The 72,089-nt window shown below is 35.3% G+C and overlaps 1 protein-coding gene and 1 long non-coding RNA gene across 8 annotated transcripts; both read left to right on the top strand.

Moving 5' to 3' along the window:
- The first annotated feature begins 17,095 nt into the window (after window positions 1–17,095).
- LOC126712138 (uncharacterized) lies at window positions 17,096–38,789 on the top strand. Of its 7 annotated transcripts, XR_007651052.1 has the most exons (13): window positions 17,098–17,449; window positions 18,943–19,032; window positions 21,968–22,093; window positions 31,369–31,630; window positions 31,741–31,814; window positions 33,600–33,674; window positions 33,813–33,884; window positions 34,562–34,633; window positions 34,910–34,963; window positions 35,052–35,159; window positions 35,237–35,343; window positions 36,879–37,015; window positions 38,516–38,789. It is a non-coding gene; the product is annotated as an uncharacterized LOC126712138 (long non-coding RNA). The 7 variants fall into 7 exon arrangements; XR_007651054.1 differs by lacking the exons at window positions 33,600–33,674; window positions 33,813–33,884 and having other exon boundaries at window positions 17,102–17,449; window positions 31,369–31,457; window positions 31,557–31,630; window positions 38,516–38,787; XR_007651055.1 differs by lacking the exons at window positions 33,600–33,674; window positions 33,813–33,884 and having other exon boundaries at window positions 17,096–17,449; window positions 35,055–35,159.
- Window positions 38,790–42,445: 3,656 nt separating this feature from the next.
- Window positions 42,446–66,261, top strand: LOC126694173 (uncharacterized). The gene is made up of 5 exons (XM_050390259.1): window positions 42,446–42,518; window positions 60,631–60,787; window positions 62,042–62,292; window positions 65,026–65,400; window positions 65,939–66,261. The coding sequence occupies exons 2-5, from the start codon at window positions 60,646–60,648 to the stop codon at window positions 66,011–66,013; spliced, it is 843 nt and encodes a 280-aa protein (XP_050246216.1). The 5' UTR covers window positions 42,446–42,518; window positions 60,631–60,645; the 3' UTR covers window positions 66,014–66,261.
- Window positions 66,262–72,089: the final 5,828 nt, after the last annotated feature.

Raw genomic sequence — 72,089 nt, 5'->3', positions numbered from 1 at the left:
GGTCAAATTTTGATCGAACCACATTTCTTACGGTCCATTTAGGATCCGCTTATTTTACTGAAATTAAAAATTTTGTTGAAATAGTACTGTGGACTCAATAATAGTACCAAAAAGTGCAGTGAGATCCATAAATAGTAGGAAAACGAGTTGAATAATAAAATAAGTTGGAAAATAATCTTTACCAAACAAACACTTAAACATGCATGTACAGCTGCACATGAATTCTACTAGACAGTCTTTAATCCATAAAGCTTGGAAGGTGTAGATGAGGTTTGATGAGAACTTCAAGTGGGGTGGCTTTGTGGTATGTGAGTCCAATTGTCTCAGTCATATCAACCTTAGCATCCGAGGGCATTGAGATATCATATACATGTAGAAAACTAGCCAGTGCTAAGGGAACCATTTGAAGGGCAAAAGATATTCCAGGGCATGGTCTTCTGCCACTTCCAAATGGGAGCACTTCGAAATTTTGACTCCTAACATCAACATTCTTGCGGGTGGTGAGAAATCTTTCGGGCTTGAACTCTAATGGGTCTAGCCATATGCGTGGATCTGTTTGGATTTTCCAAAGGTTTGTGATTAATCGAGTTCCTTTTGGAACATGGTATCCACCTATAATGCAATTCTCAGAAAATACACGTGGTGTTGATAATCGACGTATAGGGTAAACGTAATGTCTCTTTAATTATGGCTTGGAGATAGACTAGCTTTCTAAGGTCTGATTCGTTTACAATTCGTTCCTTTCCTACTTGGACATCAAGCTCATCTTGTGCAATCTTCAACACATTGTGGTTGTTTAGTAGCAGTGCTATTGCCCAAGTTAGGGTAATTGTGGTAGTGTCACTGCCTCCTGCAATCATAATCTGCAAGGTACATTTTGGTTTATTTTTTAGGTTAGAATGAGAATCTAAAGCAAACAATCTTGGCATCTTGTATTTTAGAGCTTAACTTGTGAGATCATGAAGCTATGAAGCAAGGATGCACACACGGACACATGAAACCAAACAATCTTGTGTTTTTTTAGCTTAACTTGTGAGATCATGATAGCTATGAAGCAAGAACCCATGCAATTATTAGGAAATGGATACACAATAGTACATACTAATTACTATACAACAAAACAATTTTTGAGAAATTATACTATCACTTGTTAGTAACTCGTGAAATGCACAAGAAAAATTAATATAATACAATTTTTAAAATATATTATGAAATTTGATAAATATAATAATTATTAATAGACATTTATTAAAATTGTGTTTGCGTATGCAAATATATATTTTATTATTTAAAGAACATATAATATACTATGTATGAGAATAATGACGTGTAAATTTATGAGATAAGCTTACATGACACAATATTATGAGATTAACTAAAAGTTTAATGTCATCAACTTTATATGAATATCATATACTATATAATAAAAATTGAACTTAGAAGTCGTGGTTGCGTCAAGTGGCTTCACTATAATTTTTAAGTTGATAAAATTTTAATTTGATTACAATTCAAATTCTTCATCTAATCCTTTTATTATAAATTTATCTGTAATTTCTAAGTTATTAAAATCTTAATATTACAATCGAAATTCTTTACTATTTATATTTACTACACAAGTATACAGTTCATTAGAAAAAGAAAAAGAAAAAGAAAAAGAAAAAAAAAAGAGTAACAACCCAAGTCCATTATCTATTCATAGTGATTTACCAAACTATTTTTTGGATAAAGTAAAAAAAAAAAAAAAAATTGTAAGTAACATATGGTGCATCAAGTCATCAACATTTCTTTATATCTACTCAGTTTGAACTTTTTTAATTCCACCTTTTTATGGGATATCAACAAAACACATTGATTAGAAATCTTAATTTCAATAGGATTTAAATTCTATATCATATGGAACTCTACCTATATATATCTAGAACGAAGTTTACTCCCATGTGTAAATGCCTAAATCTTATGATAATTGACAACGCAAGATTGCATTCTTTCTTCATTTGTTCTCTTCTACAATAATTGGTTCAAGATTTCATTACATACTCACACTTTCATCTTTCAAAGTGATAGAGGAAACAAACTGGTATATTCTTTGTTCTTTTTCTACATTTATATCTTAATTTATGATTTGTATAGTTTCTTAATTTTAGATTATGAATAATTTTGATTATATTCCTAATATTAAATTTAAATTATTATTTATAGGTTTTAGTTGTGTTATATTCTTCTAAAAAAAATCGTGTTATGTTTATATGTGCATAATGTATACATATGGCTAGATGATGTCTCCCTAATAATTTGAAACTAGGTTCTTGAATTAACATTTTTTTTTTTTTTTGTATTTAATTTTCTTATTCATTGTAAGTCGTTGATTTTATTGAATGTGTTTTTTGATAAATTTTATGATTTTTTTTTGGAGGTTTTGATATGTTATTTCACTGTGATTATCAAAATCTGTAAGGTTGAATTTAATCAACCATTTTGTTGGCTTTATTCCGTGCCAAATTTGCTTGTATTTCAGCATTTAATAACCCTATATTTAGGTGGGTTTTGTTGTAAGGGTAGTGAGTGAGATGGAGTGATTGAATGCTCAAGAGTGTGCAAGAAAACAGAGTCTCATGGCTTGATCTCGCGGGTGACTCGCGGCTGCAAGCCGCCAGAAGTAGCACACGTGCCAAGCATGCCAGAAGTCGAAGCGTCATGTTAGCTGAAGCATTACAGGACAAAATAGGACAACTGGCCGTTCTGTTATCGCTCGGTTGGAACTCGCGACTCAATCAAGCCGCGAGCCACCCCTGTTTTGAAAAACCTGACGTTTCACATTCTTTTCTCATCCCAGTATAAATACCCCTAATACCCACAAATGAAAGAGAGCTTCTAGAGAAAATTTTGAGAGAGAAACCCTAGAATAAAATAAGATTGATTCATCTACAATCTTTATATAAGAGTCTCTTCAAATTCCTCAACTCTCTTCCTCTTCATTGTCAAATCCTTGAGAGGCGTTTTACCAAAACCTTTTTCTCACCATATCCATTACTATGAGATGGCTGTTTGGTGTTCTGGGAAGCAGTTAGGAAGGAACCAATCTACATTGGTTGATGCTATGGTCAAGTAGCAAAATCCGGGAAGTTAGAAAAGAAATATGAAAGTTCAAAAACGTGTACAAAACACCTTTGAACGTTTAGACCCCCAATTTACAACTTAATCAATTCAAGCAATATGTCAAACAACTAATGTGCGGAAACTTAACACATGCTATAATATGAAATTGGTTAAAATCTATCTAAGCCATAACATAATAAAACCACAGCAGATAATATAAAGGCAAAGATAGAGAGGAAGGAAGATGCAAACACAAAGATAACACGCGATGTGTTATCGAAGAGGAAACCGAAGTCCTCGACGAAAAACCTCTCCGCCGCCCTCCAAGCGGTAATCAATCCACTAGAAAATACAGTTGGGATACAAGGACAGCAATAGACCCTCCAAGCCTAATCTACCCAGTGCACCTAAGCCCTCCAAGCTTCTTGCTCCAACGAGGTTGTGCTGAACCTTTTTCTTTTCTAGCTTCTCGAATTCCGCTACTAGACCGTAGCATCAACCAATGAAGATTGGTTCCTTCCTAACTGCTTCCCAGAAATCCAAACGACTGTCTCACAGTGATGATGATGGTGAGAACCAGGTTTGGTATAATGCCTCTCAAGGATTTGACAATGGAGAGGAAGAGGAATGTGAAACAATCGTGGGTAAAAGGGGTATTTATACTAGAGTGGGAGAGGAATGTGAAACGTTAGGTTTTACAAAACAGGGGTGGCTCGCGGCTTGACCTCGCGGCTTGACCAAGTCGCGAGATCCAGTCGCGAGTTAACCGTATGGCCAGTTGTCCTGTAGTGCTCCAGCTAGCATGACTGTTCATCTTCCAGCATGCTTGGCACGTGTGCTGCTTCTGGCGGCTTGCAGCCGCGAGTCCCAGCCGCGAGTCTCTATTTTCTTGCACACTCTTGAGCAAACTTCACTCTATCTCACTCACTACCCTTACAACAAACCCACCTAAATACAGGGTTACTAAATGCTGAATTACAAGCAAATTTGGCACGGAATAAAGCCAATTAGATGGTTGAATAAATTCAACCTTACAATCTCCCCATTTGGCTATTCCGTGACAAAACCCTAAGACAGACTCTAGACTTAACATGTGAGTTGGGAACAGTTGAACAAAACTCACTCACACCTAACTCTAGAAGCTGTGAAGCACTTGAATCATATGAACATAATACTCCTGAAACACAACAATACACCATGATCATTGTAAGCAGAAAATTATAAATGCATATGAAACAGGCAATATGTGATCAAGCAAAAATGGAGTTAATAAACAAACCATGGCTTGATCAACCAAGTGAACACCACAAGGTAGTGATCACAGTGCTCATTCACACTTGGAATGAACACAAGGACATACAAGTTAACAAGCACAAGGCAAGACACTTGTATGCACAACACTCAACCAATGCATAACACACAAGGCATATGCATCTAGGAACAATCCTACAAGGGCACAAGAGTGACAGTACATAAACCAAAATGCAGAACATTTAGATTAAAGTACTGATTTCAACATAGCATAAAGGCTGCATTAAGTAAGGTACATATCATAAAGCCTACAAACTATGCATAAACCATTAACCCTAAAAGCTTACAAAAGCACATGGGTACAAACAACAAAAACATTCTGAATAACATCATCAATATATTAAAGATTAAACCAAGAGTATAAGTAATGAGTTAGTAACAGCTATACACCAAAACACAGTGTATCAAAACCATAAAAACACTAAAAGTACCCAACAAACATAAACCTAAAACCATAAGTTTAGAGGATAAGACTAAAAACAAAAGTATGACAAAAGTATGTGTGTACTCCCCCTATCACTATGCACACTTCCCTTTGAACTTTTGTCCCCCTTACTGAATGCTCTCCCCCTTTTTGTCACGAATAGCTAAAGACTCTCATCCAACTTTTGTTGAATCTCATCTAGCTGATTCTCCATAGTCTCGAGGCGCATTTGGACATGGTTGTTTGTGGAGTAGAGAAGTGCCACAAGCTCATCAACGCGTTTCTGAATATGCTCAAGTACACTGCCGACTCTATCAGTATGAGGAGCAGTCTGTGCTTGCGGAATACTAGCCGGTGAAGCTTTAGGAACAGTATGTGATGTAGATGTGGTATGTGCAGGTGTCTCTGAGTTAGGAGCAGATGGAGTAACCGGAGAGATGTGAGCACTTCTTGGTGATTTAGAGGAGTGACTTCTGCTAGCTTGAAGAGTGAACAAGGAAATGGGACGTTGACGAGTCAACATTTTTCCATCTGCAGGAGGAATAATGCCTACACGAAGAATGAGCTTCATGATGAGACTACAAAATGGAATAATTCCTCGAGCTGCAGATCAACACACGGTCTTCCTCAAGGTGTAGTAGATGTGAGCACATATATCAATGGGGGCTCCTGTAATAAGGTCACAAAGAAATAGAGCTCTCCCAAGATTGATGAATGTAGTGTTGGACAGTGGGTAGAGATTGGTGAACATGATCAACTTTAGTGTGGTCAGCTCAGGTGCAAACTTTGCGGTGCTGATGGATGTTCCTGCACTGGATACTTCATGATCGTGTCCTAGGATTTGTAAAATTTCTCCAACTTCTGGATTTCGTTCATCATAAGGAGTTAAATTCACATTCTGAGGTCTGGTGATGCTGAGAAGATCTGCGATGGAGTCTGGGGTAACACTAAACTCTGTTCCTCTGACCCAGAAAATGAGTTGAGGTCCAAGATCAGTTGCATTGGAGAAGCATTCTTTGACCAGCTCATCCATTGGATCATCAAAGTTCCTGAACAAGTTTGCCCAATCTCGGTTCTCAAAGATTCGAGGGATGAAAGTGGTCCCTAAAGTGTTGAACTCTACCACCCGTTCCACTATAGTGGTTGACTTGTCAAACACATTTGAGTAGGCGTGTGAGTTAAGCGGAAGTCTGAACCTATCCTCATTGGGATCTTGAGATGCCTGAGATGATAGACGAGTCCTTTTAGCAACTGGTGTTGCTGGTTCGTCAGCAACAATTTCTTTACCCCTGGAAGATCGACGAGACATCTGCAAGAGAACAGGCCCACAGCAAAGAACCAAACAACAATACCACACAAGATAATTGTCAACAAGATTCAGTGTAAACAAAATTTCAATATATAAACACAAACTGAGGATAGTGCAGACCCAACCAAACTTCCAACAATACAGAGAAGCACAAAATAACAGGTGCAGCAAAAAGGTGATAGTGCACCAAGACATAGATAGACAACACAACTGACAAAACTGTCAATGAGACAGGTTATCATGACTATGATATGCAAACAGATACAGCATTCGAACAATTAGAGCAAATAACATAAATCACTCCATCAGAGATATGAACAAGGGAAAATTTTTCAACATGAAGAAATCAATCAATCCACACTAGAGCACATGGTTTAGAGACATACATTATGTTATCATAAAAACTCAGTAACTAATACCAAACACCAACATCACTACTTAAGCAAGTGAAATGAGTAAGTCAAATAGACACCAAACCCATTTGAGAAAAGATTTTCAGACTCAATAATAGGCAAAAATCAGAACAATGAAAAACACATTGTGACCGCTCGGCATGAAAACAGGAAAGAACAATATCAAACGCGACACTCCATACCCATTACATAAAGAGAGAAGTATTTCGAACATACTAACAGTCCAAACGGTAACAAAAATATGCAGGAAAAAGAAAATGAGATTGAGAAAGCAAAACCCATACCTTTTCTTGATGATTTGGATAAGAAATGAAGTACCAATGAGGTTTGAAAATGGATTCACGAAGTGTTTGGAAAGCAGATAGTTTAGAGAAGATGAACAGTTCCAAAAGTTCGAGGGAAAACTGAAAAGAGGTTTAAAAACTGCTCCTGTTTCTGCAAAACACGCGTTTTTCGCGACTTGATAAAGTCGCCACAAAGTCACAAGCTCAAGCCGCCAAAGCACTCAAGACCAAAAATTTGAAAAATTTTTCTAAGTGTTTTTCGCGACTGGAAGGTCTACCCGCGAGTGAGTCGCGAGTTGAGCCGCGAAAATCTCTGAGTGAACCTCGCGACTGGACCTTCCACTCGCGAACAAGTCGCCAAAAATGACCAGCGAAGATGCAACTGGGGCACGCAACTTGACATACCCGCGACTGAGCCGCCAAAACAGGGCAAAACTGGATTTTTGAAATTTTCAGATTTTTCAAATAAAATACTTTCCAAAAACACCTAAAACACTCAAAAATCTTTTTGTGCTTGAATTAACAAAGATTGAGCATGTGAAAATAGATTTTATCAAGTACAATCACACAAATGAATATGGCATTTATTGAACATAAACTTGTGTGTTGTGTGTGGATATCAACAATGAGATAGTCCTTTGTCTAATGTGAAGCTTCAATGATCAATTCAACCAAGGCATACACAATTAGCACTAGATCATGTGACTCATCTCAATTATAGAAATATGTATATATGACCTCTCACACAACTTGATAACATAACTTGGAGCTTTACATTTTACTCCACTTTTAGTCATAACATTTGATCTTTTTGATCTTTTTGAGGCAATCAACTCTCATTGTGAGAGTGATATTTGACATTTCACTTTAATGAACAAGCCTTTGGCTTTTTGAATAAACAATCACTTTAATATAAGGTCGCTTACCCTTTTTCCTAGTCAAATACTAGAATGTGCGACAGGCTTTTGCAGCTCAATATCTCTTTTCATTTGGAGATTTACATTTGGTGAGCTCTTTTTAGCAAAACAAAAAATAAAGAGTGGGAAGATATATAGACACAAGTCTATGCATGTCTCAAGATCAACATAACCATTCACTAATCATTCATGACAAGTTTGAAGATCTATTTACAACAATCACATAGATTTCAAGATTTTTCCCAAAGTGATATAGGTGCATGAAAACAAGTATTGCTCGAAAATGCACAAAGCCATTAGCACAAAGGTACAAGGCAAAACAAGTTTTGAGACAAAACTCAACAAAGTCAATCAAGCTTTTTGATTTTCTAATTTTTATGTGATTTTTTGGATTTTTGACACAAGAAACAAAAAGATTGATAAAACAAAATTAAAGATATTCACAAGAAGACAAGCAAACAACCAACATCAAAAACAGCAAACAAACCAAACAAACATAGTCGCAAAGCATAGGAAGTATTAATGCATGGACATGTTGTAATGCTTATGCATGAGTACCCTTTTTCACCCACACGTCACTTGCGTTTGGGGTGATTTCCTTATAGGATTGGGTACGGGAGTTAGGGCTTTCAAACCTTCGTGAGAAGCTTTCCAAGCAGTTGGTGAATGCACCAATCATCTTCATCATTCCGGGATCTCCATTTTGATCTCTAGGTTGATCACCTGCCCAAATTCTCCTATCATTTCTGGGTCCTCCTGACCTCTGAGGAGTTGCACTGTTCTTTGCTCTCAGCTTTTGGCAATTTGGTCGAGTATGCCCTTGAAGTCCGCAATAATGGCACACATAAGTTCCTCTAGGACCTCTTTGTGGTCGTGGACGTGACTTGGCACGAGATTCAGACCTGCCCACAGACTGATTACGGGGATTCAGCATCCATTGGTTCACCACATTCTTCTTCTCCTCCACCTTGAGCTTCTCACCAGTAGGGTCAGCTACAACTGGATCTTTGGCCTTTACAAACTTCACTTCTTTAGTGACATTTCCAGATGAACTACTTCCTCCGGTATATCCCAATCCGGATTTGTCTGAAAAGCTCTTTTGAGATGAGATAACATCATCTAGCTTCTTGGTGGTGACCCTCTCTATTTTAACATTCGCTTGCACAACCTCATTCTCAAGAAATCTCACTTTTGTGTAAGCTTCGGACAACTCACCATTCAGTGTTTCTATCTCACATTTGGCCTCCCTATATCGAATTAGGAGACTTTTGTAGTCCTCCTCAGCTTTCTTCATCTTTCTCACAGCAGCCTTGGCCACCCTTGTGTACTCACCCGACTTCTCCAAGAGTGAGTTATAATTCTCTTGAAGATTTGTTGTGCTTTCATCTTCTTCAGCTTCTGATTCTTCAACAATTCCTAGTGATTCATCATCACTATGTTCTCCAAGGTCTCGTACAAGCAGATTCAACTCATCTGAAGACTCAACATGAGCAATAGTCATAAAAGCTTAATAATTCCCCTCTCCATCACAGCTCTCTTCAGATTCTGAGTCAGACGAATCCGAGTCACTCAAGGTCGTGGCATACACTTTACCTTTCGATTTCAAATAATTCGGACATTCCTTCTTAAAGTGTCCATGCCCGTTACATTCGAAACAAGTGACACCTTGTGTGGGTTGGGATTCTTTTCCATCTTTCTTTTTGAAATCCCTCTTCTCCCTTCCAGAACTTTGGAATTTTCTTTTATCATCAAATTTGCCATTATTTTTGAATTTCAAAAACTTTCTGAAATTTTTGACAAGGTAGGCTACATCTTTGTCAACCACATCTTCTCCCGATGAGTCTTGATCTTCCACCTTCTCACTAATGGTCTTTAGAGCAAGGGATTTACTCTTTCGTTGATTGGGCAGCGACATCTCATAAGTCTGCAGAGAACCAACCAGCTCCTGTACTTTGATGTCATCAAGATCTTTGCTCTCTTCAATTGCTGTCACTTTAGCACGAAAACTTTCCGGCAATGATCGAAGGATCTTCCTTACAATCTTTGAGTCCTCCGTTTTCTCCCCCAAGTTGAACTTACTGACAACCACCTCATTTAGCTTCCCATAGAAAGAGTCAAAAGACTCATCCTCACTCATTTTCAGCTCCTCAAACCGAGTGGTCAGCATTTGTAACTTGGTGTCTTTTACTTTCTTCGTGCCTTCATAAGTTGTTTCCAGAATCTCCCATGCATCTTTGGCAATGGTAATGTGAGAAATCCTGTGAAATTCATCTGGAGACACACCACAGAAAATAGCATTGAGTGCTTTGCTGTTAGCATTAGATGCAGCAAGTGCTGCCTTATCCCATGTGGATTTGGCTGCCTCAGGTTTGGTCCAACCAATCTCAACAGCATCCCAAACGGATTCATCAATAGAACACGGAAAAGCTCTCATACGAACCTTCCAAAAAGCATAATTACTACCATCAAAATATGGAGGTGCATTTAGGGATTGAGACCTATCCATCTCAAAAGGGAGTCAAGGATCACACAATGGTAATGAAACCAATAGCAGTGTACCCGCTCTGATACCAATTGAAAGTTCAAAAATGTGTACAAAACACCTTTGAACGTTTAGACCCCCAATTTACAACTTAATCAATTCAAGCAATATGTCAAACAACTAATGTGCGGAAATTTAACACATGCTATAATATGAAATTGGTTAAAATCTATCTAAGCCATAACATAATAAAACCACAGCATATAATATAAAGGCAAAGATAAAGAGGAAGGAAGATGCAAACACAAAGACAACACGCGATGTGTTATCGAAGAGGAAACCGAAGTCCTCGGCGAAAAACCTCTCCGCCGCCCTCCAAGCGGTAATCAATTCACTAGAAAATACAGTTGGGATACAAGGACAGCAATAGACCCTCCAAGCCTAATCTACCCAGTGCACCTAAGCCCTCCAAACTTCTTGCTCCAACGAGGTTGTGCCGAACCTTTTTCTTTTCTAGCTTCCCGGATTCCGCTACTAGACCGTAGCATCAACCAATGAAGATTGGTTCCTTCCTAACTGCTTCCTAGAAATCCAAACGACTGTCTCACAGTGATGATGATGGTGAGAACCAGGTTTGGTATAATGCCTCTCAAGGATTTGACAATGGAGAGGAAGAGAGTTGAGGAATTTGAAGAGACTCTAAGGTATAGATTGTGGGTGAAACAATCTTGTTTTTCTTTAGGGTTTCTCTCTCAAAATTCTCTCTGGAAGCTCTCTTTCAATCGTGGGTAAAAGAGGTATTTATACTGGAGTGGGAGAGGAATGTGAAACGTCAGGTTTTACAAAACAGGGGTGGCTCGCGGCTTGACCAAGTCGCGAGATCCAGTCGCGAGTTAACCGTATGGCCAGTTGTCCTGTTTTGTCCTGTAGTGCTCCAGCTAGCATGACTGTTCATCTTCCAGCATGCTTGGCACGTGTGCTGCTTCTGGCGACTTGCAGCCACGAGTCACCCGCGAGTCTTTGTTTTCTTGCACACTCTTGAGCAAACTTCACTCTATCTCACTCACTACCCTTACAACAAACCCACCTAAATACAGGGTTACTAAATGCTGAATTACAAGCAAATTTGGCACGGAATAAAGCCAATTAGATGGTTGAATAAATTCAACCTTACAAAATAGGTTCGGCGCAACCTCGTTGGAGCAAGAAGCTTGGAGGGCTTAGGTGCACTGAGTAGATTAGACTTGGAGGGTTTATTGTTGTCCATGTATCCCAACTACATTTTCTAGTGAATTGTTTACCGCTTGGAGGGCGGCGAAGAGGTTTTACGCCGAGGGCTTCGGTTTCCTCTTCGATAACACATCGCGTGTTGTCCTTGTGTTTGCATCTTCCTTCCCTTTTATCTTTGTCTTTTATTATCTGCTGTGGATTGTGATTTTAATTTGGCTTAGATTGTTTTCCAATTTTGTTTTATAGCTTTTGTTCATTTTCCGCACACTAGTTGTTTAACATAAAACTTGAATTGGTTAATTTGTAAATTGGGGGTCTAAACGTTCAAGGGTGTTTTTACACTATTTGAACTTTCAAAATCCATTTTAAGAGTTTTAATTGGTAACATATATTTTTCCATGAATATAAATTAAAGAGAAATTTGTTAGAATAAAAGAAATAGTAAAATTGAAGAACCAAGCTGGTTGACTATTTGAAACTCACCTTGAAGAAGTAACATTAGTAACTTTTTCGTTGGGTTAAGATAATTAAATATATTTTCTATTTTAAAATAACAATTTCAAAATTATATATAAGAAAAAAATATCTTATTCATGATATAAAAATATTTACCAATATATATATATATAGATATATATATATATATATATATATAACTTATTAAAAGAGTGCAATAAACATGTTTGTGTTTAGAATGCGTAAGATGATTGAATTTTTTTTTTCATATATTATTTTTTGCCAATATCATGAAACAAAATTTGTAAGCTTTGCTTTAAACTTATGTCGATTTGAATTTGTCATTAATTTTTTTGCAAAATTTTTCATTATTTTAAATGTTTAGTAATTTAGATTATTCTTAATGGAATTGAGGTCTCCACTTGAATTTGATTTCAATTATTGTTTTGAATGGTTTTTAATTATTAAATTTAAGGTTTTTCTATTTAAATATACGTTGGTGATTAATTGAGCCTTAAAGCTCTATATATATATATGCTTTTTTTTTTAGAATACTAAGTATTTTAACACACACACGGGAAGGTTTTAAAGAAACTAAATGTATATCTAAAAGGGTCTAACTCTTGGATACATTGTACGAACTTTATAATACTTAAAAGTAATATGTATGCATTTTATAATACCTTAGTTTCACATAATATGCCTTCATTATATTACTTGAAAGTGAAATATTCATTTATTTCATTAGCTATTCTATTATCAAATTTTAAGTAAATTAATAAAAAAAAAATATTGACATATGAATTTTGATTAAGCTGTGCATCACATGGGTATAATGCTAGTTATAGATTATAAATTATAGATATGATCAATATTTGAAATTTAATTACTATATATTTAAATCAATTATATTGATCATAATTTCTATTTATTTTAAGCTATACAAACTAATAACAACTATCGAAATCACCAAAAATATAACTAAAAATAGAAATTGTAAGGTTGATCATAACTACAAGATCTCACAGATAATCACAAACACTTAAAAGTTAAGATTGTACTACCGCACACATTTAGCGTAATGGTTACTCCATAAGTATAAAGTTCTTGTGGGGTAAGGGAGCAAGGGCCGGATTTCAAGTTTCAAAAAGAAAAATTTACACATATACACTTAAGTTAGGTTAGAATAGAATTTCTAGTAGAATTTCTATTTTGTAAAAAAAAAAAAAAGAGTTAAGATTTTTAGTGGTAACAATTTTTTTTTAATGAGAACTTTAACAAATACTAACATCCATAACTTACACAGGTAATAACCAATGTGTTTTATATAAACTAAGCACTAATCATTCAAATGAAGAGAAAAATAAAAGCTTAAAATGTTTCTAGATTCCATAGGCATGCATAATCGAAAGAGTCTAACTGGATCTTTACAAATAGCTGGCAAAAAAAAAAAAAAAAAAAAAAAAGCAAAGACACATTTAAGACTTGGAGTCAACACCTAAATAGAATTTTCTTCTTGAAATGTTTGAGATTTGTCAATATTTGTTGCCCTTCTGGAGACTAGAGTGAGATTTTGATTTCAAGAGGCCGTGGTTGAGGTTCTAGCGAAAGGGATTTAAGTTGTTTGGGAATTAGAATAAGTCTAATTTGTTAAAACTTTTTTGACAACTCAGATTGTAAGTTGGTGGTCACGTGTAATTTTTTTATAATATAAAATATGATCTATCACTTAAAAATTAACATGTTATTGTTACATTAGACACATAAGTAAGAAAGTTAATGGAAGTTAACAGAATGACCAATAATGTTCATTTTTTAAACTTAGTGACTAATAAAGCTCACTTGAAATTTAAAAGTCCAATTATGCTCATAAAGTAAACTTCAGACTATGTAATTTTGTCTTCTAACCACCTTAACCTCTTAAAGAAAAGGCATTGCATATCTTACACTCTAATATATACACTATGTACACATCATCAAAATCATGAGTAGAATATGATATTCTTAAAAAGGTGGATGTCAAATGTGAAATTATTGGATATTGTGTGTAAGAAATATTCCTGTACGTACAAGTGTGAAGCAACATTCATTCATCTATAAGGATGGGTAGCATTGGACTACCCACCCTTAATTTGGTCTGAATAGGATTTGATTTAAGTCTTAAAAATCTAATTGTAAAAAAGTATTTAAAATGCAATTATGAAAAATAATAATAATTCTTAAAAATCTACTTTTTCCTGATTATTTTTGGTGTGATTTGGGGTCTTTTTAGTAACGATGTCCAAGTATTGTTGTTTAAATAATGTCAAAATTATAGTTTAAAAAGTGTTATAAAAACACGTATTTGTATGTTTTTTTTTGTTTTTTTTAAGTGATAAAGTTCTTACTTTTTCTGAAAATAATAGTATTTTTAAGTTTTTTAATTTTTTGCCCACGGCCCACCCATTCCCATAGCCAGACACATTCTGACACTTCCTCTTCTTCCTATCTTCTTATTTCTCTTTTTCCCTCGTCTTCTTCTCATCTCCTTCTTCATTTTCTTCCCATCTTCTTCTTCCTTTTCTTTCCACCCATTCCCAAAGACCTATTTTGCAAGTCATAAAACTACACCCTAGTCATTCAACCAAAACTAGTACCCACATGAGGATGAGAGAGAGCCCCACAGGTTTGGTGTTTTTTTTTTTTTTTTTTTTTTTTTTTTTTTTTTTTTGGGTTGGCAGTTTTTCCCCTTTTTTTTTTCTTTTCTTTTTTCTACAATGATCTTGACTTTGTTCCTTTGTGAGAGTTAGAGCATCGACAGCAGTGGAGCTAAAAATTTAGCAATTTAGTTCCACTAAAAGTTACTTTTCCTATTTTACCTACACACATGCTACAGCAGTGGATCTATTTTTAGCTTTCAACACAATAAAATAATATAAATATCACAATAAAATAATATATCTACTACGATAAAATATTCTATCTCACTACAATATCTCACTACAATAAAAACTCCACAAACCGATCCACCACCACGGCCAACCAAGAACAACCGCCCACAGCCACCATGAAATCCAGCCAAACCACCATCACGAAACCTAGAAATGGGACGGCGATGAAGATCAGCAATGAAGGATTGGGCGATGAAGGATCGGCGATGAAGATCAGCGATGAAGGACTGGGCGATGAAGATCAACAATGAAGGATTGGCGATGAAGGACTAGGCAATGAATGATCGGCGATGAAGATTGGTGATAAAGATCGGCGATGAAGGATCAGCGATGAAGATCGGTTATAAAGATCGGCCATGAAGATCGGTTATAAAGATCGGCGATGAAGGACTGGGCGATGAAGATGAACCCAAAATAGTCGACGAAGCAAAGAGTAGATGAGGGAGAGAAAAAAAAATTAGAAGGAAAAAGGAAGAAAGAAGAGAAGCCGGAGAGAGAAACAGTGAAAAAGAAAGAAAGAGAAAATATTTTTTAAATGAAAGAGGTGAGAGAAATTTATTAAATTTTTTTTTTTTTTTTTTTAGCTTTCATGAACAGTGCACATCAATAGATAGATGTGCACTGTAGCAAATCGGCTAAAAGAAATAAGTATAGCTTCACTGCTGGAGCTTACTTTTTGTGTTTGTGGAGCTAAATTTTAGCAATATAGCAATATGCTTCCACTGCTGTGAATGCTCTTAGAGGACAACGAAATGGAGAGAGAGAGAGATGAAGAGAAAACGAAAAAGAGAGATATTCAATTAATATTTGTTAAATTAGGGGGTCCCATAGTTTTTAACTTATTTACAACAACATTGTTTGCATCTTAAAAACTAGTATAAGGAGCTTTTTAAAATTAAGTATTTAAACACCATATTTTGAATAACATAATTCAAACACTCTTAAAAACAACAATTTTAAATATTTAAATACTGAAAACTATTGTTTAAAATGCAATACCAAACAGGCCTTTGCTAAACCAAATGAACCTTTTATATATTAGAGTTTTTTTTTTTTTGGAGAAACATGTTTAACAGAGTTAATTAACACAAAAAACACATGTTTAACGAGTTAATTAAGAAAAAAAATACATTTTTAATGAGTTATTCTAGAATGATAGGATTAAGGATGGTTTTATTTTACACCGTCCCCACCCAGTCCCACATTGTAGGACAAACTATTGTACCTAGTGGCGGAGCCAAAATTTTTTCCTAAGACCGGCCATAGTAAATAGAATGAAGTTCTCCAAGTAAAAAAAAAAATAAAATAAAATAAGAATGACTAAAACAATACTTTATTCCACAATTTAGCTTTAATTAACTCAACAAAGGTGTGTCCTGCATTCTTTCATAACATTAAAATTATTTATAATTATTTTTTTAACTAAATTTCTTAGCAATATTTTTTTTCTATATGTGTGTGTATATATATACATTGAAAAAAAAAACAAAGATATATATACAATTAAACAATCATTCAAGAACTAATTTTTATCTTATTACGAAACTTGAATATTATAGAAGGTTTTTCCATAAATTATTCACAATTTGAAATTCTGAATTAAATTATATAATTTCAATTACTCAATTCGGTCTAATAAACAAGTCTATAACCATAATTTAATTTAAATTTTCAAGCCACTATTATCAAATACACAAACAATAAATAAATAAATGAACTATTTTATCGAATTATAATAAATTTAAGTAATAAACCATTCACACCTAACGTTATGATAATGATACTCCAACGGTCCATAAAGTCTAATCTAGCTTTTTGGAAACCACAAACTTAATAAAATAATATAATATAAAATAAATCCTAGTCTAGTTTACTTAGATTCTATACGGATCCTCAAATAAATAAATAAATAAAAAATTATTCTCTATACCGATAATTTAATTTAATTTAATTTTTCAAACCATTATTATCAATTAAAAAAACAAAAAAAAAAAAACTATTTTATCAAATTATAATAAATTTAAGCAATAAAACATTCGCAGCTAATGCTATGATAATGATACTACTACAGTCGACAAAGTCTAATCTAGTACAAACTTATCTTTGCAATAAATAAATCAAGCACAAACTTAAATAATAAAATCAAACCTATCTAGTCTACTGGTGGTTTTATTTAAATCACAAAATCAATTATCTTTACTTACTCTACTTTCCATAATCAAAGTGCCAAACGACTTTTACTCTATCAAAACGTTAGCAGAATTAGCCAAAAAAAGAAAAATCAGAACATAGAGAGAGACCCATCCCACACGTTCACAGGGGAGATAGGCCAAAAATGGGCTGCGTTTTTTTTTTTTTTACCAACTTTTTTTGGACCAACTTAAGATTTGAAGTATTTTTAATACACACAGAAACTGACATTGATGTATACAATTTTACAATAGCACTCACAGTCACTCAGAAATTCCAAAACAAATAACTGTTCGTCTCTCTTGGCGATCATGGCAATCGCATACCTCTTCGTCTCTTGGCGCGGCGGTCTCAGCTCCTCTGATTAGATACGAATTGGTTCTCTCTCTTCTACGCCTAAGCCTCGGGTACTTTTCTACACAATCTGCGATTTATTCATTGTTTGTGAAAAGCATAATGGTTTTTTTGATTCTTCATTCATTGTTTGTGGTTACAGTTCTGTTTAAATTTTTTTTCTGCAACTTAGAACCGATTTGCGTGACCGGAAAATGGCGGTTTCGGCGCCAATTACGGTTATCTGAATTCTGTTGCTTTCTTTTGAGTGAATGCTTAGAGTTAGAGAATTTGACTTGCTTCGTTGAATTGAATAGTGAAATATGTAACTTGTACTGAAGATCTGTGCAGTGGTTTATGAATTCGTACGTTCAACATGGAATTCTCTTTCTTTTTTGGTCTGTTTGAAAATTTGAGAGTGGCCACTTGATCTAAACAGGGTTGTATTTCTCATGTAATGTCGATGATGCGGATTTGTGTTTTGTATAGATGATATATTGTTGGTTTTTTGTTAGGTCGCGAATAGGATTAGGTGTTTATTGGTCATTTATCCAGATATGCTAAGTGTTTTTTGACACATAGAGTACTTGAATACCCCACACCGAAGTTGTAGTTACGCTAATTAATCACAATTAATCTGACTAAGTCCAAGCTTGTTTGCTTGGGCCATTGATCATAGGGGGCTGGGGTTGAGTCCATCTAAATAAATTTGTTAATTGGTTATTGGTAACAGATGGCCTGCCAGAGCGGATGGCATTTCTAAGGTGTAACAAGCAGGCTGATATTGGTGGGCTTAAACAGAAACATTTGCCAAGGGCCTAAGGATTCTGCAAGCAACAAAAAGGAACTAGATTGGGCCATGATAGTAATGCATAGTTGTGTTGACCCTGCATAACTAAAGGACCTAAAGTTTATGTTAAGCCAGTTAAGGGTACTTATTATTGCACACTTGTTAGTGTAAATCGCCTATACACAATTACACATCAAGCATTCCATCATTAAACCAAAAAAATAAGGTACACTAGAATACTAACATAAAACCAACTGCCCAAACCAATCTGTGGTGGGAGCGATGGCCTCGAAAATGCTCTCTAGGAGCTGCTAGCCTGCTACTATCTTAGCTGAAAAAAGAGCATCCTTATTTCACAATATGTGAATCCAACCCAAAGTCTTGTGCATGGAACAACTCACTAACTTTGATTCTCCTGTTGTTTGATCTTTTTCCTCTCAATACTATGCCACCCCCCAGATGAGTTTCTGTCTTGTAGAATTGGCATGTGAGTTGTTAGAGTCAAGTTAGTTTACTAACTGTTAGTTAGTTGCTATGGAAGTTACATTCAGCTTGTTGTATAAAGATTGTACTTGCTGCAATTGAATGAACAACAAAAGGGATAACCAATTTCTCTCTTTCTAATCTTCTATACGTTTCCAATCTCTCTCATTTCTTGGGAGGCCTGGCTACCACAAATCATCCACCCTAATCCTAAATCGTACAAGTTTTTTCATTAACCTCCTAATCCATTTTTTCAGTGATTGCATGACGTGAAATTTGCATTCTTGACTGTAGGGAAGTGAAAAAGGTTGGGTGATTATTAAGAGAAAAAAGAAAGGCTCCTTGAAGATTGTTTGGGTAGGCCCTATTCTGAGCACTTAGCAAGTAAGTGGTTGCTGATTTGAATTATTCTTCTATTCTAACTGGGTTACAGATGTATTTGTGAAGGTTTTTAGGTATTAGGATTTAACAAATGAGAATAGTAAGACTTTGAACAAGGGGTGGTGTTATTGTAATTCATTATTGGTGGCTACTAGATTCATTTAAGTTTTAATTAATGAACGGATTCATAAAGCAATGGGTAGTGAAACAATTTTTATTGGATAAGTAATAATACTTCATTCATGAAAGATGAAACAATATAGTGGGTAGTAAAACAAATTAATAGGGCTAATGATGATAAAAGCTCGAAAATGTGTTAAAAACACAAGAGCTGTTTAGACCCCCAATTAAAATTACGGCTAGGTTGCTTTTACTCTAACTTATCGAAGTGCGGAAACAAGAGTAAATGAAGCACAATAAACCAATATTACTCTAGTGCATAAACATTAATAACAAACATTAAAAGTAAAGCACAAGAGTAAGGGAAGAGAGAATGCAAACTAAAGATAACACGCCGATGTGTTATTGAAAAGGAAACCGAAGAACTTGGCGAAAAACCTCTCCGTCGCCCTCCAAGCGATAATTGATCCACTAGAAAATCAGTTGGGATACATGGGTTAGCAAGAGACCCTCCAAACCTAATCTACCCGATATACCTAAGCCCTCCAAGCTCCTACTCCAACAAGGCTTCTCGGAACCATGTCTTGTCTAGCTCTTCGGATCCCACAATCCACTCGATTGCATCCGCCAAGCCTCACCAGCTTCTTTTGGCAATTCCCCAAAACTTCCCAAGCTCCAAAACACTCTCTACACTTTGAATATGTGTGGGTTGTGTTTGGGTACAAATCTCCTCTCAAGGTATGACAATGGGAGAGGGATGGAGAAGAAGCTGCAATGATTTCTCACTAAAGATGAGTAGCTCTCTCTCAAAAAGATGGGTGTGTGTGTTGTAGAAAACTTATCTAGGGTTTTTCTCTCTGAATGGCCTTCTTTACATTTGTGGGTAATGAGGGTATATATAGCATGGGTGAAGGGTAAGCAAGTTATACTTAAAAAAACCTCTAGGCAGAAAGTTTCGTGACTATCTTGTGAAAAGGCCTTACCCGCAAGATACTCATGAAAACAACAGCCTGGCACAACTCTTCAGCTTCCAGACATGTGCTCCTCACGTGGCTCTTTCGCGGGTTAGCTTCTCGCGAGCTTCTTGTGAAATCCACTGATTCTTCACCAACTTGATACTGTTAGGTTCTAAAGACTTAGGAACTTATGTATTTAGAACTCTAATGTGTATTATTGGCAAACCATGATCAAAACAAGTTGTTTAGACTTGCTCAAAGTTGTTTCATTTATGTAAAGTTGGATTTAAGTTGTTGCAGAATTAAAAGTGCAATTCGGCCTGGTTCTATCGATTGAAGCTTAGGCTCGATTAATTGAAATTCGGGCAGGATGCGTTTTTCTGCAGAATTCCAACTTAGCCCTAGTTCATTTAAAACGTTTAGGGTTTTGCATTTTTACCCTAGGTATATAAGGCAAACCCTAACCACGTTTTAGTGTGGCTCATATTGTTGTTTGTGTAAATCTCTTGTGAGATTTGTGAGGAGCTTTCCTTTACACAAACTTAGAATTATCAAGAGGAGATTTGTTCAAGAACTTGATAATCATTCAGTTTCTGCCATAAGAACTTAAAGAAACATAAACGGGTGTGCTTGTACTTGCTGGAGAATTCTAGAAAGAAGGAGTCCGTGGTCTCGGAGTTTGCACGTGGTCGTGTCAGTAAGTTTCTACTGGTGGGTAGCAATAGGATGTTAATGGTCTAAGTCCTATTGTAAAACTTCGATCTTTCATAGTGGATTCAGGTTTACCTTAAGGATAGTTAGATTAAATCCTCCCCAAGTTTTTACCGGTGTGGTTTCCTGGGTCATCATATCATTATGTTATTTATATTTCCGCTGCTATACATGATATGATTGTTTGATTGTGATAACCTAGATTTGGAATTTGGACTAAGTAATAACTTGGCTAATTATCTAGGTTAGTCCAATTGTGTTTTGAAGGGGTCTAAAAACCATCAAGTGGTATCAGAGCGGGTAGCTCTCTTGTTGTAGATCTTTTGATCTCTGAGCTGATCCTTGACCCCTATTATCATGGATAATTTGAAGTGTCTTTTTTATTATGTTTCTGCTCATGCTTCTGTTGATTTTATTGATGCTTGTGAAACTCTTCGTAAGGAATTATTGAAATCTATGAAAATTGCTAAGAAGTTCAAGGAAGAGTTAAAATTGGTTAATCTTGAAAAAGAGGAATTGGTTGTTAGATTAGATGAATCTAATAAAAAGAATGAATTTTTGAGAAATTAAATTTCCTCTCAAGATGAGAAGATGAAAAGCTTGGAACAAGAGTTAGTTGAATCTAAAGCTAAAATTGAAAATTTGACTAGTACCAAGCCTGCTGTTGATAACAAAAGTGTTTCTGTTTCTCTTAAGCCGAAAACTGAGAAAGTTTATATCCCTCCTTTCAAGATGAATAATAAAGAAAAGGCTTATTTTGCTAGGTTAGACAAAGGTAAAAGTTCTGATGTAGACGCTGAAGTTTCTAAACCTAAGTCTAAACGTACTGTTAGAGAGTATAATAAATCTTTTTTTATGCCTACTTGTCACCTTTGTGGTGTTGTTGGTCATATTAAATCAAATTGTTCTTTATTGAGGCAAAAACCAAAATTTGATACTAGATTTGTTGTTAGGAGTACTGATGTTCCTAAATTTGTTCCTGTTTGTCACTTTTGTGGTGTCTCCGATCACATTCGTCCTAATTGTCATAAACTGAAATTTAAGCATTTTGTGTTTCAATCTAGGATATGTGATGATATTTCTCCTGCCATAAGTCTATATAAATCGTTTCATATTATTTTGAAAAATTGATGCTTGTTGGCTTGTGAAAGGAATTTGCAGGATTTCAGTCTCTCTCAGAAGATTGGTGTAATTCCTCAAATACACTCTGCTTCTTATGGATTTTCACCTACAAAGCCAAAGACTTGTGCTATATGGGTGAAAAAAGATTCTCTAAGGTGAGTGTTATTTTACTTGTCCCTAATTTAATTCTTTCAATTGTTTGTGGACATGTTTTATTTTTGTTTTTTAGGTTGTTTTTTTTATTAAAAAAAAATCTAAAAACATTGAAAATTTTCAAAAAGACAAAAATATTTTATTTTGTATCTAGTTTTATTTTTCTTAAGGATTACATGAATTATGATATCTCTCTCTTGATTAAGAACATGCTTGACATTGTAGAGAAACTTGAATAGAATGTGTTATATATGTGCTAAGCTATTTTTGATTTTGTATGAGTATGTACTAGTTTGTACATGTACTTATGGGTTAATTAAGAAATTGACATTTCTTGTTTGTGTACCCTCTATAGCTTAGTTAAGCATTGTCATGCATTGCATTTGCATTGTTCATTTAGCATAATGTGTGCTTTTGTTTTTGGTCATAAATTAAAAAAAAAAAAAAACCAAAAAGATTTTTGTGTTTTGTATTTTACATCTTGGATTTATAATCAAGGATTGACCATATTATCTTTACATAACATGTTTATGTACCTTTTTTAGCTTGGATGAACTTCTTTTATTACACTTTACTAGTTTGAGTTTTGTAGTGCATGTTGTGTGGGAGATGTTTATAGTTTTTGATCACTTTTTCTTGATCTTGAAGTCACATGTCTTTGACTGTCGGACTTGAACCTTTTGAGAAATGCATAAATAACCATCTTACCACTGTTTACTAGCCAATCATGAACACCTTAGTACATATCGTAAGATTTTATGCTCGAGAAAGTGTAGCACATGCACAAAAAGAACATAAGGTATAGCCTCGGTTTAATTGTTAAAATTGGTGTGTAAATTATTGGACTTAATGTTAAATCAAACAAATAAAAATTGGTGTGTACAACATGAGGCAAATCAAGAAACTTACATGATTGCAAGCTTGTTTTCTAGGAGATGTGAGAGTTATAGGTGATAGTCTCTTTCAAATTTATGTGATGAATTTTGTAGAAATTGTGCTTAATTTCTATTCACATATCACCTCACATGTATCTCAAGTTTTTGCTAGTTACACACACTACACAAGTTATTCTTTGCTAAACTTGGTACATTATATTATGTGTGACCTTGTTGTGGCCATCCAAGATTACATGTTCCTGGATTTTGATGCAAAATGTGTTTAATGTTTAAGTTTTGGAGACAAATTGGTTGAAAAACTTGTTTTGGGAAGATCTGGGTTGAATTCAAGTGTTTTTGAAAAACTTTTAGTCTCATACTCATGCATTTCATTCATAAAACTATGTGCTTTGAGGAGTTTCTACATTAAAATGCTTTGTTTTTCAAAAATCTGATTTTTCCAGATTTTCGATCGATCGAATCTCTCTTAATCGATCAAAACTGAAAAATTTCAGTTTTTAAGTATTTGACCAATTTTTTTTATGCATCATTTATGTTTAGGATTCACATGCCTTGCATTGTGTTCTGTAACCATCTTGCAGTTTTGTAGTTATATCTCTCATTGTTTCACACATAACATGCATACACTTTGCTAAATTGAGTACTCAACTTGATTTAAAAATTGATTGATTAATTTTTGAGTTATGTACTTTTTAGTATATGCTAGTTTTATGTGTGAATTGCAGGAATTTTTTTTTTTTTCCTCTTAAGAGATATGATGGATAATCAATGTGCAAATATTTTCTCTACTCATGCAACTGTTTATGGGTCACATAGTGTCATGTTTGCATTTATTGAAAGAGAGAATATTTTTCTTCATGTGCATCCTCAACTTAGTTTTTCAGTTTGGTGTGTGTGTTTTTATTTTTCCCCACCTCCTAAATTTTCCCCAAAACTGTTTTTCCCAACGCTTGTTTTGTTTTTCCTATTTTTATAGGGGGAGAAGCTTGTTTTTAACCCTTGTTGTTCATAGGGGGAGTTGTTGCTCTTCGTAGGGGGAGTTGTCTCTATTTTCTATAGAGTTGAATTGTTTTGTGTTCCCTTGATTGTCTATTTTCTCTTGACCTTTGTTACTCTTTGCTTGAGTTATCTTTGTCAATTTATGACAAAAAGGGAGAGATTTAGATGAAATGTGGGAATATGTGTGGAAAATAAACGAATGTTTTGTTTAGGGGGAGTTAACATTTTTTTTGATGTATCTAACTTACGGGAGAGTTAGTTTGCATATTTGTTGATTTACTGTTTTTGTTTTTTCTGTCACATATATGGTTATGCATTTTGTTTAGTATTTCAAGAAATATACATGTTGATTCAATTGAGCTGCTGTCTACACTTGCAACTGATGGATAGTAGTTAGGATTGAATTTTTTTTATGAGCATTTTTTTGTAAAGGGCTTTTCTTTGTAAACTTTGAGCTTTTAGTTGTGTTTTGTCACGGATTGCCAAAGGGGAAGTTTGTTAGGTTCTAAAGACTTAGGAACTTATGTTTTTAGAACTCTAATGTGTATTGTTGGCAAACCATGATCAAAACAAGTTGTTTAGACTTGCTCAAAGTTGTGTCATTTATGTAAAGTTGGATTTTAGTTGTTGCAAAATTAAAAGTGCAATTTGGCCTGGTTCGATCGATTGAAGCTTAGGTTCGATCGATTGAAGCTTAGGCTCGATCAATCGAAATTCGGGCAGAATGCGTTTTTCTACAAAATTCCAACTTAGCCCTAATTCATTTAAAATGTTTAGGGTTTTGTATTTTTGCCCTAGGTATATAAGACAAACTCTAACCACGTTTTAGTATGGCTCATATTGCTGTTTGTGTAAATCTCTTGTGAGATCTGTGAGGAGCTTTCCTTTACACAAACTTAGAATTATCAAGAGGAGATTCGTTCAAGAACTTGATGATCATTCAGTTGCTGCCATAAGAACTTAAAGAAACACAAGCGAGTGTGCTTATACTTGCTGGAGAATCCAAGAAAGAAGAAGTCCGTGGTCTCGGAGCTTGCACATGGTCGTGTCAGTAAGTTTCTACTGGTGGGTAGCAATAAGATGTTAGTGGTCTAAGTCCTATTGTAAAATTTTGATTCTTTCATAGTGGATTAAGGTTTACCTTGAGGATGGCTAGGTTAAATCATCCCCAGGTTTTTACCGGTGTGATTTCCTAGGTCATCATATCATTGTGTTATTTATATTTCTGTTGCTATGCATGGTATGATTGTTTGATTGTGATAACCTATATTTGGTATTTGAACTAAGTAATAACTTGGCTAATTACCTAGGTTAATCCAATTGTGTTTTTAAGGGGTCTAAAAACCATCAAATACTAAACCCAATACAATAAGATCCCACAAAATACAAAGAATAAAATTAAAGCACTTACAACACTTTTTGTCATGGAATAAAGCTAACATAAAACATAGTTGTAAATCACAACTTTACAGATGATCTTAAGTAAAATCTTGATTTTCATTCATTTTTGTAGGAAACTTGTGGAAACTATGGTATTTCCAGCGTGTACACATTTTACAACTAGAATTAAAGCACACTACAACTAGGTTTGATTATTAGAACATTGTTCCCCCCCCCCCCCCCCCCCCCCCCAATTTTTTTTTTGGTGGCTATGACTTTACATTTTCTTACTAGTTAATTGTGGGCAATTGTAAGTACTAGAAGGAGAGTGAACCCCCTTTTAGGGAGACAATTTAATAAAGGATCTCTCAGCAAAGTGAAATTTAACTAATGAATTATAGGTTGTTTGATAGAATTTTCATTGATCTTATATGGTTGTAAACTTGTGAGCTTGTGCATTATGTAATTATTTCTCTTTATCTAATGATTGTCATGGTCATGAATTAAGTACTAGAAGTTGTCCTGTTTAAAAATTTCAAGATCCAAATAAGGTGAGTTTCTTATGCATACATGGTTAATATGTGAATCTATAAAATGCTTTTATTTTTTCCCAATTAAGATGTACAAAGAGTATCATCTATATTTACTTTCTTTGCCAATGAAAATGCTAGTTAAAACATGAAATTGAGTCTTGATCCTCAAATAATTGACTCTCAACCTTTAACGGTGCTATGCTTGCTTCTTTGTTATTGGCAATATCTCTTTTTAAGGTGCAATTATGTTTTGTTCATGATTTATAATTGCATTCTTAGCTGAATCGAAGATAATGAATTAAGAGATCATATCACAATTCCCCCTAGTCTGATCTGAGTTGGGAGGTGGGATTGTGGTTTAAGAATAAAAAGAGATGAGTGTTTCTTTGTCCAAGTTATTTAGTATTCTTTCTTTTACTACACGTTCAGGTAATGTATATATCACATGCTTATAGTCATAGGTAAAGATAATTCCAATAGTAGTTCTCGTTGGTTTAGGTGGTAGAGGAACTTTAATTAAGATAGGCAACAAAATGTCTCTGGTTGATCTTCTTGAATGAACATGCTGATGACTTGAGAGACTTTCAAACAAAGACTGGTGAGTAGTAAACAATGGCCAGTTTATTACTCCTGGACCCCCTCTGGGGGATGGTTAGGGTGATTGTTCGAATGAAATTCTCATTCCCTAATGTTTATAATAATCAATTCTTTAAATTAGGTAATTGGATTTGAGAGCTCTTTCAAAAGGGGTCAACCTCAACAGCAAAATTCTTAGTAAAACTTGGGACACTAATCTTGTTCCATCATTCTGCGCTATATAGTTCTTAGTTCCTGCTTTCCATTATAGATGGTGAGTGTCTGTTTGTCTATGCCTCAAGCTGAAAATAAAGAGAACCTATTTTATATTCAGAGCAATATAGTTTGGTCTTATTTGATTAATGATCAATGGTGCATTAGTGTGGCTGAATTAGTGTCATCCAAATTACGCACTTGTTCTGCTGATGCAGGCTCTCCTGTTAGCTGAATTAGTGTGGTTGTTACTACTTTAATTGGATAGTTGTTGTTGTAGGGTAGTTAGTTAATAACAGCTGTCATTTTTGTATAGCCATGTAGTGAGTTAATTGGCAGTTAGTGTTTTTGTCCTTGAACATAGCGTTTTTCACTTATTAAAAAAAAATAAAATAAGTGTCTCTAAGTCCATGATACAATCATTATTTATTTATTTTTATGTTTTTAGGTCTAGATTATTTAATAAAAAAAGAAACCTACAGTAAACCAAGGCATGTGTGTTTGGCAGAAGATTTCCATATGAATTTGTATGAGTAGATTAAAGTCATGATTTCATTTTCAAAAAGTTTACATGAATGTTGATACACAAAGTTGAATTTCTATTCTTTTTTGTTCATGAATACTCACTAAGTGTATAAAATACTTGTGAATGTTTAGACCCCCAAATACAAATTTTCCAATACAAGCTTATATTCAAACAATATATGTGCAGAATATGAAATATAAGTAATACCCAAATTAGCAAAATACTCTAAGCCATTAATTAATCACAACCAGCAGAAATTAAAAGTTAAGAGTAAGGGAAAGAGAGACGCAAATACAAGATAACACCGGCACATGTTATCGAAGAGGAAACCGAAGAACTCTGGGAAAAACCTCTCCGCTGCCCTCCAAGTGGTAAATGATCCATTAGAAAATCAGTTGGGATACATGAATAGTAATAAACCCTCCAAGCCTAATCTATTCAATGCACCTAAGCCCTCCAAACTTCTTGCTCCAACAAGGTTACGCCAAACCGTGTCTTCTCTAACTTTCCAAATACCGCAATTAGTCCATTGCATCAACCAATATGAATTAGTTCTCTCTTGAACTGTTTCTCAAACACCAAGAGCCTTCTCACTATTCTAAACTTGGAAAGGTAAGGATTTGGTTTATAATCCTCTCATGTGTATGACAATGGAAAGGGTGAGAGTAGAGGAATTTGGAGAATCAAGTGTATAAGATTATGGATGAATAAATCTTGTTTTTCTCTAGGGTTTCTCTCTGAAAATTCTCTTTGGAAGCTCTCTCTCTTTTGTTTACATTTCGTGGGTATAAGGATATTTATAGTAGGATATGAGATGAAATGTGAAAAATCATTTTTCAACAAAACAGGGTGCACTAGCAAGTCACTTCGCGACTAGGATGAGTCACAAGTTCCAGTTGCCAATTACCAGACTAGGCCAGACTGTACTTTTTGTCCTATACTGATCCAGCTATCCTAACTCTTCATCTTCCTACATGCTTCACACATGTGCTTCATTTTGATGCGTCACCACTCGTGAGTCAATCGTGAGTCCTAGTCACAAGTCACCTACTTGTTGCACACTCTTGATCAAATCTTCACACTCTTTTACACACAACCCTTACATTTTTCCCACCTAAATACAAGATTTCTAAATGATGAATTACAATCAAATTTGACACAGAATAAAGCCAACACATAGTTGAATAAATTCAACTTTACAATCTCTCCCTTTGGCTATTCCATGACAAAACCCTAAAATAAACTCACTTAAAAATGTGAGTTGGGAACAGTTGCCAAAACTCACTCACACCTAATTCTAGATCTGTGAAGCTCTTGAACCATACGAACAAGTCTCTTGAAAACAATATTACAAAATGCACTCATTAATTTCATTGTAAGTGGAAACCTTAGAATGCATATGGAGCAAGCACAATACGATCAAGCAAGTATGAATATGATAATGAAGCATAACGTGATCATGCAAGAACAATCACTAAAAATAGTGACTACAAAGAACATTCACACGGTGAATGAACATCTGAACATATAAGCAAATAAGCTCAATGCAAAGTATCATTTGCATGTCCAACACTCAATCAATGCAAGAAGCATTAGGTTTTAACTTTCATCAAGGATACAAGATCCAACAAGGGCACAAGAGTACTAAAGAAAATGCAAGACATTAACTAAGAGTACTAAGCTACATAAGCAAGGGTACATAAAAGCATAGTCTAAATAACTAAAATATCCAAGTATCCATAACACAAAGTATCCAAGTATTTTTTTTAAAAAATTCTAAAATCATTGAGTACTAAATCAAAGTGCTATGAAAACCTTAATAAAAACTATAAAACCATAAACTAAAACTAATGCTTTTTACTCCCCCTTAAAATAAGCTCCCCCTCAAGAGCTACCATACTACTACTCCTCATTTTTTATCGAAATGGCCAAAGGGATAAGGCTGGTGAGTAAAGCTGTTAAACTTGGCTACCAACAAGTTGATTTGGTCCTAGATAACTACAAGTATGTTGGAATGCTTATCTGCTATATCACAAAGACCATTAATCCTCTTGAGTATGATCTAAAAAGCATCGAGAGGAACTGATGACGATGATAATGCTCCTCTCCTACCTCGACCACCACTATGTCTTGGAAGAGGTTGTTGTCCTTCCACTTCAGTCTCTATGTCAGCCGGAGGTACTTCTTCAGTCTCTTCAGCTTGTTCACCTCCAGGAAGTAGAACCTTACTTCTTAGGATTGTTTAAGAGTTGATGGAAAGAGATGGAGTCATTAGGCCTATGTGTTGTGGAGTCTCCACACCATTGTCATGAAGAATCCTCATTATAAGATTTGGGACAATGAGCTTTGATCTTGAGGACTCTGCAATGATGTTGTACAAGTGTGCACTAATGTCAATGTAGGTATTCTCACGAAGTTTCATGAGGAATATGACTCTAGCATTGTTGATGGTTGACAACTTCTTGACCTGATACAAGTTGAACATCATGATATATGCTAGGCATCTTAAATTCGGGGGAAATGAGGTTGTGTTGAGGCTTCGTCCTTCCCTATGGCCACTAATGCAAAGTTGCACAAATTCTAGAGAAAGCATTCTATCCTTGAACGGAGTGAACCCTTCATGATCTTGTTCTTCAAATCCAAGTATAGCATCAATGTCCTCAATGTCAAGAGTGAATGCATGACCTCTAACCCAGCACTCTATGTGTTCCTCTTTGAGTGATGCATTAGCATAAAACTTTCTAATCAAAGGTTCACAAATTCTGGGGAATTCACCAAGAAGTTTATCCCAGCCCTGTCCTTCAAAACACCTAGGAATGAAGGAATCCTTAAGATCAGCAAGATGCACTTATCTCTCCTGAATGATTGGAATTGTTTCAAATTGAAGGGCATATCTCTCAAAATGTTGAATGGAGCGAAACAAATTGTTATCATTGCTCTTTCTCTTGTCACCACGCTGAGCAACAGTTTTTCGTGGAGCCATCTACAAAACATAGCAGCAAAGACCACAAAAACAGAGCACAATGAACGGCAACAAACTTGGTTAGACACAAGTTAGTACCAAAAACAAAACTACAAATTAAACCCTAAAAACTGAAATTTAAAGAGCAATTCTAAAAAATTGACATGTGAAGATGCTAAACATCAAAGTATAATATAATCATAGCATTAGTCACACAACATGTCAAAGATTGTATGTGTGTGCCTCATATGAAAAATTGTGCATATACGAGGTATGAAATCATGCAAGGGGCAAAGTGTGAAACACATAACCATTGGCTGTTCCAAACATGAAAACATGATTATCCCCAAATTTTGTACTCGACGGAGTCTAAAAATACACACAAAAACCACTACAAGAAAATCAAGCAGTTGCGGCGAACCTATTGCGGCGGGTGCCAAAACAGTCGCTATAGGTCGCCTTATTGCGGTGCGAATTGGGCCAGCCACTGTACAAGAGATCTATTGCGGCGCGCTACAGCGGCGGGCCAATGACCCGCCGTAATATACCTGTTTCAGCGACCCCAAGCTTATATATAGCGGTGAGTCATTGACCCGCCGCAATAGGCCCTTACATTTCCCCCACCCGGACCTAAATTTTCCCTCTGTTTTTTTTGTCCCTGTTCATTTTTAGCGCCTTTTCATTTTTAGCTAATCTCCCACACACTCTCTCTCTCTCTTAGACACCAAAAATCTCCTCACTGTCTCATCTCTACCACTACCCACAAACCCACAGCCACAGCCACCTCCCGACCCCCGACCACAGCCACAGCCACCTCCCGACCCCCGACCACAGCCACCACCACCACCCAAAAATCGAGCCTAGTTAGGTCCAAAAACAAATGGGTCAGGTCTAGCCCGACCCATTTCTCTTATCATTTCTAACCCTAACGGTTCGTGCCCGTAATCTAGAACCTTCCCTCGTTTTGCTATCTCATCCGAACTCTCTTGACAGAAACCCATGGCTTGAGCTACCTGATCTCATCACCTCAAACCGGCACTGCCACCATAGGAGGTGGCTTGCTCCTCATCAAAAACCCTTACCAAGATCTCTCTAATCTAGTTACGCACAACTCTTTAGCATTCATTGATTCCTATTTCTTTTTTCTGTTTATTGTTATCGAAACCCTAATTTCTTGTTTGGTACACCGTAGGACTGAAAGACTGGTCAAAAGAGCAAAAAAGGAAGTCCTCAAGGTTCATCTTGGCACCGATTGACGCTTCACGAGAAATTCATCGCTCTGTCTATCTCTCACTCAGTCTAATTCTCTATTTCTCTTTGATTCTTTGCTGTTATTATTATTATTATTTTGGTTTGATTATTTGTTTGGTTTTTGAATAGCGGCTAGGGATTTAGAGGAAATTCAAGAGCTGTTGAGATTGGTCGATGGCACTGTAAACCCTTCAGTTTCTCAAGTAAAGATGTTTTTTTTTTTTTTTTGGTTAATTAAGTAATTTTAATTAATGGGTGGGTAAGGGCTTTCTCAAGTATGCTTATTATTTTTTTTTTTTGTTGACGATTTCAGAGATTGCAAAGCCAGTGTCTCTGGAAACAGCAAGTTCTAAATACCCATCAACGATTCCAGTCTCTGCTAAAAAGGTAAAGGAAAAACTCTCTCTGTGTTTGTGATTTATTTATTTATTTATTTTTGTGTGAAATTGTTTTATGATGGTGTGACTCTACTGAGTCTATTCAGCTTCTCTGTTGTTGTTCTTAAATGCCTCTGGAATGCTGTTGTACTTGTGTGTGTGTGTGTGTGTGTGTGTGTTTTTGTCTCCTCTGCTTTGTAAAATTTAGATTGTCATGATCCCAAAACAAAATACATAGTTCTTACAAACTGGGTTGTTGTATTTTAAACAGAACACAAAATACATTAAGAAAGTTATTAAGTTGTTGATCTAATAATTTGTATAGTAGCTTTAGCATTTTCCTAATTCTTTTTAAAGGAACAACTAGTTTCCTTTTAATACATTCAAGTACATGTTTCATTTGGGGTATCGTACAGTTTGCTACACCTGGTCCCTGGAGTATTGTATAATTTTCCGTTTCATATGTGATTTTTTTGGTTCCCAAGCTTTCCTTTTCAATATGAATTCTGTTCTTTGTGGTTTTGATGTTATGGTAACAAAGGTTAGTGTATTACTTTTATTTTTTAATTACAGTCTTTATAGGTGCTAAGAAGCAAAAAAGATGATACATCCCCATCTTGTTAAGTTTGGAACTGCAATTATTTTTTTCAATTGTTTTCATGTGAATGCACATTTTTAGTGAAGTGTATGTGTTTATTTTTGTGCTTGTTTCTGATACTGCTATCAAATAAAGCCAACTTTCTAATCAGTACTAAAGTTAAATTGATCTGTTTTGGGTTGTTTGTTGTTTATGATTCAATTGTTACTTTGATTGTTTGTAGCTAGAAAATATCAATTCTTTGTGCTGCTTATAAGAGAACACTATAAAAGCAATGCAATAAATAAAGAGAAAAGATTTATCAAATGCTAAGTTGCAAGGATTTAGGGCATCCTTTACTTAAAATGTGGTATCATGACAAAGGTATTACAACCTGCTGGTCTCCCTACCTGTGTGCATTGCTGTTTTGTGCTGCTATACTAAAGGCTGGTGCTGCTGTTTGTGCATTGTTGTTGTTGTTGTACATGCTTATATGCACTATGCTTCTGTTGTACTTGGTGTTAGCTGTATTGTGATACTTGGTAGCTATTAGCATTGTACGAGGAATTGATATAGAATCCTAGGATGTTTTGGTAGTTATTGGGAGGTCACATTCATTTATAGATGACCTGGCTAATTAGGCATGTGCTGAACGTATTATAGCGCATGTGATAGAGAAGGAGTTAGTTAATCAATTCAGCTGCAGCTTAGTTAAAAGGCTGCAATGATTTTAAGGAAGAACATCAAAAGAATAATAATCTGAGTTTTCTCCTTTTTGCACTCTAATCTCTACCCCTAATATTCTTAGGAGGCCCAGCTACCTTGAATCAACCATTACAATTCACAATTGCCTAGTTGGTTTTTACCTTCTCCCTGGTTGGTCATTGGTGGGCAGAGCCAAAATATATTCACTGGTCAAATGTTGCCCAAAGCCTTCGAGTGTTGTCAAGTATCAAGTCATGATGTTTTTAAAATTATTTGTTCAACATGGCTGTATATCAAGTATACAGCCATGTCCCTAACCCTAGATTTTTAATAGCTTCTATATTCGGCACAATTCATGACACTTAGGTCCATGTCCACAAATTATATGATATGTTGGGAAATCACTTTTCTTTTTTTAACAAGCCATAGTTTTTGAGTTCTTTGAACGTGTGTATTTATTATTATTATTAATTTTGTTTTTGTTTTGTTTTTTTTTTTTTTTTTTGGGTGCAGCTTTGGTTGCCCTGGCCGTCTTAAACCTTAACAGATGTAGTAGTCTAAATGATGATGGATGGGAGAAATTTTCTGGTGAGTGACCTTAGGTTATTGATGCCATATTGGATATGGCCTTGTGGATGATGTAATGCATCATAATAAGAAAATTCTTATTCTTATCTTTACAACTGTTGCATGGTTGTTAATCTTGAGTCTACTGCATTGCTACAGGGAATAAAAACTTGAAGGTATTGAGCTTGGGATTCAACAATATTACTGATGCCTGTTTGGTGCATCTTAAAGGTTCTCTCTGTTTCTTTCCACCCACTCCTTTCTTTTTCCTTTCAGAATGTTTGACCTTTTCCTTTCTATTTTCCAATGTAAGATATCCAAAGAGCAGGTCAGCTCAGTCTAAGCAAGTTTTTGTGTTAACTTGTTACTTTGTTTTGACCTTTTCATTCTTTTCCTCACTCAGTAATGAAAGGACATGGGAGCACTTTGCAACCTTGACTAAAATGACTTAGAACACTACATTTTCATTTATAATGAAATATTGTGGATGAAGAACTCTTGATCTGTTGGTGATGGTTGTTTGAAAAAGAAATACTTAAACCTTTTTGGAGTAAAGGACTAGCCTGGGTTTTGTTGGATTTTTTGTTTTTTCCTTTGTAAAATTCTAATAGTTTAATTTTCTTTTACAATGGGACGTCCAAATGATAAAGGCAGTTTTGAAATGAATTGTTCGAAGCTTGGATAAAAAAATAATAGCTGCTTTGTTGGTCAAACACCACATATGATGAGATAACTGTTACTTAATTTTTCTAATTTGCAAGTATTCAATTTTTTCATTTTAGATATTTCTTCCATATAAATTTTATTGTCTGACTAGCCTATTTTTATACTGCCTTTGATATTTCTTCCTGGATTTTTAGGGAGTGGCTTCAAACTAGTTCTTTTTGTGTGTTATTGCTTCTTTGCAGGTTTAACGAATTTGGAAAGTTTGAACTTGGATTCCTGTGGGATAGGTGATGAAGGGCTTGCTAATCTGACAGGTTTATTATTATGTTTCACTAATTCATTTTATACGACAGTTATGATTGTTATGTGAGATGGTGTGTGATTTAATATCTTCTCTCTTTTGTTTCATATTATCTTCTGGAAAAAGTAGGTTAGTGAGAAATAAAGCAAACATATAAGTAAATATAAAGCTTGTTAAGCGTGCTTTGATATCTGGACATTTCTGCATAATCACTTTCTTTGGATATCATTTTTTTGTAATGTTTTACCTAGTTATGTAGATCCTTCTTGAATTTCCCGTGCCTAATCAGTGTCAAATAAAAACTGCATCATCAAAAACCCTTACCGAGATCTCTCTAATCTAGGTACGCACAACTCTTTTGCATTCATCGATTCCTATTTCTTTTTTCTGCTTATTGTTATCGAATCCCTAATTTCTTGTTTGGTACACAGCAGGACCGAAAGACTGGTCAAAAGAGTAAAAGAGGAAGTCCTCAAGGTTCATCTTGGCACCGATTGACGCTTATTGAGAAATTCTTCGCTTTGTCTATCTCTCACTCGGTCTGATTCTCTATTTCTCTCTGATTATTTGCTGTTATTATTATTATTTTGGTTTGATTTGTTTGGTTTTTGAATAGCGGCATACCATTTCCCCCACCAACACAGAAGTAAATTAACATGGTTGAATTTGAAGGAACGAAATTGAAAAATCTTTGCCCCATTTCGTGGTTTCATTGCCAGAGAGGTGTGTATAAATATTCATAATCATATCTGTAATCTGTGTTGATTTTTTCAATGACATTTGGGCTGTGGTTTTTGGGTTTTTCTTCTTGGCTGTTAAAATTGAATTCATATTATTTAGGAAGATGTTTTTTGTTTATATGGGTGGTAAATTATCTAAAAATTTAGTACTTTCTGTGATAGTTTATAGTTATGCACGGTAGGTGTTTGTGAAAATGTTTGTTCTGGTCTGTAGTGATACTGTACAGTCAAAGCAATATTAATTGCTTTGGTTTTATTGCAAAATTAACTTGAAGAAAGATAGAAAATTGAGTTTAATTTTATCTTCATTGCCGAATGATATCTTGGAACCATCATAAACCCAAAAAAAAAAAAAAAAAATTGAACTAGTATAAAAATTATTTGTGCAGAATATTTGTACCCTTTTTATAGCTCCAGTTTACCACGAGTTTTGTAAACTACAGGAATAAATTTAAGGGATCAACTATTATGTACTAGGTAAACTTATAGTTATGGAGCTCGCTAGAGTCTTAGGATCACATTATCTATTGATTGCATTCTAACTACATACCGACACCTTTTTTTATTGAAATGTCTGTTGGCATTGCATGGAAAATGTAGACAACCCCTACCTTCTTTCTCCACCACACATGGCTACATTTGTGTCGAGTTATGGTTGTTGATTTATCAACTTTGAATTACTATTGTATATTGTCTTATGATAGTGCTGGGTTGGTTGTTATTTATTTATATTTGGGCATTAAACACTATTGTTTATATTGTTCTGTTGATTTTCTGAAATCAAACAATGGAAACATGGTGGTTGTTTTGTCTGAATTTGATTGGTTTATGAATATTCAAATTTAAGGTCCAGAATATAATGCTAAGAAGTAGCTTTCATTTTCCTTAACTGACTTTGCGCTCATGTTTCTATGAAGTTTAAATGAATGTAATCTGTTTGTTGCGTCATTGGAAATTAATTTCTTCTTCAATTGTAGCAGAGGCTAGACTTATTTTAAATCAATTATAGTTTTCGATTGCTTCGGAAGTAGTTTTGTCACATTGTGGAGAAAGAAAGAGAGAGAGAACTGTCAATCACAATAAAAACATGAGTTATGATAGTGTTCATAGTGATTTGAAGATATTAATACTAACCATGTGTCTTTTCCCACAGTCATCATCCCAAATAGCCTAGTCAAAACTTGCATATGATATTGATAGTTGATGGGGAATTATATGTTGCTGGCTTGAACGTGTTATTCTCTCAAGTGGTTTAGAATGATTCTTCCTGTTTGAGAGACCAATAATGTGTTGCTTCAGCTATAGCTTTGCATTTCAGTGTAGGATTGAATGACTGGAAGTATGCTGCATAATGCATATACCATTTTTTTAAAAAATGTGTAATGCTATGTTTGATTTAATTGGCCCTATGCTTAACTTAGGAGTGAAATATTTATAGGAAATTCTAATAGCAGAGGATAACATGCCTCATCATATTACTATTTGTGTTTCCTAATATTTCATTTTTGTTGTATTTAGAATTACATTTTGCGTGTCAAGGAATTATGAGTAGCTGAGTGCTGTCTTTTATGCTTTAAGGTTTCTCAGAATTGCCAAAGTCAAATGGTTTCCTAATTATTGAAGCAAATGGTGGGTTGAACCAACAGCGCTTATTGGTATGTTTTGTTTCTTCAAATGTTATTTCTCTTTGTTTTCCTAGAAAGATTGGTTGAATATGGTAATATTGCCTTAGATCATAGATGGAAATGAATTTTGTGGGTTAGACATGATGATTTGGTGACCTTGATGTCTTTTGGTCTTTGGCTGATGGTAAATCTGTTCCGATTCAGATTTTGTTGGAAGACATTAGAGCATTTTGCTAAAATATATCTCTGATCAGTCAGATATTGAATGATGATGGGATGAATGTAATAAATTTGCCAAGTATATCTTACACTCCGCATTAAAATTTATTTGGTAATTTACACGTGATTCTAGATGATGCCTGGCAGGGTAATTACGGTAAGATAAGGATGAGCACATTGATTCATCTTCTGTTTCTTCTTTGTCTTATTACTATTATTATTATTATTTCACCCAGAAGGCGTTGTATTAAAGATGTGACAGTGCTAGTTGTTCCAGTTATATTAGCCCTTCCTTCCTATAATTGCCCTCTATATATATCTGTTTTTGGTAGACCCCAAGTTTAGTACCGACAGGCAAACTCCAAGTTTTACACCTTAGAAGTTAGAAGTGATAGACATTTTTCTATCTCTTATCTAAAAAAAAAAAAAGACATTTTGGTAATTAATGGCAATGAATATACTGAAATAGTGGCGTCAAAGTATCTGTTTACCCCCTTTTTTTTTTCCCTATCTGTTTACCCCTTTTTTTTTTCCCTTCCTTATCACATAATTGGAAAGGCATGGATTGAGTTAAGATATAAACTTGTGCATTAATTCTAATTAAGTCAATTTAAGTTATTTAGACTATTAAAAAAGCTCTAATTATAACTAATTTTTTCGGATATCATACAAGTTGTGACAAATAGTATTACATTACAATACTAATTTAACACTTGCTTTACCTTTTTCTAGTTTTTGTTTTGTTTTGTTTTTAAATCCCCAATATACCTACTACGTAATATGGTTCAGTAACTAGGGAAAAAGAATCTTATCTCATAAAATAATATAAAATAAAACAAGAAAGAAACTCAAAATTTTTTTTTGGGTTAGTCATAGAAAACCACCCTAAACTTCGTGTGCCTACACTTTGCAACCAAACTATGTATACTTATAATCATAACCCCAGTTGTCACAAATTTTTTAAATTGCATCTCACAATGTGATTAACTGTTCAAATTAACGATCACATATAGTCCATAAAATTTACTACATTAACTGACTACAAGAGCAAAACAATGTGACCTGCATTGTTATCATTAATTTCAAAAATCAATCAAGGGGGATGCAGTTTACAAAGTTTCTGTCTTGCAGCTCTTCATTATAGCTGTGTTTCTTTGTTTTAATTTGTGTTTTGTTTTTTTATTTTATTATATTTTTTTTATATTGGTTATCTGCGAGAGTTATATTATCTTAAATGATTTTTGTTTTCCCTTTTTCTTAGCTCTAAATTATACTATTTGGAGGTAATATATGTTACTGATTTAATTACAGCTTGTTTTAAGAATGCTGTCTATAAAGCACTGAAGCGGGCAACTGAAAGGGAGATTTCTCAAAGTGCTGATGTCATCTGTTGCACATGTGTTGGTGCTGGAGATCCTTGATTGGCAAATTTTAGGTTCCGCCAGGTTGAAATGCATCTAACATGTGGAAGTTTGTCTAGGATTCACTTGTTTAAAAGTTTACTCTTTTTAACTTTTTTTTTTTTTTTTTTTTTTTTTTTTTTTTTTTTTTTTTTTTTTTTTTTTTTTTTGCTGCTATTGGTATAGTGCATTTGGATCATTCACAGTGGTTTTATTTTTTTTGGATTTTTCTATTCACTGATTTTTTTGGAATGTTTTTCTAAAAAGTTAACCTCTTTTTATAGGATCTGTCTGCAATGTTGAATTTTTAACTTGCTATTCCACTGAGAAATTTTGACAATCAAATGAAATCGATAAAATTATATGCATGTTTGGCATTACTTTGGGAAGAGAGTTTTAATTATAGAGTTTTAGTAGTTTGTAATATAGAGTTTTAACTGAGAAGTTTTTTAGCTTTTTTGGCTTTTGAGTGTTTGACAAATTGCGTTAAACAATGCTTTAAAGTGGTAGATTTATAAAGCATGATTAGTGAATTGTAGAGTTTTTTCCCTAAAAGCTTCAAATTTTAGCTTCCTAATCATGAAGGTTGATGTAGTTGAGCTTTAAACTAGTTTTCTATTGGGGAGGGTTTGGGAATTGGGATAAGCGTAGGTCTTAGGTTTTTTTTTTTTTTTTTTTTTTTCTGAAATACATTGAAAATGCTGTTACTATTAGTTGTATGCATAATTTATAGGTTTTTAATATATTTCATTCTTCTTTATTTAGGTTTTTTTTTTTTTTTTTTTTTTAAATGCTGAATAAGCTTGAATTCTTATATATTTTATTATTTACTAATAATTTGAGTCTGAAATATATGGAGTGGAGTATATATGAAGCTGACCAAACCATGATATGACTTATAGTGAAAGAGCTTATAAATCCCTTTGTGAATTCCTTCCTTCAAACCCAAAATTCTTTTTTTCTCTTTTATAGTATCTCGGAACTCTGAGTGTATAAAGGGGATGCCAATTTTTTTTTTTTTTTTTTTTTTTTAAACAGGTCAGAAACTTTATTAAACTAAAAAAAAGTACATGTATAAAGAAAAATGCTATACATACAAGCCAACGTGTAGGCAGAGATTATCAAAATTCTTCCCATTTTTTTTCTTTTTTTCTTTTATAAATAAAATAATAGACCATTAAGTCAGTCTTACATCAACTGTTATTATGAGAAAAAGGCTTGTATCTTGCACTTTAAAGTTCTATGGTAGTATTTCCCTATTCAAAAAAAGTTCTGTGGTAGTATGAAAATCTCAATAGAAAAAAAAAAAATATATATATATATATATATATATATTTAAAATAATCATTAATAAGAGATATTAAGAATATTTCTATAGATAATAGATTCATATCAAAAATCATACAATGAAATAATTATACCTCACTAACTACTAATTCTTCTTTACCTTATTTTGGCCCATACTTAAAATGAATGATTAAGATTATGAATTCCCCCATTTTTTTCCTGTACTTTTAATTACATAATTGTTGACTGGTAATAAAATAAAATGAGTCTCTGTCTCTGACTCTATTTGCCGCTTCCAATCCAAGTCTGACTCATCACTCGTGCCCCTCTTCTTGTGTGTTTTCTATTTTTACCCTCATCCTCTGTACATCTTCAATTTTGTCTTACATTTTAACCCCGCATGAAATAAAAAATAAAATTTTTGATTTCTTGTTTTATTACTAAGATACTATTATCAAATAAATAAATAAAAATATTATTAGTACTTCTTCTCAAAAAAAAAAAAAAAAATATATATATATATATATATACACATACACACACATACTATTAGTAGTTTAGTACTACTTAATGTCATGAATCTTGTGATTTGTATTTTTTTTTTGTCCCTTTACTACTTAGTCGTACATAATATATATGATTTCAATTTAAAAACTAAAATATTTGTATTGTGTATAATAGTCAGTACGTAATAGATATTGTTCATACTTTATATTATATACTTCTTTACAATATTCACATTATTAAATTAGCTTTACATATCACAGGTTCTATGGTCTGGATGGAAGATATCCCACCACACTTCTTGGCTGTTTATCAAGCCAACTTAGTTTTGATTCTTTAATAAAATCATCAACTTTCTTCTCGGAAAATAAGCTCAAAAAAAGTTTTTTTTTAGAAAAAAAAACATAAAAACTTACCCTTTTTTAAGTCACTTATAAAAGCACACCTCACATGATTCAATGGATACACACCCACATGATTACCTTGAACATTAGTACACTTGATTGCCACACCCCCCAACACATACACAGAGACCCCAACTGGAGCCAATCAGTGAAGAAGCTGTCAAACCCATATGACTCTACTGTGTACAGTACTAATCCCCATAGTTTTTTTTTTTTTTTTTAGTTTCTTATATTTATTTATTTTTATTTCAAACCCAAAGCTGGCCCCTTTGTTCTTCTTCTACTTCTCTACACTGTAACCACCACTCCTCTTCACACCCCCTGTCCCACCTCTCCTTCTCTACACTCTTCCCCACAAAAGTCTTTTGGAAAATTATTAAATTCCTAAATCCTAACTATAAATTAGTACATATCTTTCTTAAGAAATTATCTCTAATTCGTTATTCATCATCATTATGTGTATTTTATTAATATTCATATACCGCTAAATTATAGGGTTCGGAACTTCTTACTAGTATCTTGAGGTAACTTTTAAAAGATTTTTCTTCATAATAATTCAGTGTGCGTGAAACGAGAGACTGAATACCTTGTTTGTTAAAAAATATATATATGGGTTAATTATTATTTTTTTAAATTGTTTATTATGAATAAGTTACTTTTGTTATATTTGGAAAAAATTATTTAAAAATTAGTACTAATAATAATAATTTAAAAAAAACAATTTAGTTTTTTTCAAAAAATTTGTTTCAATAACAATTTTGTTTTAGTAGTAATATTTTCAATAGCCCAAATAATGGGAAGAATTTTGAAGTGGTTGGATCACATCTCATTTATGGCATGATACCCTTCAAACAACACAAATTAATACCCTAGACTAGAGTTTGACTTTTTCGACTGCAAATTATTAAGAAGGATGCTTTGGCAGTTTGGCTTTTCTTAATTAGAGGATCTATTAGCTTTAGCCGTGTCTAGTCCAAACAAAGATGATTTCTCCCTTGTGATTTGTTTGAACTATTGTTGTATTATGTATAGTCATTGATGGTTGCATTAAGGTTACTTTCAAATAATGGGAAAGATGTGGATTCCATAGACATCAAACCTACAAAATCCTAGGAAGTTAAATGATTATCGTATATATATTTTATTCATTAATTTATTCTCTATCATCGACCTGTGAGATTTCTTCAATTCTCTTTAGTCAAGGAGCAAGGAAAGTTGCGAGAGAGTAGAGGGATGACTATTGCAGTTCTGAAAAATTTGTAGCCATACCATTCATTTGCTTTGTTTTGATGGGTTAGTTTTGAAACTATCCTAATGGGATTGAACTGAAAACCTTGTGAAACATAGCATTCAATAGCTTTGTTTTGGTGGATTAAATTTGAAACTATTCTAATTGGAATGGGTCCAAACACTTATAACATGTTTTTTAAAGTAATATCTAATTTTAATAACTCAGCTTATATATAACCATTTCATTTTTCCTATCAAGATACCTTAGCTTATCAATATGAATAATTTATTCTTCGTAGCACAAACTCGTATGTTGTTTCTAGATATGATTCCTTTGTGACTCACTCTCAGCTAAATTGCTTTGAAGTGAGTCTTGTTTAAAAATTAACTTAGGTTTATATATATTCTTTTCTTGTTGGCAAATTGCAAAAAGAAGAGGCACTATAAGTTTGTGTGATCAAAGCAAGTGAAGTTGGTGAAAGACTTAAGGTTTGCTCTTTCTCTCTGTGTGTGTGTGTGTGTGTGTGCTTGTGGTGGGTTGTTGATTGGGGCAAGCAGGTGGCTTGCATGGAGTAATAAGGTGGTTTTAGCTGATATTGGGAGTGTTGACTGTTTTGTGTAATATTGGATGATTGTTGTTGAGTTGTTTTTATTTGATTAATTCATTTTAAAGGCTTCTCTCTATCTTTTTCACACATATGGAACGCTAGAATGGAATTGCATATTTAAAGAGATGTCCATTCCTAAAGAATATTGCTAGTAATGATGTTATAATTACCAAATGTATTGATAACTTCTCTATGCATTTAAATTCATTGTTTGATTAGGAACATAGCTAAAAGTGAATGAGTAAAGATGATTGTTGTTGAGTTGTTTTTATTTGATTAATTCATTTTAAGGGCTTCTCTCTATCTTTTTCACACATATGGAATGCTAAAATGGAATTGCATATTTAAAGAGATGTCCATTCCTAAAGAATATTGCTAGTAATGATGTTATAATTACCAAATGTATTGATAACTTCTCTATGTGAAAGTTTAAAAACGTGTACAAAACACCTTTGAACGTTTAGACCCCCAAATTACAACTTAACCAATACAAGCAATATGTCAAACAACTAGTGTGCGGAAACATAACACATGCTATAATACGAAATTGGTTAAAGACTATCTAAGCCATAACAAAATAAAACCACAGCAGATAATAAAAAGGCAAAGATAGAGAGGAAGGAAGATGCAAACACAAAGACAACACGTGATGTGTTATCGAAGAGGAAACCGAAGTCCTCGGCGAAAAACCTCTCCGCCGCCCTCCAAGCGGTAAAAAATCCACTAGAAAATACAGTTGGGATACAAGGACAGCAATAGACCTTCCAAGCCTAATCTACCCAGTGCACCTAAGCCCTCCAAGCTTCTTGCTCCAACGAGGTTACGCCGAACTTTTTTCTTTTCTAGCTTCCCGGATTCCGCTACTAGACCGTAGCATCAACCAATGAAGATTGGTTCCTTCCTAACTGCTTCCCAGAAATCCAAACAATTGTCTCACAATGATGATGATGGTGAGAACCAGGTTTGGTATAATGCCTCTCAAGGATTTGACAATGGAGAGGAAGAGAGTAGAGGAATTTGAAGAGACTTTAAGGTATAGATTGTGGGTGAAACAATCTTGTTTTTCTTTAGGGTTTTTCTCTCAAAATTCTCTCTGGAAACTCTCTTTCAATCGTGGGTAAAAGGGGTATTTATACTGGAGTGGGAGAGGAATGTGAAACCTTACAATCTCCCCCTTTGGCTATTCCGTGACAAAACCCTAAAACAGACTCTAGACTTAACATGTGAGTTGGGAACAGTTGAACAAAACTCACTCACACCTAACTCTAGAAGCTGTGAAGCACTTGAATCATATGAACATAATACTCCTGAAACACAACAATACACCATGATCATTGTAAGCAGAAAATTATAAATGCATATGAAACAGGCAATATGTGATCAAGCAAAGATGGAGTTAATAAACAAACCATGGCTTGATCAACCAAGTGAACACCACAAGGTATTGATCATAGTGCTCATTCACACTTGGAATGAACACAAGGACATACAAGTTAACAAGCACAAGGCAAGACACTTGTATGCTCAACACTCAACCAATGCATAGCACACAAGGCATATGCATCTAGGAACAATCCTACAAGGGCACAAGAGTGACAGTACATAAACCAAAATGCAGAACATTTAGATTAAAGTACTGATTTCAACATAGCATAAAGTCTGCACTAAGCAAGGTACATACCATAAAGCCTACAAACTATGCATAAAACAATAACCCTAAAAGCTTACAAAAGCACATGGGTACAAAACAAAAACATCCTGAATAACATCATCAACATATATTAAAGTTTAAACCAAGAGAATAAGTTAAGAGTTAGGAACATCTATACACCAAAACACAGTGTATCAAAACCATAAAAACACTAAAAGTACCCAACAAACATAAACCTAAAACCATAAGTTTAGAAGATACGACTAAAAACAAAAGTATGACAAAAGTATGTGTGTACTCCCCCTATCACTATGCACACTTCCCTTTGAACTTTTCTCTCCCTTACTGAATGCTCTCCCCCTTTTTGTCACGAATAGCTAAAGACTCTCGTCCAACTTTCGTTGAATCTCATCTAGTTGATTCTCCATAGTCTCGAGGCGCATTTGGACATGGTTGTTTGTGGAGTAGAGAAGTGCCACAAGCTCATCAACGCGTTTCTGAATATGCTCAAGTACACTGCCGACTCTGTCAGTATGAGGAGCAGTTTGTGCTTGCGGAATACCAGCCGGTGAAGCTTCAGGAACAGCACGTGATGCAGATGTGGTATGTGCAGGTGTCTCTAAGTCAGGGGCAGATGGAGTAACCGGAGAGATGTGAGCACTTCTTGGTGATTTAGAGGAGTGACTTCTGCTCGCTTGAAGAGTGAACAAGGAAATGGGACGTTGACGAGTCAACATTTTACCATCTGCAGGAGGAATAATGCCTGCATGAAGAATGAGCTTCATGACGAGACTGCAAAATGGAATAATTCCTCGAGCTGCAGATCGACACGCGGTCTTCCTCAAGGTGTAGTAGATGTGAGCACATATATCAATGGGGGCTCCTGTAATGAGGTCACACAGAAATAGAGCTCTCCCAAGATTGATGAATGTAGTGTTGGACAGTGGGTAGAGATTGGTGAACATGATCAACTTCAGTGTGGTCAGCTCAGGTACAAACTTTGCGGTGCTGATGGATGTTCCTGCACTGGATACTTCATGATCGTGTCCTAGGATTTGTAAAATTTCTCCAACCTCTGGATTTCGTTCATCATAAGGAGTTAAATTCACATTCTGAGGTCTGGTGATGCTGAGAAGATCTGCGATGGAGTCTGGGGTAACACTAAACTCTGTTCCTTTGACCCAGAAAATGAGTTGAGGTCCAAGATCAGTTGCATTGGAGAAGCATTCTTTGACCAGCTCATCCATTGGATCATCAAAGTTCCCGAACAAGTTTGCCCAATCTCGATTCTCAAAGATTCGAGGGATGAAAGTGGTCCCTAAAGTGTTGAACTCTACCACCCGTTCCACTATAGTGGTTGACTTGTCAAACACATTTGAGTAGGCGTGTGAGTTAAGCGGAAGTCTGAACCTATCCTCATTTGGATCTTGAGATGCCTGAGATGATAGACGAGTCCTTTTAGCAACTGGTGTTGCTGGTTCGTCAGCAACAATGTCTTTACCCCTGGAAGATCGACGAGACATCTGCAAGAGAACAGGCCAACAGAAAAGAACCAAACAACAATACCCCACAAGATGATTGTCAACAAGATTCAGTGTAAACAATATTTCAATATATAAACACAAACTGAAGATAGTGCAGACCCAACCAAAACTTCCAACAATACACAGAAGCACAAACTAACACGTGCATCAAAATTGGTGATAGTGCACCAAGACATAGATAGACAGCATAACTAACAAAACTGTCATTGAGACAGGTTAACATGACCATGAAATGTAATTAGATACAGCATTTGAATATTTAGAGCAGATAACATAATTCACTCCATCAGAGACATGGACAAGGGGAAAATATTTCAACATGAAGAAACCAAACATCCACACTGGAGCACGTGGTTGAGAGACATACATTATGTTATCATAACAACTCAGTAACCAAAACCAAACACCAACATCAATACTCAAGCAAGTGTAATGAGTAAGTCAAATAGACACCAAACCCATTTCAGAAAAGATTCTCAGATTCAATAATAGGCAAAAATCAGAACAATGAAAAACACATTGTGACTGCTCAGCATGGAAACAGGTGAGAACAATATCAAACAAGACACTCCATACCCATTACACAAAGAGATAAGTATAACGAATACAATACCAGTCCAAACAGTAACAGAAATATGCAGGAAAAAGAAAATGAGATTGAGAAAGCAAAACCCATACCTTTTCTTGATGATTTGGATAAGAAATGAAGCACCAATGAGGTTCGAAAAATGGATTCACGAAGTGTTTGGAAGGAAAAAAACAGTTTAAAGAGAAGATGAACAGTTACAAAAGTTCGAGGGAAAACTGAAAGAGGTTTAAAAACTGCTCCTGTATCTGCCAAACACGCGATTTTCGCGACTTGATTAAGTCGCCACACAGTCGCCAGCTCAAGCCGCCAAAGCACTCAAGAACAAAATTTTGAAAAATTTTTCTAAGTGTTTTTCGCGACTGGAAGGTCTACCCGCGAGTGAGTCGCGAGCTGAGCCGCGAAAATCTCTGAGTGAACCTCGCGACTGGACCTTCCACTCGCGAACAAGTCGCCAAAAATGACCAGCGAAGATGCGACTGAGGCTCGCGACTTGAAATACCCGCGACTGAGCCGCCAAAACAGGGCAAAACAGTATTTTTGAAATTTTCAGATTTTTCAAACAAAATACTTTCCAAAAACACCTAAAACACTCAAAAATCTTTTTGTGCTTGAATTAACAAAGATTGAGCATGTGAAAACATATTTTATCAAGTACAATCACACAAATGAATATGGCATTTATTGAACATAAACTTGTGTGTTGTGTGTGGATACCAACAATGAGATAGTCCTTCGTCTAGTGTGAAGCTTCAATGATCAATTCAACCAAGGCATACACAATTAGCACTAGATCATGTGACCAATCACAATTATAGAAATATGTATATATGACCTCCCACACATCTTGATAACATAACTTGGAGCTTTTCATTTGACTCCACTTTCAATCATAACATTTGATCTTCTTGAGGCAATCATCTCTCATTGTGAGAGTGATATATGACATTTCACTTTAAAGAACAGGCCTTTGGCCTTTTTGAATTAACATTCACTTGAATATGAGGTCGCTTACCCTTTTTCCTAGTCAAATACTAGAATGTACGACAGGCTTTTGCAGCTCAATATCTCTTTTCATTTGGAGATTTACATTTGGTGAGCTCTTTTTAGCAAAACAAAAAATAAAAAGTGGGAAGATATATAGACACAAGTCTATGCATGTCTCAAGATCAACATAACCATTCACTAATCATTCATGACAAGTTTGAAGATCTATTTACAACAATCACATAGATTTCAAGATTTTTCCCACAGTGATATGAGTGCATGAAAACAAGCAATGCTCGAAAATGCACAAAGCCATTAGCACAAAGGTACAAGGCAAAACAAGTTTTAAGACAAAAACTCAACAAAGTCAATCAAGCTTTTTGATTTTCTAATTTTTATGTGATTTTTGGATTTTTGACACAAGAAACAAAAAGATTGATAAAACAAAATTAAAAATATTCACAAGAAGACAAGCAAACAACCATCATCAAAAACAGCAAACTAATCAAACAAACATAGTCACAAAGCATAGGAAGTATTAATGCATGGACATGTTATAATGCTTATGCATGAGTACCCTTTTTCACCCACACGTCACTTGCGTTTGGGGTGATTTCCTTATAGGATTGGGTACGGGAGTTAGGGCTTTCAAACCTTCGTGAGAAGCTTTCCAAGCAGTTGGTGAAAGCACCAATCATCTTCATCACGTTCATCATTCCGGGATCTCCATTCTGATCTCTAGATTGATCTCCTGCCCAAATTCTCCTATCAATTCTGGGTCCTCCTGACCTTTGAGGAGTTGCACTGTTCTTTGCTCTCGGCTTTTGGCAATTTGGTCGAGTATACCCTTGAAGTCCGCAATAATGGCACACATAGTTTCCTCTAGGACCTCTTTGTGGTCGTGGACGCGACTTGGCACGGGATTCTGACCTTCCCACAGACTGATTACGATGATTCAGCATCCGTTGGTCCACCACATTCTTCTTCTCCTCCACCTCGAGCTTCTCACCAGTAGGGTCAGCTACAACTGGATCTTTGGCCTTTACAAACTTCACTTCTTTAGTGACATTTCCAGATGAACTACTTCCTCCGGTATATCCCAATCCGGATTTGTCTGAAAAGCTCTTTTGAGATGATATAACATCATCTAGCTTCTTGGTGGTGACCCTCTCTATTTTAACATTCGCTTGCACAACCTCATTCTCAAGAAATCTCACTTTTGTGTAAGTTTCGGACAACTCACCATTCAGTGTTTCTATCTCACATTTGGCCTCCCTATATCGAATTAAGAGACTTTTGTAGTCCTCCTCAGCCTTCTTCATTTTTCTCACAGCAGCCTTGGCCACCCTTGTATATTCACCCGACTTCTCCAAGAGTGAGTTATAATTCTCTTGAAGATTTGCTGTGCTTTCATCTTCTTCAGCTTCTGATTCTTCAACAATTCCTAGTGACTCATCATCACTATGTTCTCCAAGGTCTCGTACAAGCAGATTTAACTCATCCGAAGACTCAACATGTGCAATAGTCATAAAAGCTGAATAGTTCCCCTCTCCATCACAGCTCTCTTCAGATTCTGAGTCAGACGAATCCGAGTCACTCAAGGTCGTGGCATACACTTTGCCTTTCGATTTCAAATAATTCGGACATTCCTTCTTAAAGTGTCCATGCCCGTTACATTCAAAACAAGTGACACCTTGTGTGGGTTGGGATTCTTTTCCATCTTTCTTTTTGAAATCCCTCTTCTCCCTTCCAGAACTTTGGAATTTTCTTTTATCATCAAATTTGCCATTATTTTTGAATTTCAAAAACTTTCTGAAATTTTTGACAAGGTAGGCTACATCTTTGTCAACCACATCTTCTCCCGATGAGTCTTGATCTTCCACCTTCTCATTAATGGTCTTTAGAGCAAGGGATTTACTCTTCCGTTGATTGGGCAGCGACATCTCATAAGTCTGCAGAGAACCAACCAGCTCCTGCACTTTGATGTCGTCAAGGTCCTTGCTCTCTTCAATGGCTGTCACTTTAGCACGAAAACTTTCCGGCAATGATCGAAGGATCTTCCTTACAATCTTTGAGTCCTCCGTTTTCTCCCCCAAGTTAAATTTACTGACAACCACCTCATTTAGTTTCCCATAGAAAGAGTCAAAAGACTCATCCTCACTCATTTTAAGCTCCTCAAACCGAGTGGTCAGCATTTGTAACTTGGTGTCTTTCACTTTCTTCGTGCCTTCATAAGTGGTTTCCAGAATCTCCCATGCTTCTTTGGCAATGGTAATGTGAGAAATCCTGTGAAATTCATCTAGAGACACACCACAGAAAATAGCATTGAGTGCTTTACTGTTAGCATTAGATGCAGCAAGTGCTGCCTTATCCCATATGGATTTGGCTGCCTCAGGTTTGGTCCAACCAATCTCAACAGCATCCCAAACGGATTCATCAATAGAACACAGAAAAGCTCTCATACGAACCTTCCAAAAAGCATAATTACTACCATCAAAATATGGAGGTGCATTTAGGGATTGAGACCTATCCATCTCAAAAGGGAGTCAAGGATCACACAATGGTAATGAAACCAACAGCAGTGTACCCGCTCTGATACCAATTGAAAGTTCAAAAACGTGTACAAAACACCTTTGAACGTTTAGACCCCCAAAATACAACTTAACCAACTCAAGCAATATGTCAAACAACTAGTGTGCGGAAACTTAACACATGCTATAATATGAAATTGGTTATAAACTATCTAAGCCATAACAAAATAAAACCACAGCAGATAATGTAAAGGCAAAGATAGAGAGGAAGGAAGATGCAAACACACAGACAACACGCGATGTGTTATCGAAGAGGAAACCGAAGTCCTCGGCGAAAAACCTCTCCGCCGCCCTCCAAGCGGTAATCAATCCACTAGAAAATACAGTTGGGATACAAGGACAGCAATAGACCCTCCAAGCCTAATCTACCCAGTGCACCTAAGCCCTCCAAGCTTCTTGCTCCAACGAGGTTGCGCCGAACCTTTTTCTTTTCTAGCTTCCCGGATTCCGCTACTAGACCGTAGTATCAACCAATGAAGATTGGCTCCTTCCTAACTGCTTCCCAGAACTCCAAACAACTGTCTCACAGAGATGATAATGGTGAGAACCAGGTTTGGTATAGTGCCTCTCAAGGATTTGACAATGGAGAGGAAGAGAGTAAGGGAATTTGAAGAGACTCTAAGGTATAGATTGTGGGTGAAGCAATCTAGTTTTTCTTTAGGGTTTCTCTCTCAAAATTCTCTCTGGAAGCTCTCTTTCAATCGTGGGTTAAAGGGGTATTTATACTGGAGTGGGAGAGGAATGTGAAACGTCAGGTTTTTACAAAACAGGGGTGGCTCGCGGCTTAACCTCGCGGCTTGACCAAGTCACGAGATCCAGTCGCGAGTTAACCGTATGGCCAGTTGTCCTGTTTTGTCCTGTAGTGCTCCAGCTAGCATGACTGTTCATCTTCCAGCATGCTTGGCACGTGTGCAGCTTCTGGCGGCTTGCAGCCGCGAGTCCACCCGCGAGTCCCAGCCGCGAGTCTCTGTTTTCTTACACACTCTTGAGCAAACTTCACTCTATCTCACTCACTACCCTTACAACAAACCCACCTAAATACAGGGTTACTAAATGCTGAATTACAAGCAAATTTGGCACGGAATAAAGCCAATTAGATGGTTGAATAAATTCAACCTTACAGTAGTGATCACAGTGCTCATTCACACTTGGAATGAACACAAGGACATACAAGTTAACAAGCACAAGGCAAGACACTTGTATGCTCAACACTCAACCAATGCATAACACACAAGGCATATGCATCTAGGAACAATCCTACAAGGGCACAAGAGTGACAGTACATAAACCAAAATGCAGAACATTTAGATTAAAGTACTGATTTCAACATTGCATAAAGGTTGCATTAAGCAAGGTACATACCATAAAGCCTACAAACTATGTATAAAACATTAACCCTAAAAGCTTACAAAAGCACATGGGTACAAACACATTATATTGAATAAAAACTTAAACAATATAAACTAAAAGTGCATAAAGTTTCTCCCCTTCAAAGTGATGAGAAGCTGTGATGCACTTGGAACATATATACTTGTAACCTGAAACACTTGCACAAAACACATTAGACCCTCAAGGTAAAGCAAGTAATAAATGGACAAGTATAATGTAACAAGCAAATTGCGATTAAGTAAACATGATGTAAAACATATGAGCAACTTGATCAAACACAAAAACAGTCATATAGAAATGACTACAATGAACACATAGCAAAGCAATTGATCATCCGAACATGCATTCAATGAAGCACAATAGCATAAGGAAGTATGCATGTCCAAAGCACAAACATGATGCAATGAGAACAACAAAGCATAACTCAAAGCACCATAAAGCCAACAAGAAAACAAACATAACAAAGTTTTCTAGTTAACACAATGTCTTCTCCCCCTTGGTATATGCATCTCCCCTATGGAATATCTCTCCCCCTACAAATGTGCATGAGAAATAGAATTTCTCCCCCTAAGGATGTGCACAAGAGTCATATAGAAATGACAAAATACTCCGAAATATTCTCTAGAGTATACTCTCCCCCTTTTTGTCAGGAATAGACAAAGGGTCAAGGAGAAAAGAGGGCAAGAGATGAATGAACGAACAATGATAATGATGCATGAGGGGTGCAAGATGAAAGAGAAAATGAAGCTCAATCCTAAGACAAAGTAACATGCTACAAAGCATAAGGTAAGCATGACATGCTAGGATGAAGAAATAAGGTAAAGACCAATGCATGACAAAGGTAGCAAAGGTGTGTGCAAGAGGTGGCTAAGTGCAATGCATGACCAATGCATGAAAAATGCACATGTGGGGCAAAGTGTACTAAATACACAACCAACGAACCAAACATGTTCCTAATGAGGAAACATGAGAAACCCCAAAGTTTGGTACTCATCGGAGTCCAAACAAGCGAGAAAATGTCTAAGAGGCATTTTATCAAACACCTAGTATGCACACTATGAACAATAATGTGAAACAATGCATGAACATCATGAAAATCACCCTTAATACATGTTCTTTCTGCCACAAGGGGCCAACAACCAATGCAAATCAACAAAAGAAACCAATCCCATGAAGAAATTTGACAACAATTAAGTTTTCCCAATCCCTATTATAAAAATCCCAACCAAGAGCACAAAACTCTCCAAAACATAATCTAAGGATCAAAATCAATGAAAAGAGTTTATAAATACCTTAGAGATGTTAATGGATTGAAAAACCATTCAAATTGGTTGGGTTTTGATGTAAAAATATTGAAAGAGGGGTTTTAGAGAGGATGGGAGAGGTTTAAAACAAGTTTCCAGCGAAAAAAAGCTCTTTAAAAAGCTGATTCTGGGCGTCTCGCGACTGGCGAGTCGCGAGCCAAGTTGCGAGTGAGCCGCGAAACCTCTCTGTATGAACTCGTAGCTTAAACTTGCGGCTTGCAAGCCGCCAAACCGAGTAGCCAAAACTGGCAGCTTGCTGGCAGCTCACGCAAGTAGCCAAAATGAGTGGCCAAAAATTCTGACACTTGTTTTTCAAAACAGAACATGTTTAAACATTGAAAAACAAAGTAAGCACTAAACATAAACACAAAAAGTGATAAAAATAACTTCCAAAAACATATAAAATGATCAAAAATATTTTTGGATTAATCCATATAAGATTGAGCACACACACGTCACATTTAGACAAGTACAATCTAACAAATGAATAAGACATTCATTGAACATAAGACAAGTGTGTTATGTGTGTGTATCAAATGTGGAATAGTCCTTAGTCTAGAGTGAAGCTTCAATGATCAATTCAATCAAGTCATACACAACTAGTACTAAGTCAAGTGGTCTATCTCAATTATAGAAGTGAACATATATGACCTCCCACAAGAAAATGATTACATAAGATTGAAGCTTTTCATTTGGCTTCTTACAATTCATAGCATTTGATCATTTTGAATCAATACAACTCATTTTGAGCAATACATCTCATTTTTGAGATTGATGCCTGAAATTTTTGATATTTCAATTTGATGAACAAGCCTTTGGCTTTTTGGGCATCATACATTTTCATATAAGTCGCTTTCCCTTTTTCCTAGTCGAATACTAGTATGTGCGACGGCTTTTGTAACTCATTATCTCTTTACATTTTGAGATTTACATTTATTGAGCTCTTTAAGCAATAAAAATAAAAGAGTGGGAAGAGATATAAGCACAAGTCTACGCATGTATCAAAACCAACATGACTATTGACAAATCATTCATAACAAGCTTGAAGATCGATTTACAACAATTACACAAAGATGTCAAGATTTTTCCCACAAAGATATAAGTGCAAAAATAACAAGCTAAGCTCGTAAATGCACAAAGCCATTTGTACAAAGGTACAAGGCCAAACTCACATGTGATATGTGCTCAAACATATACGATCAAACTTTTTGAATTTTTCACTTTTTATGTGGTTTTGGATTTTTTACTCACACAAAGCAGAAACATAAAAGTAAGATCAAGAACAAAACAATGCATACAAATAAATGCAAGATGCACAAAATGCATGATGATATGACATTTAATGCAAGAAGGGTCCTACAAAGATCGAAAGAATTAGATCAAGGACCAAAAAGAGCACAAGCTTAACCATATGAACCCTTCCTCATCCAAACGGAACGATTGTTTGGAATGAGTGTCTCAAGAGAAGCGAGACGAGGGTTGGAAGAATGAGAACCGGGGATGCACATAGTCAAGGAGTTAAGAGCATTAAACATTTTCTTTAACAACATGCTATTTTCACTCAAAACCGGTTTACTCTTTTTAGCACAACTTCCAAAAAACTCAAGTTTTTCTTTTCTTTTAATTCTTTTAAAAGCATGAAACTTAGAGCATTGAGGTCTTAGATGACCAAAGGCACCACAATGGTGACAAACAATGTGTTTAGGTCCACTAGGCTTTTTGGGAAGGGATCTAGCAACATGGTTTTGTTCCCTCTTCAACTTATGACATTGAGGTCTTATATGACCAATCATACCGCAGTGGTGGCAAGTTGGAACAAACTTAGATCCATTCAAAACCTTAGGTTGAGACCTAAACGAAGGCTTTGACTTAACAACCTTTCTCTCCACCTTTTGATTTCTTTTATGTGGAGGAATGTACACCGATTTGTCCTTTAAGGTAGAACACACACTAGGCACAAAATCGAGTACCACAACATGATTGCAACAAATATTTTCATCATTTTTAACAGTAGGTTTAGCAATCAAACACTTGGCATGCATCTTAAGAGATTCATTTTCACATTTAAGATCATCAACAAGTTTGTTAGACAAAACAAGTTTAGCATCCAAGTCCATATTCAAACATTCAAACTCTTTCAGCTTTTCAAGAGAAATTTCAGCAAGTTTTTTATATTTCTCAACCAATTTGTTGGATTCATTGAGCTTAGCAATCAAATCATCATTTTCACAAAATAACTTGCTTAAATTCTTTTGAAACTTCTTAGCATTTTTCTTCAAAAGTTTGTCAACAAGACCCATAGATTCAAATAACATGTCATCACACTTATGAGGATTAACTCTCATAGAGGCATTTTCACAAACACGTGGCATGTTACATTCATCACCAACCAAATCATGCAAAGAGGCATACAAAGCACAATCCATGGCAAATAAACACAAGGGGTCAAAGATCACACTTAGGTATTTAAACCACAACAAGTGTACCCGCTCTGATACCAATTGAAAGTTCAAAAACGTGTACAAAACACCTTTGAACGTTTAGACCCCCAAATTACAATTTAACCAATACAAGCAATATGTCAAACAACTAGTGTACGGAAACTTAACACATGCTATAATACAAAATTGGTTAAAGACTATCTAAGCCATAACAAAATAAAACCACAGCAGATAATAAAAAGGCAAAGATAGAGAGGAAGGAAGATGCAAACACAAAGACAACACGCGATGTGTTATCGAAGAGGAAACCGAAGTCCTCGGCGAAAAACCTCTCCGCCGCCCTCCAAACGGTAAACAATCCACTAGAAAATACAGTTGGGATACAAGGACAGCAATAGACCCTCCAAGCCTAATCTACCCAGTGCACCTAAGCCCTCCAAGCTTCTTGCTCCAACGAGGTTGCGCTGAACCTTTTTCTTTTCTAGCTTCCCGGATTCCGCTACTAGACTGTAGCATCAACCAATAAAGATTGGTTCCTTCCTAACTGCTTCCCAGAAATCCAAACAACTGTCTCACAGTGATGATGATGGTGAGAACCAGGTTTGGTATAATGTCTCTCAAGGATTTGACAATGGAGAGGAAGAGAGTAGAGGAATTTGAAGAGACTCTAAGGTATAGATTGTGGGTGAAACAATCTTGTTTTTCTTTAGGGTTTCTCTCTCAAAATTCTCTCTGGAAGCTCTCTTTCAATCGTGGGTAAAAGGGGTATTTATACTGGAGTGGGAGAGGAATGTGAAACATCAGGTTTTACAAAACAGGGGTGGCTTGACCTCGCGGCTTGACTAAGTCGCGAGATCCAGTCGTGAGTTAACCGTATGGTCAGTTGTCCTGTTTTGTCCTGTAGTGCTCCAGCTAGCATGATTGTTCATCTTCCAGCATGTTTGGCACGTGTGCTGCTTCTGGCGGCTTGCAGCCGCGAGTCACCCGCGAGTCCCAGCCGCGAGTCTCTATTTTCTTGCACACTCTTGAGCAATCTTCACTCTATCTCACTCACTACCCTTACAACAAACCCACCTAAATACAGGGTTACTAAATGCTGAATTACAAGCAAATTTGGCACGGAATAAAGCCAATTAGATGGTTGAATAAATTCAACCTTACACTATGCATTTAAATTCATTGTTTGATTAGGAACATAGCTAAAAGTGAATGATTAAAGATGATTTGTTTCTTAAATTAAAGTGAAATTGTGTAAATGAAATGTATGTTAACTCTTGATTTGTGTTTTCATGAAATCACATTAAAGGTATTTCTTGTAAATCACTTTATAGCAACGGATAAGAGTTGGATGAAAAGTACCAATAGAAGGTCACAAGAATATTTAGATGGAGTTCAACAGTTTCTGAATTTCGCATCTAACCATGCATACCCGGATGGAACAATTTCATGTCCATGTAAAAAATGCGTGCATACGAATTCGTGGCCTATAGATGTTGTACAGGCTCACTTAGTGTCAAAAGGGATTTGTAGGGGTTATAACCCTTGGGGTTTTAATGGGGAAATATCATCTGCGAAGACTTCTACTGAAATTTCTAGTAGTCATGTCCAAGAAAACCCAATAGAGTATGCCGATCTTCGTGACATGTTGCATGACATGTTCCCCATACAAGATATGGCATCTGTGCCAATGGAAGAAGTCCCTAGTGTGCAACAACCCACAGAAGGTCCTGCAAAAGGTCCTAATGAAGATGCACTTAAGTTTATGAAATTGCTTGAAGATGCTAATCAACCTTGTTATGAAGGTTGTAAGTATTTTAGCAAATTGTTAGCCATTGTGCATTTGTATCACATGAAGTGTCTTAATGGTTGGACTAACAAATCATTTACCATGTTGCTGGAATTTTTGCTTGATTTTCTTCCTTCAAATTCTAAGTTGCCAAAAGATTATTATGAGGCTAAGAAGATTATTAAAGATCTGGGCTTGAGTTATGAGAAGATTCATGCTTGTCCTAAAGATTGTGTTTTATATTGGAAGGAGAATGCCAACCTTGAAGCTTGTCCAAATTGTAACCTTTCAAGATGGGAAAGTAATGAGTCTAAAGGTCAACAAAGTACTAATGCTTCCTCCAAGAAAAGAAAAAAGAAAGCTACAAAGATTCTACGATGGTTCCCTTTAAAGCCAAGATTGCAACGACTATTTATGTCTCCTGAAACAGCCAATCATATGAAGTGGCATGCCAATGGTCGTGTGAATGACGGGTTAATGAGACATCCTGCTAATTCTGAAGCTTGGATGTCATTTGACTGTAAGTACGTAGAGTTCTCATCCGAACCTCGTAATGTGAGGCTTGGATTAGCAGCTGATGGATTCAACCCGTATGGAAATATGAGTACTACTCATAGTACATGACCTGTCATTTTGATCCCATACAATCTCCCTCCATGGATGTGTATGAAAAGATCTTATTTCATGCTATCATTATTGATTCCTGGTCTAACCTCACCTGGGAACGATATTGATGTTTTCTTACAACCCCTAGTAGAAGAATTGAAGGAGTTATGGGATGTTGGAGTAGAAATGTTTGATGTGTCTTCCAAAAAATCATTCCAAATGCATGCTGCATTATTGTGGACCATAAATTATTTTCCTGCATATGGTGATATCTCGGGTTGGAGTACCAAAGGTTCTCTTGCATGTCCTTCTTGTAACTATGATAAACAATCTCGTTGGTTAAGATATGGAAGGAAATTTAGTTACATTGGACATAGGCGATTCTTGGATAGTGATCATAGATTCCATAAGCAAAAAAAATCATTTGATGGGAATATTGATAAGAGATTAACTCCTATTACAACATCCGGAGGGGAAATCATGTTACAAACGGATGCTGTAGCCGATCATGTGTTTGGGAAGAAAAAAGTTAATTTGACCAATAAAAGAAAAAGAGGGGAGGAATCCTTAACTGTGTGGAAGAAGAGAAGTATATTTTTCACCTTGTCTTATTGGGAGTACCATGTGTTGCGTCACAATCTTGATGTGATGCATATTGAGAAGAATGTAGTTGATAATATAATTGGCACATTATTGAACTTGGATGGCAAGACAAAGGATAACTTGAAGGCACGCCAAGATTTAAAAGATATGGGTATAAGAAGTGAACTTCACTTGAAAAAGGTTGGGAATTATCAGACATGTATGCCACATCTTGCTACCATATGAATGCTAGTGAAAAAGATGGTTTTCTGCAAGTTTTGAAAGATGTAAGAGTGCCAGATGAATATTCTTCAAACATCTCACGTTACGTTAAACTCAAAGAACGCAAGATTAGTGGGATGAAGAGCCATGATAATCACATCTTAATGTAGCAGTTTTTTCCAATAGCAATACGTGGATATTTGCCCCCTGAAGTGAGTAGGCATTTAATTGACTTATCTTGTTTCTTTAGGGAGATATGTTCCAAAGTACTAAATGTGGAGGAACTTGGGGCTCTTGAGAAGAGAATTGCAGTGACATTGTGTGAGTTGGAAAAGATATTCTCTCCCTCTTTCTTTACAATGATGGTACATGTAGTCATGCATTTGGCTAGCAAAGCCAAAGTTGCTGGTCCAGTTCATTATCGTTGGATATATCCCATAGAGAAGTAACACATATAGGAACTTGGTCTATTTGTTTATTTGTTTTTTTTTTTTTTTTTTTTTTAAACTTACCAATTTCCCGTTGTTGATCTTGGGTTTTCCAATAGGTACTTGTCAAGGCTTAAGTCTTACGTGCATAATAAAACTTATCCAGAAGGCTCCATTGCAGAAGGGTATATAGCAGAGGAATGCTTAACATTCTGTTCACACTATTTTAAATTTGTTGAAACTGTATTTAATCGACCTGTAAGGAATGTTAAGGAATCCATGGGTGCAGTGGTGAGCATTACACTAGATTCAAATTCATGGATCCAAGCACATCGTTATGTGCTATTCAATTGTGAAGAAATCACCCCATTTCGCGAGTAAGTGATATGTCCTTGCGTATCCTTTAACGACATTCCAATGCAATACTCTAGCTTAACACTAACACGTTTGTGTACATAGTGAACATATAGCAGAGATTAAGGCTGGTTTCCCTTCTCATGTGACTGATGATGTTATTCAAAAGCAGCACATAGAGAAATTCTGCAACTAGTTTAGGGAATATGTAAGTAAAGCATATATACATATATAGCACTATTTTCGGTTGTAACACTTTAGATAGCATACTTATAACAAAAAATTTTCTCTATAATAGGTGATGTCAATGGATGCCTCTAAGAAAAAGGAAATCTCTGATAAAGTTAGATGGCTTGCTCGATATCCAGATAATGAAGCAAAACGGTTCAAGCGTTATGTTATAAACGGTTTGAAGTTTCGCACCAAAGATTTTGAGGCAACTAGGAAAACTCAAAATAGTGGAGTTTGTGTTGTTACTGAAGGTGATGCTACTTATTATGGTGTACTAATCGATATTATTGAGTTGAACTACTCTGACAAGTATCGATATGTATTATTCAAATGTCAATGGGCTGATGTTATTAGTGGGAGAGATGCAAAAAAGATGAGTTTGGATTTCCCCTTGTCAATTTTTCAAGATTGATACACACAGGTGATCAACTGATTGATGAACCTTATGTATTAGCGTCTCAAGCTTTGCAAATGTTTTATGTGGAGGATGTGAGACATAAAGATTGGGTGGTAGTGGTCAGAACCAAACCTAGGGAGGCGTTTGATGTTGGTATTCAAGCTTTAGATGATGATGATGATGATGATGAAGTAGATACATATATGGAGAATGTCTCTTATAATGTAACTACTGATGATGCATGTGATGATGTAAATGACAACCATGCTTGGGCTCGAGTTGATGAAGAAGGAACCATTTATGATACACCGTTGATTAGTGAGGATGAATTTCTTGAACAAGACTTTATCGATGATGAAGAGCTTAGTGATGATGTTTATGAGTCTAATGACGATGAGTCCAATGATGATGGATCCAATGATGATGAGTCTAGTGATGATGACTAGGTTGTGCCCCTTCTTGCACATTCTTTAACGAAATTCATTATTGCTTAATAGGGAAAAAAAGAAAAGAAAAGAAAAAAGGTATTTTTAACACCTAACTGAGTTGTTTTGTAACAATTTACATTGAACTTCATAGAATGGATGAATGTTAAAGTGACAAATACTAACTTTTTATTAAGTATATATTATTTTTGCTATTATGATGAACTTTATAGTAATTTTATTACATGTTTCTTAAATGGGGCTTGAAATTATTATTATTATTTTTTAAATTCCAAAACCTGTTATCTTGACTTAAGCCTACAACATTGTACTTGTTAAATTCTAATGTTGAATTATATGACTATATAAAAATTTGTGTTGTTTTAGTGTTGAAAGTAGTTGGAGTTGTTGTATTTGCAATTACTTGTACCATTACTTGTCATTGTGCTTATATACTTGTTTATTTTAGACTTTGACAGTAGAAATGGCAAGGCGAAAGGCAAATCTGCGCACACGTCCCAAGAGTGTTACATTGGAAAGAGCTTCTTCACAAGATGCGGATGAAGTGGGGGACCAAGAAATGCATGAAGCTTCTACACAAGCTTCTACACAAGTTTCTACACAAGGTATGGGCTTTTTAGTCAAAAGTTTACCATTCATATAGATGGTATGGGTAGAAGCAACTAAATATGAATATATATATGATTTGATTTGGGGAAGATCATTTGTAAATATACCTTAACCATTAAAGGAGTTTGACGAAGATTCTATTGAGTTTTGAAGAAAGGAAGCAATGAAAACTACAATGAGTGAACAAGATATGCCCCATTATTAATTGGTCAAAATCTAAATTGATGACAACTACAGCTAACCCCCACATATGTAAATTATCAATATTTTCACAAGGCATAAAGATGAGTCAATTTGATTCATAAATGTTTAAGTCTAGATCATGAGAGAGAATAAGTTTTGAAATCTCACATTGGCTAGAAAAAAATTATAAGAATGTGCATTATTTTAAATAATTAGGAGTAGGAAGTTATTATGTTATAATTGTGATGGTAGTGTAGCTATTGTTTATGGTGTAAGTTTAATCTTGTAAGTTATCTAGTGAGAAAGTTTAGGAGACTAACTTTATTTGATGTGTTATCAGTGTAAGAACACTTTAGGTATATTGGGGATTATAACAAATTTAAATTGTGTGTGCATGTTGTGTTGCTTGCATTTATTGTTTTGCTTATTTTTCAACAATGCATTAAATTTGACTGTATCTTTCCTTTCTAGTATTTATACATCTTTTAAGCCTTATTAATGCATCATTTGCTTCAAGCTAGATCCTACCTACAGTTGCAATATTTCATGACTAAACTTGTGTGGGTTTATGTTAGGTTTACCTTTTCAAAGTAATTGCCGAATAACACCATAATATCTTGTTAATTCAATCAACATTGTAAACCAACAGGATTATATATGCAAACATAAAAAAATTATTTTGTCAAGAAGTTATTTCAAGAACAACAAAGGTATTTTTGTTTGTAGTCTGAGTTTTTTTAGATGAAATTTTCAAGGAAAACCAACTTATCATACATAGGGCATATGAGATCATGGGTCATATTCATGATACAAAATATGGTTTGCACATGCGTATTTATTTACTATTTTTTCCACATGGAGTAGAAAAAGAGAAAGTTAGGCTTACCAAGAGAGAAAAAAAATTGACTGATACCATAAATTTGATAACATTTTTTTTAATATTTCCACTGCCTCATCAAGGTTTATGCAATTACTCACATGTTGCAAAAAGAATAATAACCACCTATGTTTTAAAAGGCTAGCTTTGCATGTTTTGTTGTTTGACATTGGATATTTTCTCCTTTTAGGATCAGATGTGCAACCAGCTAAACGTGTCACTCGCGGGCCAAACAAGTACTTGGAAATTTGGGATCTTCCCGATGATCAAGAAATTGAGTTGCCACTAAATAGCATGCATCAGCCGGTTGATGAGGGGGCGAGGACTTTCACTGGTTTCTTGGGTACGATTGCACAGAAACCTCACATGTGCTCGATTAAATACCTTGACTGGAAGGCCATGCCAGAAGAACTTAAAGAAGAGTGTTGGCGTCTTGTAAAGGTATTAAAGAAGTTATAATACTTGTAATTATGACATTTTGTACTAGGTTTGACATAAGTATTTTAGGATGAAAACATTTATAATTTGATAACTCAACTATTTGATTGTAGCGAAAAATACCAAGTCCCTAATAATCCTGAGGCATATGAGGGTCTGAAGAAATTTACTTTACAAAAAATTGGGAAGGCTAAGTAATATATACCGCATTCAAGAAACAAAGCATGGGTGAAGAGCAACGGACCCAGGAAACGCATACCAGAAGATTGGAATATACTTGTTGATCATTGGTATTCTGATGATGCAGTGGTATGTTTGTTTTCGCTCTCTTTTCCATCATGGATCATACTAAAAGTAAAATAATTATTGAGAAATTGAGAGAATACATATTGGATTGCTTTCAGATAAGATTAGCTAGAACTTTTATGTGGGCTTTTTGTGAAACTGGTATATATGAGATCGAACTTGTGTTTCATATTTCATATTTGTTTCATTTGGTAGAAGTCTTGGAGTAAATGTTGGTTTGTCAAGGTTCAAAAACAAAGGCAAGTGTGTGGTGTGGAGATTTTTTTAATAGGTTCTAGCTTTCTTTTAAGATTTTTTGCTTTGACCTATAATGATTTTTCTTAAAATAAGTTAGCTTTCTTAAAAGCGCCTAGTTTTCATTTATCAAAAGTATTCATCATTAAAGCAGTACTGTTATATCAATCATTAAGCTTCTAGTCCAAATGGAAGATATAGGCATGCTATGCTCCTGTAAATGAAATAGCATGGGAAACTTGGGTCTCTTCACTTCATGATAACAGATGCTCAGCCAAAACTTATTACCTTTAGCATGCAGTTTCTCTCATTCTTTTATACCAAATGATATTTTTGAGCATTTTGGCTTTATTTAGCTAAAAGTAGCTTTAGATACTTAAAACATACTATATATAAACATGTAATTTTGTTGAATGTAGATAGAGTCAGACAAGAATAAGGACCGTCGCTCTAAATAGGATGACATACATACTGGTGGTTCGTGTGGCTATGCTATGCACGCTGCAAAAAAGGTAATAAGTATTATGACTATTTTTTAAATGATTTTGACTTCTCCTAAGTTTATGTGGAACCAATATTCATCACTACATAAATATGTTGCTCATAATGTAGGCAAAAACGGATGGACATCTTGTAGAGTGTGCAGTATTATTTCAAATTCTACATACTCTAAAAGATGGATCTGCAGTTAATCCTGTAATGAAAGAAAAAATTGTAAGTAATTTTTGCATTATAGTTAGGGGTAAACAAAGTAGGAATTCAAGAAACAATATTATAGTTTTTCCCTACAAAGTTGTCTGAAAGATGAGCTTTGTTCAAATAATTCAAGTCTTAGGTCTTGCAAAATATTGTATAACCATCATGTCTTTTTTTGACAAAAACCAAGCATAAGAAGAAATCCCATGTGGTTGTTTGAACACTTGTGTAACTATTTTGAATCAATGATAATAGTTATGAATGATTCTTTAAAATGATATCGTACTATATGAAACAATAATCATAATGTAACAATAATCATAATGTTATGAATGATTCTACCGTCAAAAAATTGAAAGATGACGAAATTTTAAAGTGATATCGTACTATATGAAACAATAATCATAATGTAATTTTTCTTTCTTTCTTTCTTTCTAGTGGCACCATATCATCTTGACAATTAGGCAACTTATCAATCTTATATATTGACATAAAGTGTAAAGATATTAATTAGTCACAACTTACATAAAGTGTAACCATATTAGGTTACTACTAATAGTGCTGTAAATTAATCTTAGAGTATATATACAACTTGCTAAGATTTTTATTACAACAATTTTAGTCATTATATACACCCCGAAACTTTGGAACACATTATGTTCTTAATATATATATATATATATATTTATATAACTTCTATTGTAAAATTTATAATTAGAATAGTCTACTACCATATGTGGGATCTACATAACAAATAGTCTCCAATTTTTAATCAAAAAAAGTAAGGTTAAAAAAAACTTTTTCAATTGTATAGAATCTTTAAACTGTATCAATCGCAGCTATTACCATTAGTGGATGTCAAAATCATGAGGGTAGTGATTAGTATATAGATCCTATGTAATAAATTATACTTGTTTTAATTTTACAATTAGTTTTAATCTTACATATATTTTGGTATTAACATATGTAATAATTAGCAATATTGTTTTTTTCTTAAGGAGATGAGTTGTGATACATTGATTTTCAAGTAGGGACAAAGCTTAAAATAGACCACATATGGGTAGTGTTTCCTCCATCGTCGGCAACAATAAAATTTAAATCCTTGAAATCTGTTTGTTTCCATTCATACGTTGACCTTATAATGCCAAAATTTTCTGGTTTCACAATCACCACATAATGGATGTATATGACTTCCTTTTTTTTTTTTTTAAGACGTTCATGTGGTGAGTTGCTTGTAGAATGTCAATTTTCTCTTAAGGGTTATTGGTTGTGGTGGCAAAGTAACACCAACAATTTTGGCACTGGTGCAATCAGTTGTGATGAGGGGGACACTAGCTTTGTGTGCATAATTTTTGCATCGTTCTGAGTTTTATTGGTGCTTGCTTGTCCTATCCTATATATATGTATATATATGTTATGGGGTCATTTTAACTATATTATTTCTAACTTTTTTTTTTTTTTTTTTTTTTTTTTGTTTTGTTTTGTTCAAACTCATATCAGGACAAAATGAAGGATTTGTTGGTTGACACTAAGAATCAATTGCAATCATCTGACACAAGTGGTAGTATTGCATGGTCAAGAGATGATGTGTTTGCCAAAGTGATGGGTAAGGAGTACAAAGGTCACATTCGTGGGGTAGGATTTGGTCCAACCCCAAGTGGTCAAAGTAGCAAGACTGCTCTCACGGACAGTGAAATACGATCAAGTCAAGCAAGGGACAACGAAGTTGCACAATTGAAGGCTTCCTTGGCTACTATGGAGGAGAAACTAGCAGGTTTTGACGAAATGAAGGAAAAAGTTAGTCAATTCGAAGAAATGGAGCAAAGAATGGCTCGCATGCTTCAACAAATGCAACAAACTACACAATGCAATCAGGTATAATAAATGACTTGAGTGTCAATTTATATGTAGTAGGAAAGGAACGTTAAATGTATGGTTGCTAATTAATATTTACTTGTGGTAATTAGCTGGAAAGATAATTACATATTTAGTAATTACATTAGCTGGAAAGATATTTATTAATTTAATAATTAGTATTTACTTGTGAATTGTGACGGTATGAATCTATTGATCTGTAACATTGATAAAGGGTGGTGAAGGAAAAAGATTTCTAGAAGCACCATGTTATTAATAGATGTTTATGGAATTATGTGGTGACACCTTTGCATCCTTTGAATTCTATATCAAGGGACCTCCCAACACCAATCATTTTGATTTGATCCCATTAGTTGTCTTGTTGTGCCTCTGCTTTGTAATTTCAGAACTAGGAAGTTGCAAAGAGAGGTGGTCCTCCCATAAAAGATCAAGAAACATGTCTTCATTTAACTTGTTCCCATTTTTTACCTTGGTAATATTTTCTTGTCATTCTATTTCATTTATACGCACTTATTAAGTAATCATACTTTGTATGTAGGATGCTCCTCTGATCGAACAATCTCTAGCTCTCCCTAAATCATCAGCCGCATCTCATCAACCAAGAAGCTTATAAGTTTTATCTTGGAGTTCTTGGACTTTTTTGTGTACAGAGAACTATGGAAGAACAACCGCATTTTTTGCAAGTGTTGAAAGATATTTTTAAACACTTTAGAATTTTGATTATAGTATTAGATTAATTTTAGCGGTTGTTTTATTCAAATGACCACATCTTTTTTTTGTTAATTTAAAGATGGTGGTTATAGACAATGTTATGTATTTGATAATATATTTCTATGTTAATATTATGTTAGTTTCAAGACATTTGTGGTGTTGTTAATTAATTACATATGTGGTATTGTGTTAGTAGAGCTAAAACTATTACAGGTCCTTTGTAACAGGTTTGTGAACCATTTATTTACTAGCAAACAGCAGTTCTAAAACCCACTGGAAAAAAAAAATACCTATAGCGGCAGTCAAAAAGCGCTGCTAAAGGTTCACATTTTACGTTTTAAATAAATACCTATAGCGGCGCTTATCGCCTGTCGCTAAAGGTTGAAACATATAGCGGCGGGAGTACATTTAGCTGTTCTGATCGATTGTCTATAGTGGCACTGTTTGCCCACTGCTAAAGGTAAGGACCAATAGCAGCAAGCATGACTCGCCGCTACAAGTACAATCTGCTGTTTTGAATGATTTTCTATAGCGGCGCTTTTTGCTCGCCGCTAAAGGTAGACACCAATAGCGGTGGGCATTACCTAGACGCTAAAAGTCAATCCCATGAATTCTAAAGATGTATTGCAGCGGTTTTATGCCCGCCGCAATAAACCTTCTCCCGCCGCTAAAAGGTACATCTATAGCGGCGCTTTTCGCGACCGTCGCAATTGACCTATAGCGGCACTATAGCACCGATGGGACGGCCCGCCGCAATAGCACCCGCCGCTATAGGTTGAATGTACCTTTAGCGGCGGTTTTTGGGGCTTTAGCGGCGGTTCTAGACCGCCGTAATAGCCCATTTTTCTTGTAGTGAACATCTAAACATTATATCCACAAAATAGTATGCACAAGCATGTAATGGAAACATGAAAAACAAGCATTATACCATTATTCTCAACAAAACCCATATATCAATTTCATCAAAAACTACAAAAACTCATGTTCATCAACAATATTTCAATATCTTAACAAAACCAACAAATCCATGAAATAGAATGCTTTAAACTTTAAATAAAGTAAAAAGGAGTGAAAACCCATACATTTTCTTTGATATGGAGTGAAGATTGAAGAGAAAAATGGAGGTTTTTGAAGTGAAAAAGATGGTTTTAAGAGAGGGAGAGGTGAAGAAGACAAAGAGACAAGCACGTGATGTGAAGGAAACTGAAAAGTTTTGAAAAACTGTCTGATTTTTAACCATATTTTTGCATAACATGCATTTTTCAGGACTCAACTGACTTGCGAATGAGTCGCCAAGTGAGTCACCAAAATCCCTTGAACCTAGATTTTGAAAAATTTCTCTAAGTCTTTTTTGCGATTGGGACTTTCACTCACCAATGAGTTGCGAAACCCTTGGGTTGAGCTTGTGACTCACGAATGAGTCGCTAAAATGAGTTGCCAAAAATCTTTAAACCCAGATTTTGAAAAAAATTTCTAAGTCTTTTTCGAACCAGAATTTTCACTCACCAATGAGTCCCAAAACCCTTAGGTTGAGCTCGCGACTTGAGCTTGAAACTCGCGATTTGCGAGTGAGTCACCAAAACGCAAAGTTGCACATTTTTGGATTTTTGTGAAATTTATTCAAATCAATATACTTTCCAAAAACAACTAAAATACTCAAAAATATTTTTGGGTTTGATCAACAGATGCTTAAGTATGTACATCACATTTAATCGAGTACAATCACACAAATGAATAAGGTATTCATTGAACATAGACATGTGTGATGTGGGTGAGTATCAAATATGAGATAGTCCTTAGTCTAATGTGAAGCTTCAATGATCGATTCAACCAAGTCATACACGACTAGCACTAAGTAGAGTGACCTATCCCAATTGTAGAAATGAACATATATGACCTTCCACATAAACTTGATTACATTGAGTTAGAAGATTTTCATTTGGCTTCTTTCTTTTCATCATTTTGATCTTTACATCTCTTTTTGAGATCGATGCCTGAAATTTTTTATATATCAATTTAATGAGTAAGCCTTTGGCTTTTAGCACCATACATTTTAAATACATGTTGTTTTCCCTTTTTCTTAGTCAAATACTAATTTGTGCAACGACTTTTTTAGCTCATTATCTCTTTTTGAGATTTGACATTGATTGAGTTTTTATGCCAAAAAAAAAAAAAAAAAAAGAGTAGGAAGAGATATAAGGACAAGTCTACGCATGTCTCAAGATCAACAAAACTATTGACTAATAATTCATGACAAGCTTGAAGATTTATTTACAACAATCACATGGATATCAAGATGATTCCCACAAAGATACAAGTGCATAGAGAACAAGCTAAGCTCATTAATGCACAAAGCCATTAGTACGAAGGTACAAGGTTAAACATGCATGTGACAATGCACAACACCCTTGATCAAATTTTTTGGATTTTATACTTTTTAAGTGTTTCTGGATTTTTGACACAAAGCAAAGAAAAGAATGATAAAAAAAAAAAAAAAAAAAAAAAAAAAAAAAAAAAAAACAGCCAAAGCTTTTAAACAAAAAAGAAATTTAAAAATATGCTAGAATGTAAAATAAACAAGCAAAAAATATTGTCACATTATATAGAAAGAATTAATGCATGGACATGTTATAATATTTATGCATGAGTACCCTTCTTCACCCACATGACACGTGCGTTTGGGATGATATCCTTTGAGGATTGGGAACTTGAGCCATGATTCTCAAATCTTAAGGTAAAGTTGGCCAAACATGAGGTGATGGTGTCAATCATCTTCATCACATCACTCATAATGAATTCTCCTTCTTGCCCTTTTGGTTGCTTGGGTTTCCCATTGCCTTTTCCTTGTCTTCTTGGCTTTTGAAGATCCACGTTCTTCAATGCTTGGAGCTTGTAGCAATTTGGTCTAGTGTGCCCTAAGATTCCTCAATGAAGGCAATAGTGTTGCATTTGTGGACCTCTTTGTCTCTTAGGAAGAGACTTTCCTCTTACCTTGGGCTTAGCCACAATTTGCTTGGGAGATTTCGTCCAAACCATTTGATTCACCACATTTGGCTTCTTATCAGGTTTTACATTGTCATCAAGAGGAGTTGATGCTACTTTAGCCTTGATAGACTTCGTTTCCTTTGACACTTTAGAGTTTGAGCTACTTCATCATTTAACCCTTCAATTTCACACTTGGTCTCTTTGTACCATGCGAGGATGCTTTTATAGTCCTCTTCGGCTTTCTTCATCTTTCTAATGGCTACCTTAGCCACTCTTGCATATTCACCACTCTTTTCAAAAAGTGCATTGTATGATTCTTGCAATCTATTTGTTCCTTCATAAACACACTCCTCTTCATCATCATTGGATTCATCTCCAACACTAATAGATTCCACTTCAGTATGCTCACCAAGCTCTTCCTCTAGAGTACTTAAATCTTCTGAAAAATCTACGGGTGCAATGGCCATGAAAGTGGTGTAGTTTCCTTCCCTATCACAGCTTTCTTCAGAATTGGAGTTTGAGCTATCCGAATCACTAAGAGTTGTAGAAAGAGCTCTACCCTTTCCCTTTAAATAGGTAGGGCATTCTTTCTTCAAATGATCGTGCCTGTTGCACTCATAACAAGTGATTCCTTGAGAAGAAGAAGAGTCTTTGGAATCCTTCCTTTTGAAGTCCTTCTTGTCTTTCTTGGAACTAGAGAATTTTCCTTTCTCAAAGGACTTCCCATCCTTTTTGAATTTCAAGAACTTGTGAAAGTTTTTTGCAAGGAATGCCACCTCTTTTTCAACATCATCCTCTTCCGAGGAATCTTGAGCTTCAATTCTCTCATTGATTGTCTTAAGAACAAGGGATTTGCTCTTCCATTGAGATGGTAGAGTGAGCACATATGTTTGAAGAGAGCCATTAAGTTCTTGGACCTTTATCTCATCAAGATCCTTGCTCTCCTCAATGGCAGTCACCTTGGTTCGGAAGCTCTCTGGCAATGATCTAAGGATCTTTCTTACTACTTTGGAGTATTTTGTCTTCTCACCCAAATTAAATTCTTGATTACCATTTCATTCAACTTTCCATAAAATGAGTTGAATGATTCATCTTCACTCATCTTCAATTCTTTAAACCAAGTGGTAAGCATTAGAAACTTGGTATTCTTCACCTTCTTGGTGCCTTCGTAGGTAGTCTCCAAAATTTGCCATGCCTCCTTGGCAATTGACAAATGAGAAATCCTGTGAAATTCATCTGGTGAGACACCACAAAATATAGCATTAAGTGCTTTGCTATTAGCATTACCCACTGCGAGAGCTACCTTATCCCAAGTAGATTTAGCAACCTTTAGCCTTGTCCAACCAATTTCTACAGCATCCCACACACTCTCATCAATGGAGCACAAAAATGCACGCATACGCACTTTCCAAAATGCGTCATTACTCCAATCAAAGAAGGGAGATGCATTGAGACCTATCCATCCTAGGGGTCAAGGATCACACTAAGGATATAAAAATCCGACAAGGTGTACTTGCTCTAATACCAATTAAAAACTCACTAAGTATATAAAACACTTGTGAATGTTTAGACCCTCAAATACAAATTTTCTAATACAAGCTTATATTTAAACAATATATGTGCGGAATATGAAATATAAACAATACCTAAATTAGCAAACTACTCTAAGCCATTAATTAATCACAACCAGCTAAAATTAAAAGCTAAGAGTAAGGGAAGGAGAGATGCAAACACAAGATAACACCGACACATATTATCGAAATGGAAACCTAAGAACTCGGTGAAAAACCTCTCCGCCGCCCTCCAAGCAGTAAATGATCCCCTAGAAAATCAATTGGGATATATGAATAGCAGTAAACCCTCCAAGCCTAATCTACCCAATGCACCTAAGCCCTCTAAGCTTCTTGCTCCAACAAGGTTATTAGGACATATGTGTTTCACATGTTTGGAACACATGTCACTATTTATGTAATTGGCTAATCCTTTGACAAGATGCACTTTATGTGTATTTGGGTAGATCTAGGATGTGTTTAATACTTCAAGAAACCTTGTTTCGAGACCAAGTGTTAAAGCCATGCAAGTCTATCCAAGATTCAAGCTGAGAAAGTGTCTGTCATTAAAGCTCGACAGCTAGCATCTATCGAGCTTTAAGAGCTATTCCAGCCCCGTAGCTCGACAACAGCTCGACAGATAGCTATCTGTTGAGGTTTATGAAAAATAGAGTTTCAGATCTATTTTGACTCTAATCCGTGATTGTATGTTTGGGCTTTCTTTTCTCACAACCCTAGACATATAAAAGAATTATTTTTAAGGGCCGTCAACGATGACACAAGTTGCACAAGTGTAGAGCAAAGTTTGTTCAAGCAAATTGTGACCAAAGACAGAATTTGCCCTAGTTCATCTTTCTTGTGAAGAAGTTGCTGTGTTTGTACACCGTAGAGTTTTGTGACCAAGCGATCTTCATCATGTGATGAACTGAAGAACTTTGCAGCCAACAACCTTCTCTAGTTGGTGATTGAAGTCGTGTACTGGGATCCGCGCAATTGGTTAGTCATGTACTGGGAGCCATGCATTAAAAGGAGAGATCGTCACTACAGAACAAGGCCAATTAGGTATTGGGGTAAGGGTTCAACTCTAGGTTGGTACAAGGTACTGGACTTGTAACCACTTGTTTTGATAATAGTGGATTTTTGGGAGTGGTGACCTTGTGATCAATCGGTGAGGTTTTTGCCATGTAGGTTTTCCCCATTCATAAACAAATCACCGTTTCAATTTATTTTTTACTACATATTTAGTTTAATCGGTGATTTGTTTGTGCTACCACGCGCTTTGCCTGTTAATTTGATTAATTAATAAACTTGGCTAATCAATTAATTAATTAATCACGAGGGGTCAATACATTTTTGGCCTATCAAGTGGTATCAGAGCAGACACACTCTGATTAGATTTTAATATTTGTTGTGTTAATCCATTGAACCTTGTTTGTTATGGAT

This window comes from Quercus robur, chromosome 2, assembly GCF_932294415.1.
Source record: "Quercus robur chromosome 2, dhQueRobu3.1, whole genome shotgun sequence".
NCBI lineage: Eukaryota > Viridiplantae > Streptophyta > Magnoliopsida > Fagales > Fagaceae > Quercus > Quercus robur.
This window is presented reverse-complemented; position numbering and strand designations above follow the sequence as displayed.

Bases quoted from the DNA above. Each gene is read 5' to 3' on its own strand.
- LOC126694173 (XM_050390259.1), top strand. From the start codon at position 60,646: ATGGCAAGGCGAAAGGCAAATCTGCGCACACGTCCCAAGAGTGTTACA. The intron at 62,293-65,025 runs GTATTAAAGAAG...AACTCATATCAG, and splicing joins AGTGTTGGCGTCTTGTAAAG to GACAAAATGAAGGATTTGTT. The intron at 65,401-65,938 runs GTATAATAAATG...CTTTGTATGTAG, and splicing joins AAACTACACAATGCAATCAG to GATGCTCCTCTGATCGAACA.